This window comes from Capsicum annuum, chromosome 9 (genome assembly GCF_002878395.1).
Source record: "Capsicum annuum cultivar UCD-10X-F1 chromosome 9, UCD10Xv1.1, whole genome shotgun sequence".
Lineage (NCBI taxonomy): Eukaryota > Viridiplantae > Streptophyta > Magnoliopsida > Solanales > Solanaceae > Capsicum > Capsicum annuum.
Window position 1 is genome coordinate 63,389,935 of NC_061119.1, and position 72,089 is coordinate 63,462,023.

Here is a 72,089-nt window from a genome sequence, read left to right on the forward strand (position 1 = left end):
ACAGACACCATCCCATATACATACACCATCATCACCGGAGAGAAATACATACTTTTATAACAATCGACGAACACCTAATCGAGAAACATTGAATAAAGAAAAGGAGAGAATTAGTGAGCAAACATACAAAGATAGAGGGAGAGAAGTGATCGAGAGAGAGAATAGAGGGTTTAAGTTTTTTGGTGAACCCATCTCCCGAACTAGTCAGTCTGGTCAGATTTTTTAGGCGTTATAGGTTAAAACCGTTACAGCTTAGAAATCCCCAAAAGCTTTTTACTTTTTGTTAGTGTTTTTCAACTGAGTCACTGGAAAAACATCTAAATGTCATAGATTGGCAAAAATCTTTTGGCATTATTCGAGTTTCCGTCGCTGATTGAACCAATATTGATTGTTCGTCCCTGTATCAATTCGATTCCGCGACAATTTTTGCGTATTAGTTTTGTTTCTTTGCTGTCGATTTTAATTTTTTAGTCTCATTTTGTTCATTGTGGTCAGTTTCGGGCTGCTTGTTCATCAATACCTAGTTGGATAGATTCGTCATTGAGTCTTAAGTCAGAGTTATCGGAGGTGGGATTTTCTTTATTTCGTCAATTAATATTCATCAAAAGTGGTATTAAGTTCTATTTCTTTAACCCATTGTCTCTTCTTTATTTTAATTCATTGAAATGGCCATGATTTGTGTGTTGGGTGATTATGATTGTTTGATGATATTGATGTTACAATCATGATGCTTGGTGGTTCGACTTTGGTGGTTTGAGGATTGAATTTGATCATGTTTTAATGGATTGATGAAAATAAGTTGGGGGTGGATTGAAAATTGACAAAAAGGTTATATAGATAAATTTTGATTTATTATTTTCTTTTAATCCAGAATAAGCATGAATGTTGTCGGGACATGATAGAATTATGACGCGTTGAAATAGATAGGCAAAAGTAGGCTGGGTAGGCAAAAGTTTATGAATAATTGTTTTCTTGTTGAGTGTTTGAATGTGAAAATTTGCGTTGAATGGTTTGGTCTTAGTTCTTTCATTTGGAAATATATTCGTTTAATTGGGGAATGCCCCACGATCATTTGTATTTATTCATCGGGGAATTCCCCAAAGTATTTTTTATTTAGAGGACATTCATGATGAAGGCCCGAGGCTTCGGGTAACATAGGAGCGTAGTTCAGGATTAGTTTAGAATAGAGTAGGTTACATCTTTGCATTTTTTATTTTTCGGGACTGTATAAGTGGACTGGACACTAAATTTTGGATTGTTTTGTGTTGTGTACTTGATTGATCATTTTATGTGCTTTATGTGGTTTATGAACTTATAATGTGAAATTAGCCGATACGCACCACCAAGCGATCGTGGTCATACCACGGGTCCAATGGGTGCCTAACACCTTCCCCTCGGTCAACAGAATTCCTTAGCCAGAATCTCTGTTCGCAAACTAGTTTAGAGAGTCAAATCATTTTAAAAATTATTTTTTGAAGGTGACTTGGCACACCGGATTATGCCAAGTGATGGCTTTGAGTTTTGTATATAAATAATCTTTTTTCGAAACAAACTTTTTACCTTTTGTTACTTCAATAATAAAAGCCCTTTCGAATTTTAAATTAATGTTTTTGGAGTTAAAAAGGGGTGTGACAATGATATCTCAAAAAGTTAGGCATTCAAATTTGAGTAGTAATGTCAGTATGTGTAGAAAAGAGTGGGAGAGGTTGATTCCCAACTCGTCCTTACCTTAGTGCAAAGTTTTGTACTTTAGCTATCATGATATATACTCATGCATTACTTGTCAGTTTTATGGTAATATCTTCTGTTCGTGCACGTTATCGAAAATCATGTATGCTTACAATTCCTAGTATAAGCAGTTCTAGTTCACTAAGTGTTATGTATCACGTTTCCTGAATACAAAAACTCTAAACTCAGGTCATGCAGCTCATGACTCATGTACTCATGCTTTATAGTGTGCACAGTTTCCATGACTTATGCTATAATTCTAATGATCAGCCAAATTAAGATTTTGTCATGTATATCCTCAGTTTAGATCTCTTGATACAGTCCAGGATGTTGATGTTCTACTCCTCAGGCCTCAGTTAAGTGTCAAGTTCAGTATAGTGTCTATAGATACTTTAGGTCTTCATGTTTTAACCTTCAGTGAACTCTCCTTATTAGATGGTGTGGTGATGAGAAGTTTCTTAGATGGGAGAGAGAAAACATTTTATGTTAAGAAAAGATTGTTGCATGCTTGTTTTAAATGAGGCTTTAGTTATGAAGATAGGCTTGAATTTCATATTGATGTGTAAGTGGCTAGTTACATTTTGGAGATTTGAGTAGACTTGAACTTAGTGGGATGATTCAGTCTAGCTTAGACCTTAGTTGGTAGATTAATCAGTGCCCATGTAAATATTTTTAGTAGCCCCAAGCAAAATGCGGTGTTGAAGTAGAAATAACAGTTGAGGGAATAGTTGAGAAATGTGGTTAGGATGGAAAGTTAGTACTTTCAGTACATGAGGCTAAGTAACTCCGTCTTAGATGATGTTTCATAGGCATTTCTCCATATTACAAGATCTTAGCAATGTTGTGATTCAGATGTCTTATTCAGACCATGCTGAGATTTCCTTGCTCCCTAAAGTCAGTAGAACTTTATAGAAAGAGTGTCAAGAAATTCTCCAGTTGAGTATAAGTTTTAGTATGTGTTAGTCCATAAAGTCAAGAATTCAGTTTAGCAGTCAGGTGGTTAAGTTCGTACAGTTCCCCCATCTTTGTACCCAATCATACTATTCGTAGTTTCACGAATATGACTGTTCCAAGATAGAGCATCCTAGTAGTTAAGAGTTCAGGCCAGTTTATGTATCATGTCTCAATTTTAGATCCCAGATATTCAGTCACGATTTATTTCATAGGTGCCCCATGCATCATCTCAGTTTTCCTTAAAATCCCTGCCAAGTCGGTATTCTTCGGGGGATATAATGTCCTAAGGGAGAGATGCACTATAAACCCTGAGATTTCATGTCCTCAACCTTTCAGTTTCTCTTCACGTAATGAATCTAGTTTGGAGTAATGGGTACTCATAAGTTGACCCTCTCATTCCAAATCTCAGCCATATGACATATATTCAATAAATTAGTTCAGTTCATGATATTCAATTCATATATCATGTTTCAGACTCAGTCATGATCTCATGTTCTTGTTCATACATGTTCAGTAAGTGATCTGAGTTTTATTAGTATTTTTAGCTCAAGGTGACAATCTTTATTCCATTTACTTAGTTCCATAATGCAGTTACAGTTATAAACTTAGTACCCATTACCCTTGCATATTTAGTCATGCATTCATGAATCAGTTCAGCCATGTAATCATGTATCAGATTTGTATGTTTAGTATGAAACTCAACTTACCAGTAGCTTCAGTCATGTATTCCATGCATCAGATATGTATGTACAGTATAAGAACTTCTCTTGCCAATAGTTCAGTCATGTAGTCATGTTTAAGATTGCATGTTCAGTGTGTAAACTCAGCCTATTAGCATTTCTCAGTTTGATTAGTCTTATTCGACTATGAATGTTCCTAAAGCGGAGATATTGTAATACCCCGTATTTCCCATCTTAATATAAGTCTTAGAACATGAGTAATCCAATATAAAAAAATTTTGAATGCTCATTATTTTTCAGTTTAGAGCATTCCATTGCGTAGGAAATTGAATAAGCTTTTCAATGATATAAAATTTTCCTAAATCTGATAATCGGGAAAGAAGTTATAGCTATTTTAAGTTTCAGTCATTAAACACCATAGTTCATGCCAGTAGCGCATCGCAGAGTAAGCCAAAACGGTAATTGTCAGTTTCCAGTGAGCTACCGCGATACCGGCGCATCACGTCAAAGCTCATTTTTACATTTGTCAATTTCTAGTGAGCTAGTGCGACTGTACTGCGTCACGCCAAGCTTTCAGGTCCCATCCAGTATTGCAACGCGATTCCATAGTGTTGCGCTACCAGCCACATTTGCAGTTGTTATTTTCTAATTGCTTGGCGTGATAGCATCGCGTCACCCAGGCCCAAAATTAGGTTTTCGGTGACAAAAATTTAAAATGTTCTAGGGGTAATAGGTCTTTTTCTATGACCCAGATTAGCCTTAAACACGAAATTATGCCCTAAATACCCTATTATATCATTATTCACTCACTTTTTTCAAGATTTAAAACATTCTCTCTCAAAGAGGCAAAAACCCTAGTTCAAGAAATCAAGGTCAATCCTCAAAAAATCCTCCAAGAAGCTTCAAGATAGAATCTTCTAAGGTTTGTTAGGTGTTCATCTATGGGTTCTTTTCACCCATAGAGTGCACGAATCCATTTTCAAATTACAAGATTGTTGAATTATGAACTTCTATGTTTGAATTGAATTGAATTCATGTTCATGTTATTGTGGGGTCTTAGTCTATGTTGGAATTACAACCCTTCATGAAATTGAATAGCATGCGTGATGAATATGTGATTATATTGATAAATCCTTGAATTTACAAAGTGATTAATGTGTCTATGATGTTAATTGGGTTTAATCCATGATTATTATAAGATTCATGAAATTAGATTAGTATTTTATGGGGAGTATGAATTGCATGCCATACCCATGAAATTGTAAGTTTGGGCATTGTAGTTGCCATGTTTATATGTTATCCATGATTATGTGCATGAAGTTGTGCTCCCCAAGTGGTTGATAGAATGTCCATGTGAATAAAGTGATGAAATCATGACATGTTAGTATATGTACAAGCTTATACCCTACAAGTGTTTGTTAAAATATCTCTATAAATGAAATATGAACATGTGTACATTGTTATGCTTTGCAAGATCATGTGATGCTTTACTTTTTATGCTATCGATTCCTTGGGGTATTTAATACAAGAAAATTTAGTTGTTTACCTAGATCCAGTATCTGTTACAGAATAGTATCAGTTATGTCATGATCAGTAGAACTTAGTTAGTTACAGAACTCTGGAAAATTGAGTAAACTTAGTATCAGTTCAGTCTAATTCAGTATAATCAGTTCAGTGTCTTTCAGTTGGGGTTAGAATTCAGCACTGAGCGAGCCTAGGGATGGGGGCTTACCCGTTGTTAGGACAGGGTCCTAGAAACAATCCCTAAGTTCTAGAACTATGTAGCCAACGTACATTATGAGATGTCACTTGTTAGATAAGACTGACATACTCAGGGATAACCCGCTAGTTTAGGACTGATCTCAGGGGGTTACCCATTAGATAAGACTGACTCCATAACAGATGTTAGTACCAGTGGCATGATACTAGCACCCTTCTAATTAGGGTTACAAATTGAACCCCAATTCAGTTATTTTATCTTATTTAGGGAATGTCAGTTAGATGATTACCTCTTACAGTTTCAGTTTTAGTCTTCAGTTTAGAATTCAGTTCAGTTTCACAGAATTAGGACTGTCAGACACAACCAATTAGTATCAGTAAATTAGTTATTAGTAACTTTAGATATCAGTTACTCAATTATCAGAAGTCAGTACTTATCTTTAGAAAAGCACAGATACAGTATATATTTATGTCTATCCTCAGTATTGCATACTCAGTGATTTCATTAGTATCAGTTACGTACTCTTACATTCACTTACTCTATATTAATCAGTCAGTTACTGTTTATGCATATGAACCCTTGCATTCAGCCTTACCTCATCTAGCATACTAATACATTCCATGTACTGACCGCATACTTTTTCTTTACGCTATGATGTCTCATATCATAGGTTCGGATACTCAGATACCTGATCGCACTTAGACAAATCAAGTCAGCAGTCACAGATTTAGTAGTGAGTCCTCATCTATCGAGGGAATGCTTGATTTTAGTATTTCAGTTTATCAGTAGATTAGAAGTCGGAGTTAGTAGGGTGTTTGTCCCATCAACTCCATATTTAGACAGTTTAGTTAGAGGCTTTTAGACTACACTAGTTTAGACAGTATTTTAGTTTTTAGATATTTTTAACAGATGTTACATTTATCAATTTTTCAGATTTTGAACCTTATGGTATTTCAGCCTATTTTCCACATTTATTTTTGTATTACTATTCAGTGCTCACAATAGATATCAGTCATGGGTTAGCTTATGGTCCTTCGGGGTCGTAAGCACCGTGTGGCATCCAGGGTGTACTCTCGAGGCGTTACACTTAATCCCTAAGAAATCCAAATTCTGCCATTTTTTTCCAAGATAACTCAAAATTATGGATTCCCAATTCAAGAACTTTAAGAATCAATCTTCAAGAGCACAACTAGAAGCTAAAAGTTCAAGCTTCTTCATCTAGTCACCAATTAAGGTATGTGGGGTTTTTCAACAAGGATAATTCTTTCATCCTTATGCCCAAAAGTAGTTTTAAAGATAATTTTTATATGAAATTATAAGAATTTTAGTTTAGGGTTTATAACCACTTATTACTAATTAAAGATTATGAGATTTCAAATAATGTAGATATGAATTGCATGTCTTCTTTCGTATTTTTATATGTATTGGTGTAATTTCAAGATTTTGAATTGAATTATCAATATTTACATTGTCAAGCATGAACATTATGGTGTTTTGACATAAATTTGATGCATGGACTATCAAGCCCTAGTTTGTATGTTGATATTTCAAGAATGACTATGCTTTAAGTATCCCATGATTATTTATTTTTAGATTTTGATAAAGACTTGATCTTTTGATCTTAACTTAGACATGGAATCCACTTTACAGTTTCAGTTACAGTTTAAATTAATAGATATACAGCTGGTTTTATTATAAACCATCACACTAGTTTTAAAAGTAGATTTCCAACAGAATTAGCATACAGATTAAAGGGAGTAGTATTTAGCACCGAGTTTGGTATGTTCACATGACGCAGAACTACGAGCCAACGTAGGCTCAGATTATCTGATTATTCCCATTTCTATATGGATAACACATACATATGTGATCACTTAGATTAGGTTATACTCCTTTGCAAGAGTATGACACCTCTCCCAAATGTGAGGTTTTCCCATAGAGGAATTAGACATTGGACACTATATAGCTCACATAGTGTATGTTGGTTAGAAGAACCTCCCTGGTAGAATAATTTTTTTAAAAGAATTCCCTTAAGCCTATAGACTACAGATTTCAAAACAGAATAGTCCTAACAGAAAATCTTTTAGAAACTATGTGTAAAGGCTCATAGTTTTATTCAGATATTGCTTTATATAAGACCTTGGCTACAGATTTCAGCTTTTAGATTTTAGATATAAAAGTGAGTCCTTTTTTTCACACTTAGATAAAATGATTTAAAGATAGAATACAAGTACAACTTTTAGAACTAAGTATTATGATTCACTAGATTTATACAACATGCTTTTTATTCATGATTATAATTTTCAGCTTTTAATTATTCAACCTTATGTGAGTCATCTACACTTAGCATGCATTCTTTATAAATTTATGATAATATTTAGATATTGTTTTACTTGTGCATTCACCCCTATATACTCAGTACAATCCAGAAATACTGATCCATATATACGTCTATGTGCTATATTGTCTCATAATGTAAGTTCATGTGCATAGTTTCAGCAATACGAGTAATTTCGAGCATCTTCATCTACATCCCGATAGTTGATGAGTCCTCATAGTTTGGGGACCCAGTTATTCAATTTTTCATCTTATTAGTATAGATGATTCAGTTTTTTCAGAATGTTCGAGTCAGCTGGGGATTTTTCTCAGTGGCTCTCTAGTTATTAGTAGTAGAGGCTTGTCAGACTGCTAGTTATGATTCAAATTTCTAATGTTGATTTTCAAGACTTTTAAATCTAATATTTTCAGATATTATGCTTAGATAATTTTAGCTTAGCTTAGACAAAATTCTGCATTTTAGCTTTTATTTTATATTTATACTTCCTCTATTATGGGCTTCAAAATTAGTAGAAGGCTGACAGGGTTAGGTTAAGGCTACTCATAGTCTTGAGCATTGTGTGACATCTCGAGACCCATTTTTAGGGTGTTACGAATAAGGTCAAAAAAATTGGGAAGATGGAATATAATGGATAATAGGGTTTGAGTTTTCTTTTTGTCTAATTTGGGACAAGCCACATGCATTTCCATTTCTGCCTGTGGGTTGTAATTTTTTGCTAGGCCACTATCGTATAGGTTATACCACGACCATGTTACCGCGATCGCGATCTGCTCCTGCGATCGATGCTTATTGACCTACTTTTCTGACCTCGATCGCGGTCCTCAGATAGCAACTATGGTATCTGAGGTCATTTTTGCTCCAGGTTTTCAGCTACACTTTCTTTCTTCCTTTTGATCATTTTTAGCCCAAATCCATATCTTTCTATCTCATCAACTCTGTGCTTACAAAATGTGGATATTAGTGCATTTAATCACAATTATGTCATATTTATTCATTCAAAACAAGGTAATGTGCATCAATGTTGAGTGCAAATTAGTGGTAAAATCACCACTCATCAGAGACATATAGGCAGAATCTCAACTAAGTTTTCTATTTCAGCAAGGGTAACGACATCATGACCAGCAACACTGAATGAATCAAATATAAATATGTACCTTTCAGTGAATAACACAACAGTAAGAAATCAATAGAAATCAATGATGTCTCTCATTTACATTGACAATAATAAAAATATTGTCAACTGTATGATATGGTACTATAGCTAAATCTATCAACTAGGTCGGGTCAGACTAATCCGACCCGGTATGCCTGACCCAATAAGATAGACTAGCCTGGTGGGTCATCCAGTTTTTGACCTTTTGGTCTTAGGCTGGGCCATCTCACATGGTTAGCCCGATAGACAGACCCAGTTAAGAAATCGAACCAGGTCCACCGATGACCCGGATCGGACAGACTTAATTTTCATTAAATCTTTTTTGTTTTTTTAATTTTGCATGTAGGTAGTGGGATAGGGTCCAATTGGATTGTTGGCAGCCCAACGACATTATAGCTGTTGGCTGGTCCAACAACCAATTAACCCTTTATTTAATTTTTTCAATTCCAAAAATTTTCTATAAATACCCCATTTCAAAAATCATTTTTCACACAACTCACAATCTCAACATCACTCAATTATTATAATTATCTCATAAAGTTCTCAATTTTATTTTTTTAATTTTGCAATTACAAATATCAAGTAAAAGTTTTCTAAAGTCTCAATTTTCGAATACTTCAAAAATCTGATATTGTCATCTCATATCTTATTTTTAATTTTTAATTAGTGTATTATTTGTTGAATATTTGTTTTTATTATTTTTATGTATTTTGAATGTTTATTAGTTTAATTTGTAATATGAATAAATAAAGAAAAATCAGTAAAAGTGTTAAAAACTTTGTCCCGGAAGTGGTAGTGGTAGTAAAAAATGAATTGGTGGCGGTTTCGGTAGAGGTAGTTCAAGTTTAGATAAATCTGTATGCCTCTGGTACAAATTAGTCAACCGTTTGAGAATGAAATAGTTGTAGGTGTTCACGATATGAATTATTTAGAAGCTGAAAAAAATTATGGTATAGAAGAAGAGATTGAAGTAGATGCGGTTGATTTCAATGTAGATGATGATAATATTGGTGAGACACTTGAAGTTAGTAATTCTAATGTTAGATCGGAATCGATTAATCTTTCTCCCCGTCCTCCCTGTGACCCTGTAAGATCTCATAGAAGAACTAGTATTATATTAGAACTTTTTTTACAAAAATGGAAGGAGAAACTAAGATACAATGCAATACTTGTAAATACCATATTTGTGAATTGTTATATGAGCATAAAATCGGAGGTAAAAAAGAGGGTACGTGTGCGTTGATGAGACATTTATGAGAAAAATACTCAATAGAGCTAGCTACGAAACAAGGTTATGAGGCTGCTATTTGGCCAACTCAAACTAGATTAAACCCAACAACTAGTCACTTAATTAAAAATTATAATAAAATGAAGGACCGTGAAGAAATAGCCAAAATGATAGCTGTGGGTTGTTTGTTCTACTCTTTTACTTCTTTGGATGCTTTTATTCATTATCTTCAAGCAATTTATAATTTCATGTTTAAAGGTATTCCTAGAAGTACTTGTCGGTCTGATATTTTTAGACTCTATGCACAATATGTTTATTATTTATCTATATTATTAAAAAATATTCCATGTAGAGTTGCTCTAACTTCTAATCTTTGTCGTGTTGTTAATAAAAATGATTATTTAATAATTACATGTCATTGGATAGATAGTAATTTTATTATGCAAAAATGTATTCTAGAATTTTTGTATGATAGAGATCGTAGACACACCAAAAAATTTATTTCTGAATCTATTGATAAAGTTGCAAAATATTATGGTATTGAAAGAAAATTTTTATGTGTATCTTTTTATAATGCACTAACAACAAGACTGATGTTGACTTGTTAAAAGTTGAACTTTCTCCATCATTACCTAAAATATTTCATGGTAAGTGTGCTTGTTATATATATAATTTAATCGTAAGAGATGGACTTGAATTTTTTAGCTTTATATTGAAAATATTAGGCTTGCTGTTGGGTTTATTCAAGAAAATCATAAAAAATTAGAATGAAAGAATTTAAAAATAAATGTGAATAAAATGGACTTAGACCGATAATAATGCCTGAAGAATATGATACTAGATGGAATGCTACTTTTAATTATTTACGAACTTGCCTTACTTATAAAGTTTCTATTACAATGACTTTCAATCAATATTCTAGTTCTTTTTTCTGAGTATGTGCCATATGATTTTGATTGGACTACAATTGTTGATCTCGTTAAATTTTTAATTTTTTTTGATATAGCTACAATTGAATTTTCTTGTGCTTATTATCCTACTATTCATAATATTTTAGCTTATTTAGCTAACATTTATTATTTTCTTAATGAATATAAGAACAAAGAAGGTTACAAATAAGCTGTTACTGTAATGATTGATAAATTTTAAAAATATTCTTAACCGCTTTCCCCAGTTTACTTGATTGGTGCTACAATAAATCCATTTATGAAATATAATACTATATCTGAAGTTACTTCTATTATTTATACTACTTTTTAGGTACAACTTGAAGAAGAACCTTCTTTGTTTATGACTATAAGTGATGCAAACAATTATATGAAAGCATTATATAACTATTTTACCGATTTACTTGATGAAGCTGTGCCGACAAATATCACTCTATTTCCTGCTCCCCAAGCTCCCGAGGATCCATCATCTTCTAAAAAATTGGCACATAGTAGTTATCCTGTTTACTTTTTTAATTTAAATGTTTGGGACATGGTGTCGCCTTCATCATACAGAATACTCTCTCGGGAAGAGCTTAAGTATTTTATTCGATAATCTATAGAGGATCGTAAAGCAAGGATCAACATGCTGGATTGGTGGAAGAATAATGAAACAAAATATCCTGTGCTTTCAAGATTAACTAGAAATATATTGAATTCTCCAAAGTCAATTATTGCAACGGAGAGCATTTTTAGTTAGGGATGACAACATCTTGGAGACAATTGTCACTCATTGGGAGGCAATAATACGAATACACTAGTTTTCCTTAGAGATTGAATTAGAGCGAAATGAAGAAATCAAGGAATCAAGGTGGAGACGAACAAAATCTTGAAGAAATTATTACATCATGGGAGAACTCAACACAATCAAGTCCAATGTATGGTTTGGCCCCATTGATTTTGACTGTCCTATAGAAGCTCCCGTTAATATTAACATGAATAAGTTGGAAAAAATAATGCAAAATTTGTAGAATTGTCAACCATGTAACTTATATGTTTTCAGATCAGTTTGCAATCAATAAAATACAAGATTCACTCATTCCTTATATATTTTTTCATTTAAATTAAATGTCTAATTTGAATTAAATACTTTAATATATTACTATTAAACTTTACATAAAGTTATAATAAAAAATTAAAAATAATGTCAACAAATATTACTTAGACAACTAGTGTTAACATATAAAAATGCTATATAAGTTTATCTTTAAGTAGTGTATGTAAAATTTTGAATATATGTTCAAGTATTCAAGTATTATTATATCAAGTAGCAAACATAGTATGTATATATGTGTGTATATTTTCTAAAGTATTATAATATGTAATATTTCTATGTCGTGTATATGTTTTCTTAGGTATTATGATATGTAATGTATATATGTTTCAACTTTCAAGTGGTATTTTAAGTAGTATATATTGCATATATATTTTTTATAGACTAAAGTAGTATATATGAATATATACATGTGTACATATTCTTTAAAGTAGTGTATATATAATGTATATATGTTGTGCATATAATGTATCAAGTAGTACATATTGTATATATATGCGTATATATTTTCTATAGACTAAAGTAGTATATATGAATGTATACATGTGTATATATTTTCTAAAATAGTATATATATAATGTATATATGTTGTATGTATATTGCTTCAAGTAGTATTTTATGTAGTATATATATTATATTGTATGTATACATGTGTATATATATTCTGTAGACTAAAGTGGTACATATTTAAGGTTTACATGTGTATATATTTTCTAAAGTAGTATATATGTAATGTATATATGTTGTATGCATAATGTTTCAACTTTCAAGTGGTATTTTAAGTAATATATATTGAAATATATTGTTTCTAAAAGCATTTAGTATTTTCAACTAATTGTATATATATTTTATGTATTTTTCTAATGTACTATAATATATTACATATATAACTTGTATGTATATTATTTCACGTAGTATTTAAACTCATATATGTCGAATGTACATATGTATGTATATTTTTTTAAGTAAAAATTGAATGTAGTGCACATATGTTTACTAAAATAGTATAATATATAATGTACATATGTTATACATTTATTACTTAATGTATATATTTGTGTATATAGTATAAATTGAAAAAACATGAAAATTCAAATTTAACTTAATCTTTTTTTTATAAATCAAGGACCGGTAACCGACCCATTACTCGAATTGGATTGGGCTGAACCGGTCTAGACAGGTTAAAACCGTACAGTAATGTGGGCCGATCACGGGCCGTTTGGGAATCTTATGTTGTTGGGATCAGTATGGACTAACCTATTAAGAACTGGGACTAGACCAGACCATCCCACATACCGCTAAAAGTTAAAGGGATAGTACTGGTTTGAACTGTACTGACACGATTGACATCCTTAACTGTAGCATGCATATGAAAATCATTTATGTACTTATTGAGATGGTATTCTTGTCTACCCCCATTACGAGTTGAATCATTCAACACATGAACTTCTAAGACAATGTTGACTATGTTCATAAAGTTGTAATCTACTATGTTGTATTTATATTTGCAATGAGGCTCAGACTCAGACTTCTTCCGCAAGTAGTAAAAGGAAATAACAATTTGCTGCATTAGAAAATACATATAGAAAAATCACCAATAATGTATATAAGATTTTTTTAAGATAAATAATTTATTATCGTAAGATATATACGGAGTTTGTCCATGTCTGGCCGACATAACCCATAATGTAGAATTAATATAATTGGTATGGTTGACTTGTTCCTCTTCAAATATTTATCATTTTCCTTCCTATTAAGTTTTTCAATATAGTTCTATGTAAGAATAAAAAATAAAATAAAAATACTTGTTAGTTGAAATACATATCTGTTTGCATAAAATTTAAGAAGGTCCTCTGAAAGCCACTTTAAAACTTATTGGTAACTTTAGTATCCTATATCCCATGAATTGGGTAAGATACAAAAGATGATTCTGATTTAATGTATTTCATGACCCTGATGAGCTAACTTTATAATGACACACAAATACATAACAAAAAAAGTTAACTGCACACATATATACAAATAATAGAAAATCAGATACAAATATAAAACAAATACATTTCCATAAATACAAAAAAAAATTGATACTACAAAATATAAGTACAACTAATACTGCAAAATGCAAATACAACTAATAATGTAAACATACAAAAATAGCTGATACGCAGTCCATATACATAATTACAATAGACAATATACATATTTGCAGAAACAACATAGTACACATATATATGTTACACTCTAAAAAATACAACACAATTCAAATACATATCTAATACTGTACAAATAATATACATATATTTATTTTCAAATTAACAAATGACAAATGCATGTACATATACTTTTTTCAGTGCTGGTTACTACATGAGAGGGCATTGGTGTCTTAATGTGCTCCTCTGAATACATTCCCACTGCACCAGGTCCTGATGTATTTGCACTTACATTTTCATCCTCTTTCTTGGTATACAAATAAAACACCCCAGATTTCGGCCCTTAAAAAAAATTCTTGAGCTTTGAGCTCACTACATCGAATACGACTGACCCTATGAGTCGTAGGGTGTCCTAACGAGTCATAACTAAATCAGTAAGTTTTTCTCTTGATTCTGCTCATAGTATGAGTGACTCACTAAGAGCCATCAAAATATGTTATGAGTCATTAGGTGTAATCATACAGTGTCCACTTTAAGTCCAAATTTGGGTTTTGCATTGACTATGACTGGACCCTACAGTCTTAGGGTCCCATTAGTATTCTTATGGATGAGTCATAATGTTAATAGTATGGGTTGAATTAGTGGTACTGCCTTGGTTATGAATCATGGTTACGAGTCGTAAGGAGTGGCTATGAGTTAAGAGTTGACCCATTGTCAAGGGCGACACTTTTTCAGCTTTTAAGTTAAAAGGCATTCTGGACATTTCCCCTCTTATCCAAATTGAAACCCAATTCTTAAAACCACTTTAGGGTATTATTACAACTTAAAAATAATCTAAGTAACTTCTCAAACACTCCAAAAGGCTCTCTAAATTCCCTCAAGAAAGCCATGCTAGGTTTTTATCAAGTTGGTTATCTAAGGGCTCAAGGGTCAATTTCTCTCCAAATTTCTTGGTGTTTAAGGCATGTTAATTTTCCCTCATTGTTAATTTGTTAAAGGAATATTTTAAAAGTATTGTTAATTAGATGTTCATGTTGGTTTTTAAAACAACGATTGAGGATTTTTTAATGTTTATGAATTGATCAATGTTTCTCATGGTTTATTTAAGATTTTCATACTTTAATTATGGTTTTGAACTTGTGGGTACATGATACGGTGAATGAACTAAGGAATTGTGACTTTCCCACACTTGTGATATTTTTGGTGGTTATGAAAACCTTTTGGTTTTGGTCCTTGGAAAATTTCCTGAGTTTTGAGTCTCTGTTGATCATACGACTCACCATACAAGCCATATGGTGAGGGTACGGGTTGTGTGAACCAATTCAATTGCTAACTAGTGTTTGGTTATTGAGTTTTTAGTTTGGTGGTATGGGTCATATGATTGGTGATAGGTTGGTTGGTTGATCATTCACTTAATCTAAAACTTGGTGATTTGACTTGCCTCCGAGTATGAGTGTCTCACTAAGAGCCATAAGGATAGGGTACAAGTGGTATGACCTAAATCGTATGTTGTCCAGTGTCCAACCTAAATATTTCTGCCTAGGGTGAAGGATAAATAGATGGATCATATGATCATGCTATGACTTGGGAAAGAAAAGTCTTATAATGGAAAGTGTATGATGTCCACTATCCTATCCAGGGTACGAGTAGTGGGTACCGCTTGTTTGGTGTGGGTATAATTCAAGAGAGGAGTCGAACCTTCCTACGGGAATATTTACAATTTAAGTTAGGGGTATTCTGGATATTTCCCATCTTAACCCCTTATGACGTTATAACCTAAAACACTATTGGGACACTATTTACCCTATTATTCATATCTTAAACATTTAGAAACTCCTTCTAAACTCTCTCAAGCTCTTAAGGTTCTAAAAGGGTAATTTTGCTCCATTTTTTCATAATCTAAGGAATGTTACTCCTCTCTTATTGTTATTTCAACTAAAGGCATGTTTTATGGATGGTTTTTATGGCATAATTGTGATATTGTCTTGGGTTTTAGATTATATGTTTGGGTTTTTGGTTATTAATGGTTGATTTATGTTTTCCATGTTTTTACTTATGGTTTTTATATTATAATGGTGGTTTGAACATGTGGTTTCATGGGATTGGTCAATTGGTACTTAGGTTTGGTTTTGGAAACTATATGCCCTCAGCATGTTTGTTAAAATCCCTATGAGAATGCTTTTATTACATAGTTGGACATTCATTGTTAACTTGCATGGTATAATATGATGTTGGAACTTAAATTGGCTAAACGATTTTAATGGATAAATTGTAAGGCCTTAGTGGACATGACTTTGATTAAAAACCTTCTGGGGTACACGAGAATCCCCTAAGTAAATCTAATAATGGTAACTGCGGGGTACATGGGAATCCCCTAGGTGATTGGCTAAAGATATTTCTTTCAAGCTATAGTTGGTACGACGATACCACTTCTTATTCCCTTGGTTAATAATACATTGAATTGGTGGTTTGGCTATGTGCTAATGGTTTTAATTGGCCAATAATGGTAGGTTGTGATAGCTAACCATGAAAGTGTGAGTCCAATAGATGTACGTCAGAAACTCATGTTTCCTGACATAATGATTGGTAATGGTGACCATGTACTTATGGGGTACATGGGAATTCCCCTAGTTATACTCATATATATATGTCTGTATCATTGAGGGTGAAGGGTACACGAGAATCCTATGCCCCTATGGTATCATCGGTTCATGCGGCTATAAGTGCTGGGGCCCATTCAGAGGGTAACACGATATAGCCTATGGGTGGTTTTACGATGGTTAAGCTACACTAACCTAAGTTAATAATTTTAGAGAGCATACTAAATTTTGTTCTCTTTCCCGACATGGATTATATATATGAATGGATATGAATGCATATGGTTATTTTCTTGGTTTTAAATATTGGCACTATTTTATCCTTACCCTAAGTGCATGCTAGCGTTTACCCGCTAACACATCTTTGGGCGATGTATCCCCATATGATGCAGGAACCGCCCTACTACCCCTCTTGCTTAGTAATTATATTCGGGAGCAACTTAGAGTTAGATTGAAGTGGTGAACTTTCACACTTTGGAATGTTACATTTCATGTTATGGTCTTGACATCATACTTTGGTTATTTCTTAGACTTTGGTTTTGACTTTTGTCGGAGGCATGTCCCGATCTAATATTTTTACTTTCGGATAGAGACTTTGTGACACTACTATAGGTTGGTATGGGCAGTGTGGGTATTAGTGTCAGCCTTGGCATTAGTATTGGTTTTCTGGCTTTTACTGATTGACTGTATTTGATTTGTGATTGTTCCATCTTATTATGTTATGGAATGGTTATGGATTGGTTTACGTTATGGTTGTTGGTTCGGTATTGGAAGGTTTGACTTATTTGGGTTGGTCAAGTTCCTAGACCTATCCCAAAGTCTTCTATGGTACATAAATCTACCTTGTTATACATCCAGAATTCATCCAACTCAGGGTATGTGTTTGGGGGTTGGGTTGGATATTGGGGGTGGTCCTCGATCTTTATTGGACATGGGATGCCCATTACGACAAAGACCTAATTTGGGTCGTGTCAAGTTGGAATCAAAGCTTTAGGTTCATGGTCAATTGGGAGTCCACAAAGCCATGTTGAGTAGTGTCTTTTTTAAGGGTGTGTAGCGCACCACACTCATAAGGGAGAGGCTACAAGGCATTTAAGTAAGTTTTTCTTTCTTGTGTTCTATTTTAAAGCTTTGGAGTCTAAGTCCTAGACTCTTCTCTAATTTCAGTTTGTTCTCTTTTTAGATCATTCCTCAATGATATAATGCTCATGGTAACTCCTCTGTCCCAACTGGGGACAATGTTGATGGGACATGCTCTACTCAGTGGATCCATACTTGGTCTTGGGGTCCAATTTCGGATCCTTCTGTAGTTCCACCGGTTCCCTCTAGTACTTCTCAAGCTCCTCAGGCTGATGTGATGAACACTGAGTTTTGTCAGTCTATTCATATGTTGACACAGTTGGTAGCTACTCAGTCTGAGCATGGTGTTCTTATTACTCTAGCTTCTGAGGCCACAAGGGTTAGCCAGTTCAAGAGGTTAAACCATCCGATCGTTACGGGTACTAATGTAGAGGATGATCCTCAGGGTTTTCTGGATGAGATGGAAAATATTTTTTAGGGTTATGTATGCTACGAATGTGGAAGGGGTGGATCTTTTGGCCTATTAGCTAAAAGATGTGGCATATCAATGGTATAAGGAATGGGATCAGGCAATGGGTGACACTGATGAGTCTGAAATTCAAGAGGAGGGGGAAGGGTAAATTGAAATTTTCTTCTGTGAGTCGACTACTAACTCCTCACAGTCTACTCATTTGCAGAACAACAAAATTCACAAACAAATTAAAATTAGACAGTTAAGCACGTAAATAATAAATCCTAAAGTAAACAACACATAGATTTATCCTGGTTCGGCACACCAATCCAGTGCCGACGTCCAGTCCCCTTGGGTTTCAAGTTTCATTTAAATTGTTGGTTCGAGTACAATAACATAAAACAAGATGAAGACTCATTTTGCTCTTCAGATCTTGTGACACAACTTCATTTGATATTACAAAGATGACTCGATCCTACTCCTTATATATCAATTGTAAACTAGTTTTACAGAGCTTTGTAAGACTAAGAATGAGACACTTTGAATTTTATCCTTGAAGTTGCATGAGTAGTGCCTGTCTTTGGTCCTCTTTTTTTATAGTCTTTGGCTGCTATTCGTCATAAGAAAACCCAAGAGATTTATTCTCAATCAAGGACTTAGATTGATTCCTTGATTGAGGAGTATAGCCGTTTGTTATGTCCATATCAGATATGTCCATATACGTCTTTGGATCATGTCCTTATCAGATATGTCCAAGATCTTTCTTTTCTTTTAGTCTGGATGTCTTATGTAATGATTGAGACCTTACTTCTTTTGTTTAGATCTTGATTGATTCTTTGATTGATCTTGTTCTTCCGTGATTCTGGGATGATTATTCTTCTTCTTTTTCAGCATATTTGATTTATCTGCCATGCTTGTTAGAATGTCATAATCTTTTTGTTATTGAATGTCCTTCCTTTTCTAGAGCCGGCTTCTTTCATCAATGGTCTTTAATATCCTGCAAGGATTCACTTGTTAGTTTGTCATTATTAAAATGTAAACTTTAGAGACTAACAATTTCCCCTTTTTGATAATGACAAACATGAGTAAACATCAATTGACTTCCCTGTCAGTCAACTTGCTCCCCCTGACTTTGTAAGCATCAGTCGACTTTTGCTCCCTCTGTTTAGGATAAACATGGGAATAGAATAAAACTTGGAGTAATAGCATAATTTCAACATTAACAACACTTAATCATGATTTAATTCTGTAAATAACTACACTAAAATATGTGGGGTTCTATAACAACAACAATTTCATGTAAGCATGGTATGAAATCAAGATTCTTGGAGATTTATGGTTGAAATCAAAATTTAAAATCATAATAACGTGTAAAGATCATAACTTTGTATTTTTAAAATTAGATACTTGGGCTCCATGGGTGGAAGGAACCCATGGATGAACACTTAACATACCTGAGTTAATGAATTTGTGAGAATTAATGGTGAATTCTTGAGATTTGATCTAAAATTTTGAAGGCTAGGGTTTATCCTTTTAAGAGAGATTTCAATTTGGGGAAAATTGATAAAAGTGATGTAAAAGTTGTATTTAGGGACTTAAATCCCGTGTTTGGACTAAATAAAGTAAAGGAAAAAGACTTAAAATCCCTTGGAAAAATTAAACTCAGAACTGGAAACTAAAAATCTCAATTTTGACACCCAGGGCGATGTTAGTACGATCGCATCGGCCCACTCGAAAAAGGGCAGTCCCCGTTTAGTCTTAATGGCATGACGCGGTGCTATTACGTTGCACCACTGGAAAATGATAATCCCAAATTGGAACTTTGGTGCGATATGGAACCTCACTAGAAAATAACAATTACAAAATGATCCATCGACATGGCGCAATGCTTATAGAGATGGCATACTGGAAAAGGACGAACGCCATTTTTGGGGTCACCGCATGCAATGTTGTTCCTATTGAGCTATAGCTTTAACTAAAAGTGCCATAACTTCTCACTCGAGTATCGGATTTGGGAAAAATTGGTACCGTTGGAAATATGATTCAATTTACTATCATTTAGTAGGTCTTGAGATGGAAAATTCTTAGTAAAACAAAAGATATGTTTTTTTAAATTTGACTACAGAAACATTGTTATGAAGAATTCAATCGATAAGGATTATTTTGATTCTTCTAATAACTAGGAGTTATTTGGGGCCTTAATATACCTCAAAATAAGTCATAAGACTATCAAAGAACGATACTTTACTATGCATAAGCTTGACACATGACTCTAGCATTGAATGGATTTTTTGGGTATTATAGTATAATACCGATAAATTTTATGTCGTGATAAAATTGAAGAAGAAAACATGAATTATAGGTAATACTCTGACTGAATATCTCTAAAACCTCTACTATACTGACTATAGGTAGCTGGTACATGCCTCCAACTACCACTAATTAATACATATGAATAATCAAAATAAAGTACATGAACTACGATTGTTTGGAGTTCCCGAAATAAGAGAACTTATCACCTGCTTGCTGGAAGCAACTAACTACCTGATTATGATGTGTAGGGTACAACTAGTACTTATATTATGAGATAATGTAGCACATAAAAATATATGTGTATCAATACTTCTAGAATGTACAGCGTTATTTGGGGTGAATAAAATAAGTAAAACTGATTTCATGCATAATCATTAAATGTGCATTCTAAGTGCAAGTGGACTCACTAAGAGACTAAAATAAAATAAAACCCGAAGTATCCTAAAACATGAATAACAAACATAATATTACAAGCTGGTGATTCACTACACTTGGTTTCTTAAATCTTTACTTTGGTAGGATAAGTAGAACTGAAGCTAGGTAGCAGTAAAACATGATAACTAGATTTAAATCTCTTATAAAACTGCACATGCTATAAAACTGAGCTGAGGATCATGTATGTATACATGAAACATGAACTTGTAAAACCGAGATTGCAAGTCAAAGTATAGCATGTACTGATATGATCTGACTAACATGAATAAGCTGTAAAATTATCTATATAATTACTGAAATCTGATTACTTGGTGAAGAAAACCTGAACTGAGATAAACTAAATACTACACTGAGACATTAGGAGCTAACTACAACCAACATACCCCAATCTGAGCTATCGGGGTCCAACCAGTAACCCCAGTTGGAAGGGTGCAGTACCTTTCTGGGGAGACCAGCACATGACTGACGAAGTGGATCCACAAGGATGATGTTCCGATGGATGAGGGTGTGATGCCTAACTGACGGGGTACCCCTCATAATTTATGATGGCGCCATAGGTCTAGAACCTAGGGACCACTTTTAATGCCTTATGCCTAACTGACGGGGGAGACGCCATCATTACATTCACTCTGTGCTAAGTGTTACTCTTAACTGAATGACATTAGATTTATTGGTTGTTTAACATCGGAAGGTACAATACTTGTAAACGCTCATCATAAGCATGACATTCTGAATATGATAATAAAACCATGGTCGGAATGACTCATTACTTGAAAACAGAAATCATGTAAAACATATAGGTATCGAGTGTTCATAACCCACCAGTAGTGAATGACCATAAAATACAATAATAATGCTTTTAAAACTATAATATGGAATCATGGTTCAAAGATACATGACATAATCATTTCATAACACATGTGTGGATCATGAACTTTTACATGGGGATATGTTAAAACATACGAAAACGACATCTTGACATAGCTAAATTCATAATTCTAGACTGTGACATGAAATCGATTGAACAGGACATGGGAATTCAAATATAAAATATGAATTAACCTAATATTTCATGGATCATTCATGAACATGAAATTAAGTTCAATTATTAAGGAAAGACATGAATTTAATCTATATTGAACACATAAAACTCCATAATAAGAGAAAACTTAATAATTTATGTAAAAAAAATAATTTTGGGATCCATGGGTGAAAGGGAACCATGATTTAAAACTCACACACCTTAATTAGATGGATTATTGATGAAATCTTTAAATTGAAGATTGAGTCTTGTGACTTGAATGATGAACTTGGGAAAGGAACCCTATTCTTGATGTTTTCTTGAAAATTCTTGAACATGGAAGCTTAAACTCTTGATTTCTTAGGGAAAAGTATGTGGATTTTGTTCTTGGGAAAGAAGAAGGGTTTTTGGATCATTACTTTAATGCTTGGGGTTAAGGGAGTGGGATTTACATATTTAAAGACCCCTTATGTCATTTAGGAGTGATTAGGGGTTGTTTAGGGGTGTGAAAAGACTTCAACGCCCTTAAACTAAGTCAAAATGAAAAAATAGGCATTGTGTGATTACTGGACGCCATATGCCAATTGCAAACCTTAGGTTGTATGGCGCATGCCAATCACACACCTCATCCCGTGGCCATTTGCGTTTTTCATGCGACGCACGACTTTGCATCGGCATAACTTTTTCCTCGGGCATCAGATTAAGGTAAAATTTGTATTATTGGAAAACTAATTTAACTATCTACAATTTGGTGGTTCTTAAGATTCACAATTCCACATATGTAAGAAGTTATATAGGTTCAAAGCTAACCCCTTGTAGAATTCAATACAAAGATTTGGCCAAATAAAAAACTCTTATCAAAGCTTTGCCCTAAGCGATTCATGTGAGCATTTTAAAACCTATATAGCACTTTACACTCTAGGATAATAATCATGACATATATATTCAATTCATAAATTATGGTATTAGTTTTTACACACGTTGGAATGATAGTTTGATTTCTAGCTAAAAAATTGTTAGGTGTTAAATTATCTCCCCCTTGGAATTATTCATTCTCGAATGATGGATAGAAACTTGTTGACACATTAGAAGTATGGAATAATGTACACCTGACATGTCTACTAATGAAGGATGTATCTGAGCTGGAACATTACAACTCTGTCATTAATATGATTTTTGAGATGACTTGACTTTATTGACTTTAAGGAGTTGATTTATGCTTAGAGTTTAAAACTCACTTGAATTGTTCATGGTACGATCGTACATATACAACTACGAAGTGATGGCTGATGCAAAAGAATTTCAAGTGTTACTAAGGATGGAATAAAGTATGTAACTTCTCATTAGGAATTTTCCCTCAGTAAAACACAATAAAAATCAAAAGAAAAAGGGCTTCATGTCATAACCAAGTACATTATGTAAGCATGAATCAATGAGATAGCGATAGGAAGGTCATACAAGAAGTATTACATTGTTTGAGCTATAATACTTGGAAAACTAAGATCATTCGCTGAACACTAATGAACTAAATCATGACTAAATATCTAAATCATAGACATGATAATGGAAGACAATGAATTACCTCATGGAATAGCCATATTCTTAAAAATTTGGATCGTAAGACTAAGTGGAAAAATGGAAAACCTTAGGAACTTGTTTGTCTGACTGTTAAACTGAATTGCTAGCTATACAAACTAAATCATTCTGAAAGCTTATACTCAACTGGAGTATTTCTTCAACACACTTTCTATGAAATTATAATAAGTTTAGGGATAAAAAATTCTCAGTCATAATATGAGTAAGATATCTAAGTAAGAAATCTTAATATGGATATAAATCTATAATCATGGAACATAGGCCTATGAAACATAAGCTAGGATAAAACTACTAAGCCTTCTGTTGTTCAACTTCTAATCCTCTAGCTTAGCCACACTTCTCAAATACTTTCTCAACTATGTTTTTCCCCTTACATACCATGCTTATTTGATTAAAGTTATAATTTCACATGGATACATATAACTATTCCCACCAAAGTCTTAGTTTAGCCACATACCCTCACCATGTCCAAGCCGAACTCAAAATCACAAGGTACTACATAAAACATCATAACACTAGTCTAAACCATAAATTCAATACCCCATGCATGTTTTACATCTTTCATCTCAAGAATAATTCTTCTTACCACTTCAACATCTAATTCGACCTCTTACTAGAAATTCACTTACGCGGAATGCACCCATCCACTTATACACAAATGAGAAATTCAAAACTATTATTATAACCACATATGAACTTCTAGGCAAACATCCATAAAAGAATCTTTCTTATATTCTCTAAACATCTATCGATAACAAACTTTATGCATTATCCCGCAAAGACGCACATACAATTATCAGCTTACCATGACATATACCTAAAGTTTTGCCTCACTCTTTCTTCACTATTATAGTCTTTAATAAAACAAGCATACACTAATCTTTTCCTTAATAAGGAACATTTTCTCTCTCCCATCTAAAAAATTGCTAATCAATCACTATCTTGACATAAGGAGAGGCAGTAAGTGGTTATAACATGAGTATCTAAAGCAGGAAGAATACTATGTATAGCATTGATACTTAACTTAGGCTTGGGGAATCAACGTCATGAATTCATTATAGAGATCTAAACTGAGGACATACATGACATAATATTAATTTTACTAATCATTAAGAGTGTAGCATGAGTACCTGGAATTAACATACTAGAAAGCATGGGTACATGAGTCATGAGCTTCATGACCTGAGTTCCTAGTTCATAAATTCATGGAATATGATTTGTACTGCCGAGTGAACTGGAATGCCATATACTAGGAACTAGAATCGAACATGATTATCTATGATATGCATGAACAAGAATTATGATCATGGAGCTGAAATTTAACGCATGAGTAGATTTTATGATAACTAAAGTACAAAACTTTGCACTGAGATAAGAATAGGTCTGGCATCTTGCTCCTCCACCGAAGTTCTACAATACTCTAGCATCACTACTAGAATTTGAGAGCCTAACTTGGTTACTTTTTCTATCATCTCCCCCTTAGCATTAAGCAATCATTCTAAGTCTATGGACCCCTTTAATAAACTCAAAATAGAATTGCATCCAGTCTACTCTAGAGTTTGAGTTATAACTATACTTATAAATTATAAACTCATCCTGAAAGACTATATCTTAAGGCGTAAAACCCACTCTTAGTACTTTCTTCTGAGGTACAACTCTTAATTTTCTATAGCACCACTAGTCATCATATAATAATTTGAATACTTACTATCTTAGAATCTTCCTAAGTGTTACCATACCCTGAGTTCACATCTTCTAGAACTTTAACTCTTCTTTATATTAGCTTAATCATCCAAGTTTCAAACTCACATTCTAACATGTAAATTTAATATTCCCAGACCATTAATGAACCATACTAGTTCAATCATATCCTACTAATATCACATCTTTAAATTTATATTTTTTTATAAACTGTGAGAATTACCATTACACCAGAACATCCAACATTAACAACCTGTAGCCCATAACTTAGCTGGTAAGAACATCATATACTATAATACTGGCCTTATTTGTGCTTGAAACTCAAGGGTACTATCTAAGCACACAGATTGAAAACAAAGAAATACTACAATCCCATATAACTTTGGGCACACCTCTAAATCATACTCATACTGTCATGATTAATTTAAAATCAATAAACTTAAATTCTTGTTTTTTCAAGCCTACTAATTTACCTTTCATACATCTAGCCGTCTAAATCTAGACAAACACTAACCCCCACTTTACTGCTGTTAAAACTTCTAGTGTCATGCTTCTAACTCTAGATTATATGTTGTCATAGGATTCTAAGAAGAAAGCATATATGACTATATCTTAGTGCACAATTTTCATGAATAAGAATGAACACTTTCAAAGATTAGAACATAAGGTCATTGATGGAAGACTTTTTGAGCCCCTATTTAATTCCATAATTATCTGTGGGGACTATCTGAGAAAAATCTATCGATAGGAATTTAAGCTTCACTGATTCTGTTACCTTTAAAATAAGACAGAGTTGGCATGAATGGAGCATGATGAGAATCTATGTATGTTTCTTAGAGAACCTTTCTACAACACGATCTAAGGCATGAAAGAAGGGAAATATTTCTTAAATGCCCTATAGCCTATTGAACAAAAGTAAAGACATCTTCGTACCATTTTGTAAGACTACTAGACATGGCTTCATAGATACCCTAGACACTTGAACCTTGTTCTTTAATACCAAGTTTGTCACGACCCAAGGCTACTCCCTAGTCATAACATAATTCTTGAAACCACAAGTGATCTCAAGCTAACTCATGAACTGGTATACTTCTTTAGCAATTGAATTATAATGTATAAAATTAAATTTTTTGGGCAGAAACATGGTCATAAGTAAATCTAAATAAGTATAATATAGATAAATTTTACATTGTGATAAAACTGAAGAAGGGAACGTGAATTACAGGTAATGACTTTGACTGTCTATCTATGAAGTCTCTAATATATTGACTATAGGTAGTTGAGACATGCCCTCAACTAACACTAATCAATGCATATGAATAATAAAAATAAAGTAAATGAACTACGACTATCTGGAGTTCCTGAAATAAGAGAACTCCTCACCTGCTGGCTGCAAGCTGCTAATTGCCTGATTATGATGTGTAGGCTATAACTTGTACAAACATTATGAGAAAATATTGCACATAGACATGTATGTGGATCATTACTTTTGGAATATACTAAGTAAGTGGGGGGTGAATGCAATAAGTAAATCTAATTTCATAAATAATCTTAAAACATGCATTCTAAGTGCAAGTGGACTCACCAAGAGACTAAAATATACTGAAAGCTGGAGTATCTCAAAACATGACTAACAAACATAATCTGATAAGCTGGTGATTCACTATATTTAGTTTCTTAAATCTTTACTTTGGTAGGATAAGTAGAACTGAATCTAGGAAGATGTAAAACATGAATACTGTATGTAAATCTCTTATAAAGCTGAACTTGCTGTAAACTGAGTTGAGGATCATATATGGATAATTAAAATGAAAACTTCAACATGTAAAACTGAGAATGCAAGACCAAGTGTAGTATTTACTGACATGATCTAAATAACATGAATAAACTGTAAAACCGTTTGTATAATTACTGAAATATTATTACATGGCCAAGCAAACCTGAACTGAGATAAACTGAATACTACATTAATACTGTAGGAGATGACTATAACTGACATTCCCTAAACTGAGTTATCGAGGTCCAACCCATAACCCCAGTTGGATGGGTGTTGATACCTTGCCAGGCGTACCAACACATAACTGACGATATGGATCCACAAGGCTGATGTCCCAAAAGACGAGGGTGTCATGCCTAACTGATTGGGGACCCTTCATAATCTATGGTGGCATCGTAGGTCTGGAACATAGGGACCATTACTAACACCTCATGCCTAAATAATGAGGGAGAAGCCATCCCTATATTCTCTCTGTGCTAAGTGTTACTTCCAACTGAATGACACTGGTTTTATTAGTTATTTAACATGGTATAGTACTATACTTGTAAGTGCTCAGCATGAACATGACATTCTGAATATGACAATAAAATAATGTTCTAAATAACTCTTTACTAGAAAATAGAAATTATGTAAAACACATAGGTATCAAGTGTTCATAACCCGCTAGCATTGAATGACCCTAAAATACAATAACAAAGCTCTTAAAACTATAATATGGAATAATGGTTCATAGACCAAAACATAAAAATTTCATCAAACATGTGAGGGTCATGAACTTGGAAATGGGGATATGTTAAAACATGCAAAAAAAACATCTTCACATAGTTATAATTCTAGACTATGAAACGAAATCGATTGAACAGGATATGAGAATTTGAATATAAAAAATGATTAACCTAATATTTCATGGTATCAGACGTTAACATGAAATTGAGTTTAATTACTAAGGAAAGACATGAATTTAATCCATCTTGAACACATAAAACACCATAGTAGGAGAAACATCCATACTTTAGTTGAAAAGAAGGTATTTGGGATCCATGGGTGAAAGGGACCCATGGATGAATAACCACATAATTTAGTTAGATGGATTATTGAATAAATCTTGAAATTGAATCTTGAATACTTGTGTTATTGAGATCTTGAATCTTGGGACTTGAATGATGAACTTGTGAAAGGAACCCGATTCTTTATATCTTCTTGAAAATTCTTTAACATGAAAGCTTAAACTTTTGATTTCTTGGGAAAAAGAGTATGTATTTTGTTCTTGTGAAAGAAGGAGGTTTATGGATCATGAATTGAATGCTTGGGGCTAGGGGAGTGGGATTTACCTGTTTAAAGACCACTTATATCATTTAGGAGTGACTGGGGACGGTTTAGGGGTGTGAAAAGACTTCAACACCCTTAAACTAAGTCAAAATAGAGAAAATTTGGGCATTGTGTGATTGCTGGGCGACGCATGCCAATCGCACAGGTTATGACACACCTTAAGGTGTTCGGCACATACCAATCATACACCTCATCCAGTGGTATCGAATTAAGGCAAAATTGGTATTGCTGGAAAGCTAATTTAATCATCTACAATTTGTGTGTATTGAGACTTAGACTTATACATAGGTAAAAAGTTAAACATATTCAAAGATAACACTTGTAGAATCGAATACCAAGATTTAGATGAATCGAAGGCTGTTAACTCAACTTTGCTCTAAGTGATTCCTATGAACATTTTTCCACCTCGATATCTCTTTACACACTAGGATAATTATCATAAAATATATATTATAATAAAAAATAATGGGATTAGAGTTTACACATGTAGGAACGATGGTTTGATTTCTAGCTAAAATGTGGGGTGTTACGTATAGTAAGTATAGTTTCAGTATAACCAAACATATGAGTAGACATCATTTACCAACAAGTATTAGTAACTAAAATATTAATAGAAAATTGGATGAAATCATAGCATCAAGTAGCTCCGATTTCTGATTCCCAAATTATCGAATTATTAGCACCACACTTTTACCACCTTTGAGACCTACCTACCATTTAATATATTCATATATCTTTGTCCTTTGACAATCCATAGTAACTCACCTTTAAGTATCTTGTGAACCTTACTATCTTAAACTTTAGGGCATTCTTCGGTTGACCAAGTTTCCCCTAGTACCTAACTAATCAATGTGCTACGAGACATATCATGACTGACACCTTACATTATATACCATCTTGGCAGGAGGGATACCATAATATACCTCACTTGTATTAGTATAAACTTAGGAAAAATAAATATTAAACTTGTTTTAGGTCATACCTTGTATCATAATTTTCTATCACACTCCATTAATAACACCAATATGTTAGTCAATTCAAGGAACCAACAACAACGTATAAACATAATTTAACATTTAATAACATTAATGTGTATGAATATGCAATACAGTCCTAATAACAATTGCCCAAAAGAAATCATAATCACAATCTTACAAGTAATCATAGATACATCAATCTTATTTCTATACTAAGTACATACATTTATGTAATATGTACACCACACCTTTTTGATACGATGTTGGTTCAACCTAGATGTTATTAATAACTCTTTTTATATACAACCCACACTCATGTTTTTTGATGTTGTTCTCAAATTCCTTCCTAAATACATCTATTGGAGTTCTCATACATGACCTTACTAACTCTACCGTAGTTATTCTATGACCCTTACAAAACTTTCCTACTCTACCACATACCCTGCCTCTTGGTTGTCTCCTATATTGTCCTAAAAATTTAATTATGCTCATAGGTTGCCTAAAACTTAATTAAGTTACTATTAACCCCTACTACACACTTACATTTTCTTAATACTCTTTTATGTAATACAAAACTATCTTTATTACTAAGGACACTTCCCTTTAAACCCTATCTTACTACTTGCTTTTACATTTTATGATACATAATCGCCGCCATACTTATAAGCCAATGTTTTCATTCAACAATCACAATTCACATAAGATTTAACCCATTCCCTATCATACATATTTCATCAATAATATACAATAACTATTATAAGATTATTGAAGCATAATCAAATTTTGTCAATTATATCCATCCAAATATTATGCTTAAAGGCATAATGGTTGAGTATTCAAGATATTACTATCAATGAATATATCCCAAGTCTAATTTATATAATAAAATAATAACCTATATCATAGATAAAACATATTTGTATTGAGAGAAGAGAGTTGTCCCACAAGTTCTAAGTGTCACCCTGTGTTAGGTTCCAATAGTGTGTGCCTTTGAAATAACTCTCATAAAGTTTGGACTTTGAATTTTCAAAGCTATGGATGTGTGGTTTCTATAGGGTGTTTCTTAAGGGAAAATATAACCTAGGGTGATAAAATAAAAACGCTTCTTTAAATTACATTCGGTTGGATACTGTTGGGTTACCATTATAGCAGTTAGTTTAACATTGTCCTGGTACTGCTGTAGCAGTAGGCTATAGACCAACCCAATTTTTTCTTTGATTATTAGTCTAATTGGCTCCATTTCCCCCCAAAAAATAAATTCTACCAGGTTCACTAAAAGTATTGTATTCATCATAAATATTTTTGAGGCATTTAACACATAATGATGTTTTGGGGCGTTACATAACCCATGTTTTTTTGCATAATGTTTTATTCTTTCTTGGATTTTCTGTGTAGGTGCAACATGCATTAAAGTGTGTAGGGATGACTCAAAAAAATACCTTGAAAATTAGAAAAGATTTTAAACCATGAGTGTATTGACCGACTACTGGATGACCCAATAACCATAGTTTCTATTATCTTTATGAAGTACTTGAGATCTAGTTTAAGGAGTTTGAGTCATTTCACATGTAATAACCCAATGTTTTATTCATTTGTGGATTTTTGGTGTAGGCGTAACATGCATTAAACTGTGTAGGGATGACTCGAAAAAAGACCTTAAAAATTGGAACAAATTTGAAACCATAAGTTTATTGACTGACCACTAGATGACCAAATAACCATAGTTTCTATCATCTTCATGAAGTATTTGAGATCTACTTTAAGGAGTTGGTGCAGACTAAGAACTAATGACCATGACCATTCAAAGAACAAGTTGTTGGATCCATTATCTGATTGTACTCTTAAAAATTAACTTGCAGAAACTAGAACTAACAAGCTCAAGGAATGACCATTAAATCAAAATGACTGTCCTTAAGTTTCATATATTCCAAGTAATTTTTTCTAAAATCCTTAAGGATCAATGGAATGTTATAAACATTGCAACAACTAATGATTCTTGGGATGAGCTGTCTCATGAGGTCTTATAATTAATTTATAATTTTTAACTTGACCCGATTAAGCTATCCCAAAACCAATGTTAATGCCTAATACCCTACCTTTATCCTTGATACACATAGACACTCATTAAAAGGTAAAACCAGCCACTACAGTACATATACTATGAAATTACCAAATCTAACTCTCAAAAATCCCCTAAATTTTCAGTAATTTTAACTAAATTGTAGTGAATACTCTCTAAATTTCATGACCTACCTCAAATTTTAAAGCACTTGCACTCTCTTCGAAGTAAGTAATCCATCATGACTTAAAATTTTTCTTTTTCATAGAAGATTAATAGGAATAGGATGTGAACATACCTTTTGTTTACTATTTATTTTCATACTTGAGTTTAGAGGGAGTTTTCTTATTGCCTCCATTGTATCATAGCTATAAGATAAGTTAGTTTTTAAGAAATAGGTGTGGCAGAGGGGATATCTAACCAACCCTATAAGTACAAAATAGGGTGAAAGTTTTAAAATTATACTTGTTTAAAGTAGGTTCACACTTAACAATGCAACCAATGATTGTTGTTTCTAGAATGATCATTAGTATGATCACTGTGGGTGCCATAAACTAATATTGCAGGAGTTCATTAGACATGAATTTTTAATGACCGTTTGTTCCACCTATAGGTCATTGGATGTATTTGTCTATTGTGAACACCCTCAATAAATTTGATAGGGTATTCCAGTGACCTAAAGGATGATTGTTGCTAAATACAATGATCTACATATTGGTTATTTGTAGAAACTCTTTGGATAATTTTACCGATAAACTTAAGAGTAATTATTTCTTCCACTGGAACTATGACACCTAAAGTGAAAAGAAGAAATAAAATGAGGTAGCCTACAAGGAGATATGCAAATAGTAAGTATTGAAAGATCAACCACCAACATCAAATAATGAGTCTAAGAAGTCTAGTAGTTAGAGGTAGAATACCTCATAAGTGAATCTAATAAGAAATATTAGCCCCTACCACTAGATCAAGGGCTTACGAGTGTAATGAAATTATGATTGTATCTATTCCTATCTTACCCCCTAATCTAAAGAGGGAGAGCAACCTGAAATAAAAATAGGAATGAGTTTAAAGTCGATGAGGGTATTGCTAATGGAGAATATAAAAGTGATGAGTTTGAAAGTAGATATTGTAATTCTAATTTGAAGTCCTCTGATAGAGATGCTACTAAAGTGACACCTTCTAGATACACAAACACTAGGTGATAGGGTATCCCTCAATCCTGAGATTACTACAATGATACTGACTCCAAAAACAAAAAGGCAATATAAAGAGAAGAATCTACAAAACCCTGCATTATGCATGCGGCTTGATAAAAAGCTTTATATGTATGTTGACTACTGATGAAATACTTATTGGACTCAAGAGTGAAGCCCTTGGACCAGTATAGTGTTTAGATAGTTTATGGATATCACACAAAGATACACCTCAAATTAAAGATAAAGTGATCAAAGGAAAATATTGTAACCCAACTCAGGTTGGGGATGAAACGATAGGGAATACATGGAACTCTCTCAGACTTATTGAAATCACTAGTAGTACAGAAAGTAAATGTGGGAATGTTTGTTGGAATTTATGAAAAGTAACAAGATATGGAATACTTCGGTTTTAATCAATCTGAAATGAACACTAGACGTATGTTTCCTATGGATTCTAAATATGTAGGTTTATTATTCTTAATCCAACTATTAAACTATTGTGCATGTAGAATCTGGCATGTTATGTATCACCAACAACCTCTCAACTTACTTTGGTGAATCTCACTCATCTCCTCTCGATATTAGAGTGTCACCCTACTAACCTTTGATTTGGACCTCAGTGTCAACTATATCCTCTTGGTCTTAAGTTTATTAGATTAACATAATTATCTTATGTAGACAGTGATGATTAGCTTATTTCGACAATTAACTTCAAATTTGTGTTATGATCTCCTTTCCCTATATCTACCTCCCTCTTAGGCTCGTAGTGAATATAGTCTTGATCCTAAAATTTTCAAACATTAATAAATCAATAACTATGAAGAAAAATAATATACATGCAACAACAATAATCTACAAGGATTGAACATTTCCCCTACTACGTTAATATGCTAGGGTTCCCAAAACCCTAGCTAAGGGAATTATACACTTATTATTATGAAATAATTAATGGAACTCATAATTGAAAGATTTATATAAATATCAAAATAACTTATGCCAAAAACCCAAACTCTCAGATTGATAAGTCAACCAAAAATAAAAATAAAGCAATCACAAGAATAAAATTGAATCTTGGAATCAAATATATGTTTGTAAGTTATAAGAGTGTGTAAACCTGCCCTTTGTGGTATTCCATAGATTATTTTAAATAATAATAGTCAAAATATTATTTATAGACTACATGAAAATCCTAGGAATGAAATCCTAAAAAAAAGAAAAACTTGAGTCGGTGGCCATTTACGGGACGTAGTTGGCACCTATGGGTCATAGGTGGCCCAATCATAGGTGCCAATATCCAATACTCAGATAAAATACTCTAAAATTTATGATTTTAGACATATACGGGTCATCGGTACTCCTTACGACCCACATGTATACCTTCATATTTGACAAACCAAAATTGTCAGCCCCCAAATCTCTGAACTTTAACTTTCTCGCATATGTTCTAATACATAATTCTTGTAGGAAGTACCTATGAGGCATAGGTACCCACATAGGTGTCCCAAAATCATCAATCCTAACATTTTTATCCTTTTCAACTCCAAATGCTGGTTTTCAACAAAACACAACATAAAACATATCATATCTACCAAAAAGCCCTAAGTAAAATGCATATTTTTGTCGTTTTAAGCGTTGAAGGTGCTATAAAACCTTATCACATCAACACCCTTAACTTATAATGTTTGAATGTCCTTAAGAAATGAAACATAACAAACAAATAAATGATGTTTAATGAGGAGAAACCTATACTATTATAATACCCCATACTTTTCCTAGCTTAAATTCATTCCTAGAATATTAAGAAATAGCTTACAAAATGAAGAATATTTATTTTGTGTGGGATTTTCCATATTTAGACCTCACATTAAGTGGTAAATTGAATAATCTTTCCATCTATACCAAATTTACCCAATTCTGATACTCGATTAAGGAGTTAGAGCATTTTTAAGTTGACAGTGTGCCACCTGGGCTTTTGGCATATCGTGGAGGTGGGTAAAATGATGATTTTCAAATTCTAGTGGCCCTCTATAATATTCACATGTTGCAAAGAAGCCAAAATTCCCAATTGTTCCATTCCAGTAGATCGACGCGATATTGGCACGTTGTGGAGAGGTCCAATTTCCCAGTGGTAGATTTTTAGTAACTCAACGCAATGTTTGTGCATCGCTACAGTAGCCAAAATGGCATTATAAAGGGGTACCACAATGGTGGCGCATCACGGAGTCATCCCAGTTCCCAATTTTCCTATTTCTAGTGACCCACCGCGATTGTGGCGCATCGCAGTGGCCACCCAAATTGGAAAAATGTTACATTTTCCAAGTCCATTTAGAAGTTTAAAAAGGGTATTTTGGTCAATTATCAAGGCCCCAATTCCATCCAAAATAAAATATTATTCATATTCAAAGAACTTTGTGCTCATTATTCATCATCCTCTTCATAAGCAAAACCCTAGAACTCTAAAACCTCTTCTCCAAGAAATAAAAAATCCTCCATTGATTCTCTAAGAAAGCTTAAGATTGAGGATTCCCAAGGCAAGATAATCAAGAATCCATCTCCTAGAACTTAATTATGAGTTAATAATTTAAGTTTCTTCATCTAATCATCTATCAAGGTATGTGGGATTTTTGAACAAGGATCTTCTTTCATCCTTGTGCCAAAAACAAAGTTTTTTAATTTCAAATCATATGATTTTTGATGTTTATACATAGATTTTAAATTACAACTCATACCCATTATTGCTCTTTGCAAGATTTTGAGATTTCAAGTATTTTGAAAGTTGAATTGCATGTCTATTTTCATATTTTCATGCCTATTGTAGTAATTTAAAGATTTAGAGATAAATTATCAGTTTTTAGATATCAAGGATGATTATTATTATGTTTTGACATGAGATTGAAGCATGGGTTATTATTTCAAGGTTGAATGTTATTATTAAAGATAGATGATGCTTTAAGCATCTTATTATCTGATTATTTGTAGATTTTTAATGAAGCTTTGATCTTTTGATCATCAGATTAGCTATGGAATCCACTTTTCAAATTACTATAGATTACAGAATTTAGATCAGGTTTATTTATAGATTTTATCAGATGAATGCATAATTGGTTTTAGATAAACCCTTATGCTAGTTTTAAAATAGATTTCCATCATAATGAGAAGAGTAAAAAACAAGGGAGTAGTATTTAGAACTGACCGAGAAGTGTGGGATTAGTGTGCCCTATCTTCTACAGAACTATGTAGCCAATGTAAGTATAGATTTTTAGATTATTCCCATTTCTATATGGATGACAATTTTATATTGTGATCAATCACATGGGCATCAGCTTATACTCCCTGGCAAGAGTACGACACCTCTTCCCAACGTGAGGTTTCTTTCTTAGGAGGATAAGACGTTGGACTCCATATATCTCGCATGGTTTATGTCGGTTAAGAAAACCTCCCTAAATCCTTAGGATAAAGTTTTTTCCTATAGTTTAATAGTAAAGATTTTCAAAAAACTAAGTGTAAAGGATCACAGTTTAGTCAGATTATGTTTTACAAAAAGATAACAGTTACAGACTTTAGATTTTAGATTTTAGATTTTAGAAGTAAGCTCTTTCTACACTTAGAAAATATGATTTACAGACAGAATACAAGTATAGCTTTAAGAACTAAATGTTATGACTCACTAGATTTATAATGTGTGTTGATTTATTATTCATGATTATAGTATTTCAGATATTCTAGCTTATGTGAGTCATTTACATTTAGCACGCATTGTTTTATAAATGGTGATGATGAGATGATGTTTTACTTAAGCATTTCAGCCCTATATACTTAGTACATCCTCAAAGTACTGATCCACATATATGTCTATGTGCTATATTATCTCATAATGTGGGTTTAGGTGCTCAACATCAACAACGTATGTAGTTTGAGCATCTTCATCTACATACTATAGTTGGTAAGTCCTTATAGTTCAAGGACTTGTTCACTCAGATTTTGCAGCTTATCAGTTTACATAATTTAGTATTTTTTTCAGACAGTTCGAGTTAGTTGGACATTTGTCCCAGTGACTCTCTAGATGTTAGTCATAGAGGCTTGTCAAAAAACTAATTGTGATCCATCTTATTTAGTATTAATGTTTCACACATTTTATATTCAGATTATTCTTAGTTATTTTAGATAGTTTTCGTATTTAGTATGACTTTCATGTCTATATTACCTTGATTATGAGATTTATATCTAGTATAAGGCAGATGGGGTTAGCTTAAGAGTAGTCATAGTCTTGAGCATCGTGTGATGTCTCAAGATCAGGTTTTGGGGTGTTAAAAACATGGCATCAGAGGCTAAGGTTTATAAGTCCTAGGGAGTTAGACAAATCGTGTTATGTAGAGTCTTGATCATGGCTGTGAAGCACACAACATTTATGATCAATAGGCTATAGAATATTCTTAGGAAATCATCTTCTTCTTTCATGATCTATTGTTCTTACAGTATCTCTATCTGCTAGTAACTCATACTTTTATGTGACAGTTGTATATGCCTCTTCATCGAGCTAACACCCACAAAAATGATAACCAGTCTCCCCAGCCTATAGATCCTTTAAATGAGAATATATCCCATGTTGAGTTTAGGGCTATCTTTAAGGATTTAACCCAAGCTGTGACTACCAATCTTTAGGACAATCATCAGAATTAGGCTATAATCCTACTTTAGCAGAATGAGGATTTAGTAAAAACTAAAATCAGAGGATTCTTGAGAATTAATCTTCCAGAGTTCTTTAGGTGAAAGGTAAGTGAGGACCCACAACTTTATTTATATAAGGTGAAGAAAATCACCGAGATTATGCATATTTTTAAGAAGGAGAGTATAGAGTTAGCTTTCTACAGATTGAAAGATATAGGGTATGATTGGGTAGTAATATGGATGAAAGAGGCAAGAATGTTGTTCCTATGAGTTGGCAAGTGTTTCAAGATGCTTTTCTTGATAGGTTCTTCCTATATGAGATGTGGGAAACTAAGATAGAAGAGTTTGTGAATTTGAGGTAGGGTTCGATGACAGTGAAGGAGTACTACCTTAAGTTCAATTAGTTATCTAAGTATACCCCTGATACGATGTCTTATCCTAGGGATAATATGAGTAAGTTTGTTACTGGAGTGTCTAGCTTGGTAGTCAAGGAGTGTAGGACTGCTATGCTTATTGGAGACATAGACCTTGCGATATTGATGATGCATGCCCAACAAATTGAGGCAAAAAAGTTGAAAGGGAGATAAAAATAATAATAGGGCTAGAGTAGAATAGTTTGTGTATGGTCAGAATAGGTCTTAAAGAAGAAATCATTTATAGTTTCAGAATCGTTTATCTATGCCAGCACCATCTACAGCTAGTGCTTACGTTCATACCGGTGAGTGCTTGGCTGGACAGAAGGGTTGTTTTGGTTGTGGTAAGTTGGGTCATGGCATTAGAGATTGTCCACATGCTAAGCAGTGAAATAGAGAGTCCATCCCCAGACTCAGGCTGCTAGTGCACCGACTCTAGGTCGCCCAACTCTTCCTCAAGGTGCATCATCCAGTACAGGTGCCGGTTAGCACCAGAATTGATTCTATTCTTTACCATCATATCAGGAGTAGGAGGATTCACCAGATATTGTTATTGTTATACTTTATGTCTTTCATTTTAATGTTTATATGTTGTTAGACCCTGGGTCGAGTTTCTCTTATGTGACCCATTAGTTGCATTGAATTTTGTGATAAGTTGTGAAAAGTTCCTTGAGACTTTATTGGTATCTACCCTAGTGGGAGAGTCAGTTATTGCTAAATAGATCTATAGAAAGTGTTCTATCACTGTCCTTCATGTAGTCATGTTAGCAGACCTAATAGAGTTAGATATGTTTGACTTTTATCTTATTCTTAGTATGGATTGGCTCTATTCCCTATTGAGTAGTGAAGTTTAAGTTTCTAGATGAGCTAATTTTTGAGTGGTTAGGTAATTCAGTGTCTCCCAAAAATCATTTCATATCTTATCTTAGAGCTGAAAAGTTTATCTCCAAAGGGTGCTTCTATCATCTTGTACAAGTTAAAGATACTAAGTTGGAGACTCCAACAGTTCAGTCAGTCAGTGTAGTTAATGAGTTTCTAGATGTCTTTCCTAAAGATTTGCCAAGGGTACCTATCTATAGGGAAATAGAAATTGGTATTGACCTTCTTCTAGATACTCAGCTTATTTCTACACCCCCATATTGTATCGCTCTCACAGAGCTTAAAAAGTTGAGAGAGCAACTCAAAGATCTTTTAGATAAAGGATTCATAAAGCCTAGTATTTCTCCATGGGGTACTCCCATCCTCTTCGTGCAAAAGAAAGATGGTTCTTGGCGTATGTGCATTGACTATCATAAGTTCAGTAAAATTGAAGTAAAAAACAAATACCCTCTTCCTAGAATTATTGACTTATTTGTTCAACTCCAAGGTGCCAGTTATTTCTCAAAGATTGACCTTAGGTTAGGCTATCTTCAGCTTAATGTAAGGGAATGTGATGTTCCAAATACATCTTTCAGGACACGTTATGGTCATTTTAAGCTTCTAGTCATGTCCTTTGGACTAAGAAATGCCCTAGAAGTTTTCATGAACTTGATGAATAGAGTGTTCAAATAGTATTTGAACATGTTTGTCATAGTCTTTATCGATGATATTCTTGTCAACCTCATAGTTAGGATGATCATGCAGACCATCTTAGAATTGTGTTGCAAACCCTTAAAGACCACCAGTTGTTAGCCAAGTTTAGCAAGTGTGAATTTTTGATAAGGTGTGAAGCTTTCCTTGGTTATATCATTTCCATTAAAGGTATTAAAGTTGATGCCCAAAAGACAGAAGCCGTGAGGAATTAGCCCAGACCTATTTCCTCATCAGACATTAGGAGTTTCTTCGGTCTAGATCATTATTATAGACATTTCGTTAAAGTTTTCTCATCTATTATGTCTTCTATGTCTAGATTGACCAAAAAGAAAGTTAAGTTTCAGTTGTCAGATTCCTTCAAGAAGAGTTTTCAGGAGTTGAAGACTCGACTTACTTCAGCTCTAGTTCTAGAATTACCTAATGGTACAGATTATGTTATGGTTTATTGTGATGCCTCCAGAGTTGGTTTGGGTTGTGTTTTGATGCAGAGAGGTAAGGTTATAGCCTATTTCTCTAGACAACTTAGGCCTCATGAAAAGAATTACCCAACCCATGATCTTGAGTTAGCTGTAATTGTGTTTGCTTTGAAAATCTAGATACATTATTTGTATGGAGTGCATGTTGATGAGTTCTCAGAACTCAAAAGCTTGCAGTATGTGTTTATTCAGAGGGAGTTAAATCTTTGGCAAAGGAGATATTTGGAATTATTGAAAGATTATGATATGAGTGTGTTGTATCATCTGGGCATGGCTAATGTAGTGGCAGACGCCCTTAGTAGATTGTCTATGGGTAATATTGCTCATGTGGAGAAAGAAAAAAAAATTATTTTGAGAAGTTCATCAATTAACTTGATTGGTTGTTAGGTTGGTTGACTCAACCGAAGGGAATATTTTGGTTTAAAGTAGTTCTGAATCTTCCCTAGTTTCGGATATGAAGGAGAAGCAAGATAAGGATGCTAGTTCTTTCAAACTGAAGGAGTTAGTTAAAGACCAAAAGGTAGAGGTTTTCTCCCAAGGGTGAGATGGTGTGTTGAGATAAAAGAGTCAATTGTGTGTGCCTTATGTTAAAGATTTGAGGCAATGGATTATGGCAGAAGTATATGGTGCATGTTATTCTATCCATCCTAGGGCAACTAAATTGTACTGCGACTTGCGGGAAGTCTATTGGTGGAGTGGTATGAAAAGAGATATAGTACAGTTTTGTAACAAGGTGTGCAACTTGTCAACAGGTTAAGGTAGAGCACCAAAGACCTGGTGGTGTGTTAGAAGAGTTTGGTATCCCCACTTAGAAGTAGATTAAGGTGAATATGGATTTTGTGACTGGTTTACCCTATTTGCATCGTTAGCATGACTCAATTTGGTTTATTGTAGACAGACTGACTAAGTCAGTGCATTTCTTGCCAATTCACATGTCTTAGACATTTGAAGATTATGCTAAGTTGTATATCAGAGAGTTAGTCAGACTGTATGGAGTTCCGTTATCCATTATTTCAGATAGGGGTACTCAGTTTACCTCTCAGTTTTAGAGAGCCTTTCAGAAGGGTCTTGGTACTCAAGTTTATCTTAGTTCTGCTTTTCATCAGTAGACAGATGGTCAGGCAGAGAGGAATATTCATACTTTAGAGAATATGCTGTGGGCATGTGTTCTTGATTTCAAAGGTAGTTGGAATGATCATTTGCCATTGATTAAGTTTTCTTATAATAACAGTTATTAGATGGCTCCATTTGAAGCTCTTTATGGGTGGAGATATAGATCGCCAGTCGGTTGGTTTGATATGGGTGAGGCTTCTTTGATTGGGCTAGACATGGTGTTTGAGGCCATAGAGAAAGTGCAGTTTATTAGAGAGATTAAAAGCAGCCCAGAGTCATGAGAAATCTTATGCTGATGTAAGAAGAAGATATCTTGAGTTTGAGGTTGATGATCTTATGTATTTGAAAGCTTCACTCATGAAAGGGGTAAAGAGGTTTGGCAAAAAGGGGAAACTTAGTCCCTGTTATGTAGGTCCCTTCCGTATTTTGAGTCGTGTTGGGAAGGTGGTGTATGATCTTAAGCTACCTGCAGATTTATCCTTTAGTACATCCAGTATTCCATGCGTCTTTCTTAAAAAAGTACATGGGCGATTCCGTCGTTAGAGTTCCTCTAGAAAGTATTGATATTCAGAATAGCCTTTCTCACGAAGAAGTCCTAGTAGAGATTCTTGATCATCAAATTCATAGACTAAGGAACAAAGAAGTTCCCTTGGTAAAAGTTTTGTGGTGAAATCAGTCCATTGAGGGTGCTACTTGGGAAGCAGAAGCAGACATGCATACCAAGTATCCTCATCTCTTCTCTACGAACTCAGATTCAGCTGAAGGTAATAGTTTTTCTTCATTCTGTTCTTTTCCTGTCAGATTCAGCTATACATAGTTATATTCATGAGAATTCATGCACTCTCAAATCAGTTCAGTAGCTCAATTTAATTGAGATTCAGTTATTTAGTTTATTCAATTGTGCATGATATTTACAGCCTCAGATTTCTCAGTATTTTTCAGCTTATCTAGCCACATTCGAGGGTGAATGTTCCCAATAGGGAGATATTATAATACCTTATACCTTTCCTAGCTTGAATTCATTTCTAGAATGTTAAGAAATAAGTTCCAAAATGAAGAATATTTATTTCATGTTGAATTTTGCAGATTTAGACCTCCTATTTGTGGGAAATTGAATAAGCTTTACGTTGATACCAAATTCACCCAATTTTGATACCCGGTTAAGGAGTTAGCATTTTTAAGTTGATAGTGTGCCACCTGGGCACTTGGAGCATCACAGAGGTAGGTCAAATAATGATTGTCAAATTCCAGTGGCCCTCCACGATATCCATGCATTGTAGAGAATCCCAAACTCCTAATTGTCCTATTCCAGTAGACCGACACGATATTGGCATATCTCGGAGAAGGCCAATTTCCTAGTTGTTGATTTCCAGTAACCGAACACGATGTTGGTGTATCGCGACAGTGGCGAAAATGGCATTCCAAAGGGGCACCAAAATGGTGGTGCATCGCAGAGTAAGACTAGTCCTTTTCCAGTGAACCACCGCAATTGTGGCGCTTCGTGGGGGCCATCCAAATCAGAACGATATTACGTTTTCCAGTTCCATTCAGAAGTTTGAAAATGGTAATTTAGTCTATTCCCAAGGCCCCAAATCCATCCAAAACACAAGTTATTCATATTCATAGAACTGTGTACTCATTATTTATCATCCTCATCAAAAGCAAAGCCCTAGAGCTCTAAAACCTCTTCTCTAAGAAATCAAAATCCTCTATTGATTCCCCAAGAAAGCTTAAGATTAGGGATTCCCAAGGTAATATAACCCAGAATCCATCTGCAAAAACTCAATTAGGAATTAATAATTCAAGTTTCTTTATCTAATCATCTATCAAGGTATGTGGGTTTTATGAACAAGGATCTTCTTTCATCCTTGTGCGCAAAACCAAGTTTTTTAATTTCAAATCATATGATTTTGGATGTTTATACATGGATTTTAAATTAGGGTTCATACACATTATTTCTCTTCACAAAATTCTGAGATTTCAAGTATTTTGGAAGTTGAATTACATGTCTATCTTCATATTTTGATACCTATTGCCGTAATTTATAGATTTTGAGATGAATTATCATTGTTTTAAATATCAAAGATGATTATTATGATATTTTGACATGAGATTGATGTATGAGTTATCATCCCAAAATTGAATATTATTATTTCAAGAAAGATGATGCTTTATGCATCCTATTATCTGATGTTTATCGATTTTCAGTAAAGCTTTGATCTTTCGATCATCATATTAGCTATGGAATCCACTTTACAGATTATTACAGATGACAAAATTCAGATAGCTTTATTTGTAAATTTTATCAGATGAATGCATAAATTATTTAAATAAACCCTTATGGTAGTTTTAAAGTGGATTTGCAATAGAATAAGCGTAGAAAATAACAAGGGAGTCGTATTTAGCACCGAGCGGGAAGTGCGGGATTAGTGTACCCTATTTTCCACAAAACTACGTAGCCAACGTAGGTACAGATTTTGAGATTATTCCTATTTCTATATGGATGACAGTTTTAGCTTGTGATCGATAACATGGACAGTAGGTTATACTCCCTGGCAAGAGTATGACACCTCTCCCCAACATGAAGTTTCTTCCTTAAGAGGATGAGACAATGGACTCCATGTAGCTGGAATAGTTTATGTTGGTTAAGAGAACCTCCCTAAAGACTTAATATATAGTGTTTTCCCTACTATTTAATAGTTAAGATTTTTAGAAAACTAAGTGTAAAGGCTCACAGTTTACTCAGATTATGCGATATAGAAAGAAAGAGTTATATACTTCAGCTTTTAGATTTCTTATTTTAGAAGTGAGCTATTTCTACACTTAGACAGTCTAATTTACAGATAGAATATAAGTATAGCTTTTAGAACTAAATGTTATGACTCACTAGATTTATAAATTATGATTGATTTATTATTCATGATTTCAGTATTTTAGATATTCTAGCTTATATGAGTCACTTACATTTAGCAGGCATTGTTTTATAAATGTGATGATGAGATGATGTTTTACTTATGCATTTCACCCCCATATACTCAGTACATCCTCAAAGTACTGATCCACATATATGTTTATGTGCTACATTGTCTCATAATGTAGGTTCAGGTGCTTAGCATTAGTAGCGTGAGTAGTCGGAGCATCTCTATTTATATCCTATAGTTGGGGATTCCTCATAGTTTAGGGACTTATTCACTCAGATTTTGTAGCATATTAGCTTACATGATTTAGTATTCTTTTTAGAAAGTTCGAGTTAGTTGGGGGCTTATCCCAGCGACTCTCTAGATGTTAGTAGAAGAGGCTTGTAAGACTACTAGTTGTGATTTATCTTATTCAGTATTGATGTTTTATACATTATATTCAAATTATTCTTAGTTATTTCAGATGGTTTCCGCATTCAGTATGACTTTCATGTCTATATTACTTTGATTATGAGATTTATATCTAGTAGAAGGCAGAAGGGTTAGTTTAAGGCTACTCACAGTCTTGAACACCGTTTGACATCTTTGGATCAAATTTTGAGGCATTACAAACTTGGTATCAGAGCCTAGGTTTATAAAAGTCCTAGGGAGCCAGACAAGCATCTTTACTTAGGGTCTTGACCATGGGTGTGAAGTGCACCACATTCATAAGTAAGAGGCTACTAAACGTTCTTAGGAAATCATCTTTTTATTCATGATCTATTATGCTTATAGTGTCTCTATCTAGTATTAACTCGTGCTCATATATGATAGTTGAATATGACCTCTCGTCGAGCTAACACCCACAGAAATGATAACCAGCCTCTCTAGACCGCAGATCCTTCGAATGAGAATACATCCCATACTGAGTTTACGGATGCCTTTCATGCATTAGCCTAAGTTCTGACTGCCAATGTTCAGGGCAATTATAGAAATCAGGTTGCACTCTCACTCCAACAGAATGGGGATTTAGCAACTATTAGAATTAGAAACTTTATAAAAATAAATCTGTAATAGTTCTTTAGGTCAAAGAACGGTGAGGACCCACAACTTTATTTATATGAAGTGAAAAAGATCACCCAAATTATGAATATTTCTAAGAAGGAGAGTGTAGAGTCAGAATCCTATAGATTGAAGGATGTAGTATATGATTGGGTAGTAATATGTAAGAATGGTAGAGGTGAGAATGTTGTTCCAATGAGTTGGCAGGTATTTTAGAATTCTTTTAATGATTGGTTCTTCTCACATGAGATTTGGAAAACTAAGATAGAAGTGTTCGTGAATTTGAGACAGGGCTCATTGACAGTGAAAGAGTACTGCCTTAAGTTCAATCAGTTATCTAAGTATGCCCCTGATATGATGGCTGGTCCTAGGGCTAGTATGAGTAAGTTTGTTACTAGAGTTTCTAGCTTGGTAGTCAAGGAGTGTAGGACTAACATCCTTTTTAGAGACAACGACCTTGCGAGATTTATGATGCATGCTCAGCAGATTGATACAAAAAAGTTGAAAGGAAGAGATAGAAATAAAAAGAGGGCCAGAATAGGACAGATTGAGTATGGTCAGAATAGGTCTCAAGGAGAAAATCATTTGCAATTTTAGAATTATTTATGTATGCCATCATGATCTTCAGCTAGTGGTCTGGCTCCCAAAGGTAGACAGGAGCAGTAGGGTAAGTCTTCTATGTCCAGATCCCAAAATAGCATGAGTGGTAGGTCCAGTTGTCCTCTATGTGCTAGGTGTGGTAAAAGTCATCCTGGTGATTGCTTTGCTGGATAGAAGGGTTGCTTTGTTTATGGTATGGTGGGTCATGGTATAAGATTTTATCCGTATACTAAGTAGGGAAATAGAGATGTCCGTCCCCAGACTTAGGCTACTAGTGCACCAGCTTCCCTAGTTTCTCTAGCTCCTCCTCGAGGTGCATCGTCCAGTACCAGTGCCGGTCAGTTCCATAATTGATTCTATGTTTTACTATTCCATTAGGAGTAGGAGGATTCATCAGATATTGTAACTGGTATGCTTCGTGTCTTTTATTTTTATATTTATGTGTTGTTAGACCCTGGGTCAAGTTTCTTTTATGTGACCCCGTTATTTACATTGAATATTGAGATAAGTTCTGAAAAGATCCCTGGGCCTTTCTTGGTGTCCACCTCATTGGATAAGTCAGTTGTTGCTAAACAGATCTATAGAAAGTGTCTTATCACTGCCCTTCATTAAGTCATGTTAGCAGACCTAATAGAGATAGATATGGCTGACTTTGATCTCATTCTTGGTATGGATTGGATCTATTCTTATTGTGCCTATATAGATTGTCTTACCCGCGTGGTAAAGTTTTAGTTTCTTGATTAACCAGTTTTTAAGTGGTCAGGTAATTCAGTGTCTCTCGAAAGTCATTTCATATCTTATTGTAGAGCCTAAAATTTGATCTCTATAGGGTGAATCTATCATCTTATTAGAGTTAAAGACACTAAGTGAGAGACTCCAACAGATCATTCAGTAAGTATAGTTAATGAGTTTCCAGATGTATTTCTCGAAGATTTACAAGGGGCACCTCGCAATAGTGAAATAAAATTTGGTATTGACCTTTTTGCAGATACTCAACCTATTTCTACACCTCCATATCGTATGGTTCCCACGGAGCTTGAAGATTTAAAGTAGCAACTCAAAGATCTTCTAGATAAAGGCTTCATAAGGCCTAGTTTTTCTCCATGGGCCACTCCCATCCTATTCGTGCAAAATAAAGACGGTTCTTTGCATATGTGTATTTACTATCATCAGTTGAATTAAGTTATAGTCAAAATAAAATACCCTCTTCCCAAAATTGATGATTTATTTGATCAACTCCAAGGTGCCAGTTATTTCTCAAAGATAGACCTAAGATCTTGCTATCATCAGCTTAAAGTAAGGGAATATGATATTCCCAAGACAATTTTCAAGACCCGTTATGGTTATTTTGAGTTTCTAATCATGTCCTTTGGACTAACAATAACACAGAAGCTTTCATGGACATGATGAACAGAGTGTTCAAATAGTATTTAGCCATGTTTTTCATAGTCTTTATCGATGATATTCTTGTCTACTCTTGTAAGGAGGATGATCATGCAAACCATCTTAGAATTGTGTTGCAAATCCTTAGAGACCACCAGTTGTTCGCCAAGTTCAACATGTGTGAATTTTGGCTAAGGTCGGTATCTTTCCTTGGTCATATCATTTCCAGTGAAGGTATTAGGGTTGATCCCCAAAAGACAGAAGCCGTAAGGAATTGACCTAGAATGATTTCCCGATCAGACATTGGGAATTTCTTAGGTCTAGCTAGTTATTGCAGATGTTTCGTTAAGGGTTTCTTTTCTATTGTGTCTCCTATATCTAGATTTACCCAGAAAAAGTTTAGTTTTAATGGTCTGATTTCTGCGAGAAGAGTTTTCAGGAGTTGAATACTTGACTCTTTTCAGCCCCAGTTCTATTGTTACTTGATGGTACATATTGTTTTGTGGTTTATTTTGATACCTCCGGAGTTGGTTTGGGTTATGTTTTGATGCATAGAGGTAAGGTCATTCCCTATGCCTCTAGACAACTTAATCCTCATGAAAATAATTACCAAACCCATGATCTTGAGTTAGCTGCTGTTGTGTTTTCATTGAAAATCTGGAGGCATTATTTTTATAGAGTGTATGCATCACAAAAGTTTGCATTATTTGTCTACATAGAGGGATTTGAATCTTTGGTAAAGGGGATGGTTAGAATTGTTTAGAGATTATGATATAAGTGTGTTATTTCATCCGGGAAAGGCCAATATAGTAGCAGACGCCTTTTGTAGATTATCTATGGACAGTGTTACTCATGTGGAGAAAGAAAAGAAGGGATTAGTTTTAGAAGTTAATCGATCAACTAGATTGGGTGTTAGGTTGGTTGACTTAGCTGAAGGGAATGTTTTGGTTCAAAATAGTTCCAAATCTTCCCTAGTTTCAGATGTTAAGGAGAAGCAAGATAAGGGTCTTAGTTTGGTCAAACTGAAGGAGTCAATTAAAGACCAAAAGGTAGAGGTTTTCTCCAAAGGGTGAGATAGTGTGTTGAGATACCAGAGTAAATTGTGTGTTCCTTGTGTTGAATATTTGAGGCAACGTATTATGGAAGAAGCACATGGTGCGCGTTATTCTATCCATCCTGGAGCCGCTAATATGTACCATGACTTGCGGGAAATCTATTGGTGGAGTGGTATGAAATGAGATATAGCAGAGTTTATAGCCAAGTGTGCTACTTGTCAACAGGTTAAGGTAAAGCACCAAAGGCCTTGTGGTGCATTGCAAGAGTTTGGTAGTGGGAAGAGGAGAATATGGATTTTGTGACTGGTTTACCCCATTCGTGTCGTTAACATGACTAGATTTGGGTTATTGTAGATACACTGACTAAGTCAAAGCATTTCTTACCATCTCACACGTCTTACACGGCTTAAGATTATGATAGTGTGTTGAGTCAATCAGGGCCTGGCCGTGATTAGCATTTTGAACCATGGAGGCCCGAAACACCCCCATCTTTCTGGTAATCATGCACCTAATTCATATGCTCAAAGTAATGTGGAAAAACACAATAATTTAGAAAAATGGTCATATTTATGAAAATAAACAATAACGGGGAGATAAGGTTCTCTCAACATCAATCAACCTCTAAACAACTGTCTGCGAAAATCTCTAACAAATAACTGAGTCAAGTAACCGTATATAAATTGGGACAAGGCCCCCAGTAGACCCTAAAAATGAATATAAGATCAAAGGGTCTGCAGGTCATAAGACCTTTCGAAACATAGAAGGCTCACCACTTGTCTCTACAGCTCTGTCTGAAAGATCTACTGATTCTCTTGACCCCTAGACTGGGCCTCTGAACCTAAGAGGTTGGAGAGGAGAGGGGGTCAACACAAAAGTACTGGCACGCAGAGATATCAAAACAAAACATAATATTTTTACAATATATAGTAGAGAGCCATTATAAAACAATTTCATATCAAATCATTTGAAAGCACATGGGTGTAATGCAATAGTTTATCAACAACAATGAAATGCAACTGAAGTAGGTGTAATACCCTACATAATTTACACCAACTGTCAAACTTCAGTTGCCACTGAGATTAGAGTATAAGTAAGGGAGAGACACACAAAACCACGAAGCATGGTGTCTCAACCCAGTGGTAGTGCCCAAGATTACTTAGCCCAGGATCCTACCTATAGTCCTAATTTAGAAATGACATGAAGTCAAGTACACAAGATCACTTAGACTGGTACCAATATTCTGTGTCGACAAACACGTTTTCCAGCGATGAGCCCTTGTCTCTCAAACGCATTCTTCGGGCATCCACCTTTCTCATGTAAAATCAATGCATTCAAATTTCTTCTTATTTAATCGCATATCATATTCTGAAGGGTATCGTCATACCTTACTTGCAAGTCATCAATATCACATCCACATATGCATAATCTTATAAAAACCAAGGTGCTTCATCATTTACAAGTAGTGAACAATATTTATTTCAATTTCATTCTCTCTTTTGTTGATCACAATACAATATGGAGTATCGAAACATTATCATGGGAATTTGAAAACAATTTACCATTCATATTTATCAAACTTCCATGGAAAATCTCAAATCACATATGCATGGTTTCAACCATTGAAGTATATAGGCAAACAATTCCCATGACATAAATAAAATGACTTAGAAATTATATTAAAAGCAAGATATTAGCATTTGATTGAAAACCCCCATTTAAAAGCATGGATGTTCATAAAAACTACACCCATGAGATTTTAGGATAACCGCACGTACCTCTATTTCTAAGGATAATAGATATTTCTTCAAGCTTGCGGGTTGGTGATTTGAAATATATCATTATCTTTGAAAACCTATGGTCAAATCTTAAACTATTTGGGTTTTTATTTTGAAACCCTAAGGAGAATCCTTGAGCACTTTTGATGAAAGAATATGTATTTTAGGGTCCTTGGAACTAGATTTCGTGTTTTATGGCTAAGTAAGGGTGGAAAAGGACCACTTTGTCCTCAACACGAAGTGTCTAAGTCACTAGAATTATTTACATAGGCGCCGCCCATCCCATTGCCTATGTTCCCATAGGCGCTGCCTAGGCTATCGCCTATGTTTACATAGGTTCCGCCTAGGCTATCACCTATGTTTACATAGGCGCCACCTAGGCTATTGCCTAAGTTTTCCAGTGGCCATGGGCGATTGGTTCGGCGACGTTTATCACTTTAAAGGACTCTAACTTCTTGCTCGGATGTTGGATTTTAGCAAAATTGGTATCATTGTAAAGCTAACTCGAATACCTATAATTTGACTCATAGTAGGCTTCTTAGTTCGACCTATACTGATTGTTATAGTTGATGGAAGCTGACACACTTTACAACGTCCACTAAACTTAGTCATTCAAAATAGTTTCAACTCGTACATGAGTTGAAGGACCTTTATGGTCTAAATCAAAGCTTGAGTGGATTCACATGCTACACAATAATTAACATGCCATATTGGCATAGGATTTTATGGCTTCGGGATTAACAACGCATCGAAATCATGGTCTATATTGTAGCTCAAATTACGGAGAGTTACATTATCCCCCCCCTTAGGATCATTCATCCCTGAATGATGATGTGGTACACAGACAAACATGATTTCTAGAATAATAAATGACTAGAAAAGATAAGATAGGAATAGTACCTTCTATTTCCTCCTCCATCAAAGAAAACAAATTGGGATATCTAATTCTCATTTAATCTTCTGACTCCTAAGTTGCTTGTTCGACTTTCTGATTCCTCCACAGTACCTTCACTAAGGCTATCTCTTTGCTTCTCTTCTTTTGAAATTGGCGATCTAAAATTTCAATGGGCTCTTCTTCATAAGACAAGGAGTATGTCACTTTAATACCCTCTACTGGAAATACCATAGAATGATCTTTAATGCATTTCTTCAACATGGATACATGGAATACTGGATGCACGGAACCTAAACTTACTGACAATTCTAACTCATATACAACTGTACCAATCTTTTTCAAAATATGATATGGCCCTACATAACGAGGGCTCAATTTATTACTTTTTCCAAACCGCATAACTCCTTTCATAGGAGAAACATTGAGAAATACCCAATCACTAATTTCAAACTCTAGTTCTCTTCTCCAAACATCGACATAGGACTTCTGACGACTCTGAGCAGTCTTGAGTCATTCTCTAATGATTTTCACTTTCTCCATCGCCTGATAAACAAGATCATGCCCGTACAACTGAGTCTCACCCACTTCATACCATCCTATCGGAGACCTACATCTCCTCCCATACAAAGCTTTAAAAGGAGCCATCTTGATGCTGGCATGGTAGCTATTATTGTAAGGGAATTCAACCAGTGGCAGGTGATCTACCTAACTACCTTTAAAATCAATGACGTATTCCCTCAACATATCTTTGAGGATCTTAATGGTACGCTCAGATTACCCATCCATCTGAGGGTGGAAAGCTGTGCTAAAATTCACCTGTGTACCTAAACCCTTCTAAAAGGATCTCCAAAACTGAGATGAAAACTGCGTACCTCTATCGGATAGAACGGACACTGCTGCCCAATGAAATCGAACTATCTCCTTAATGTAAATCTTATCATAAACTTATCCCAAATAATTAGTCCTCATAGGTAAAAAGTGGGCTGACTTGGTTAACCGATCTATAATCACCCATATAGAATCATACTTGTTTTGGGATCTCGTAAGTCCTATAATGAAGTCCATGTTTGTCATCTCCCACTTATACAAAGGTAGGGCTATCTCTTGGGAAGTAACACCTTTCCTCATGTGTTCTACCTTCACTTGTTGACAGTTCAAACACTTCGACACAAAATCAGCTACGTCACGTTTCATGTTATTCCACCAATACAAGGTTTTCAGATCATGGTACATCTTAGTAGAGCCTGGGTAAATGACATACCTCGAAGTGTGTACCTCATTAAGGATTATTTCTCGTAGCCCATAGACATTCGAAACACACAATATACCTTAAAATCTTAGAATACCATTGCCACCAATTATAAATGACATAACCTTTTGTTGACCCACATCTTTCTTGATTTGCATCAAGATGGGATCTTCAACTTGCTTCTCCTTAACTTCAGCACAAAGAGATGACTTAGCTAACTCACGAACAATCACCCCACCATCTTCGAAATCTAAGAGTCGCACTCCCAGATTTGTAAGGCGGTGAATATCCTTCACCATCTCTTTCTTTCATTCTTCTATATGAGAAAGGTTGACCATAGACAACCTGCTAAGGGTGTCGGCTACAACAGTTGCCTTGCCTGGATGGTAATGCAGAGTCATATCATAGTCTTTCAAAAGCTCCATCCAATGCCTCTGCCTGAGGTTCAATTCTTTCTATGAGAAAACATACTGTAAAATCTTATGGTCAGTATAAATATCAACCTGCACTCCTTAGAGATAGTGCCTCCAGATTCTAAGTGCAAACACCGCGGCTGCTAACTACAATTCATGAGTGGGGTACTTGCACTCATGCAACTTTAACTGCCTAGATGCATAAGCTATCACCTTACTACGCTGCATCAATACATAACCAAGTCCCATACGAGACGCCTCACAAAAAACCACAAAATCATCTACACCCTCGAGAAGGGTCAAAACAGGAGCAGTAGTCAGCTTGTCCTTCAGTTTCTCAAAACTATTTTCACACAAGTCAGACCACACAAACTTCATCTTTTTCTGAGTTAGTTTAGTAAGCGGAGCGGCTATGGAAGAGAAACTCTCTACGAACCTTCTGTAATACCCCGCCAAACCTAAGAAGCTCCAAATATCAGTTGGAGTCGAAGGTCTGGGCCATTTTCTCACTACTTTATGGGGATCCACTCTTATTCCATCACTGGACATAATATACCCCAGGAAGGCAATAGCATTTTACAAGAATTCACACTTAGAAAATTTGGCATACAGATGATGATCCTTAAGGGTCGGAAGGAAAATTCAGAGGTGATTAGCGTGATCCTCTTTACTCTTAGAATAGATCAGAATATCATCAATAAATACAATGAATAACAAGTCAAGAAACTGACGGAACACTCAATTCATAAGATCTATGAAGGCTGTAGGGGCGTAAGTCAACCCGAAAGACATGACTAGAAATTCGTAGTGACCATATCAGGTTCGGAAGGCTTTCTTGGGTATGTCTGACTCCCTAAATTTTAACTGATGATAACCCGAATGAAGGTCTATTTTTGAAAAACACTTGGTACCCTGAATCTGGTCAAAAAGGTCATCAATCCTAGGAAGAGAATATTTATTTTTAATCGTGACCTTATTCAACTGACGGTAGTCTATGCATATCCGAAGGGACCCATCCTTCTTTCGCACGAAGAGCACGGGTGCACCCCATGGGGAAACACTAGGATGAATAAAACCTTTGTTTAGGAGGTATGCAAGCTATTCCTTTAAATCCTTTAGTTCTGCGGGAGCCATTCTATATGGCGGAATAGAAATTGAATGAGTGTCTGGCAATATATCAATGCCAAAATCTATCTCCCTATCAGGGGGTATCCTTGGGAAATCTTCGAGAAAGACTTCTGGGAATTCGTTCACTACGGGGACTGACTACAAAGGAAGGTTTCCAACTTTTAAATCTTTTACTTAGACTAGATGATACATACAACCTTTGGAGATAAGCTTTTAGGCTCTAAGATAAGAGATAAAGTGGCCTCTAGGTTCCACAACACTCTCTACCCATACTATTGGTGTCTCATTTGGGAAAGAAAAGTGACCTTTTGGGTTCTGCAATCTAGGGTGGCAGAACACGAATGAAGCCAGTCCATCCTAAGGATGGCATCAAATCAATTCTATAAGGTCTGCCACAGTTTCCCTACTATGAATAGAAATGACACAATTTCTATATACCCTTCTAGCAATAACAGAATCACTTACAAAAGTAGAAACAGAGAAGGGTTCTACAATAACTTCGGGCTCAAACCCGAAACCAATAGCCACATAAGGGGTCACATAAGATAAAGTAGACCCAGGATCAAGAAATACATAAACATCATGAGAAAAGATTCATAATATACCAGTGACAACATCTGGTGAAGCTTCCGCCTCCTGTAGGTTACTTAAAGAATATAACCAGTTACGACCACTTCCGGCAGCTGAAGGGGCACCCTTAGGAAAAGGACCTGTGGAGGCGGCTTAGGACTTAGCCCACCCCTACCCCCACACACATTTACTTCAGCAAAAGGACAATCTCTTTGAAGGTAACCCACTTTGCAACAAGTATAGTAGTTTCTCCCCTCAAACTAGCACTTCCCTAGATGATTCCTTCCGCAAACCTCACACCGTGGATGAGTACGATGCTACGACGCTGCTAGGCCACACTGACTTGAGACTGTGTACCTAGAGCTTTGGACCCATGAGGAGTCTGAAAACTCTAAGTTTGGCTGTCTGTCGGTGGTTTGGGTGCTGGGGCGCTGGCTCCTAACTATGAATTATTCCAAAATTTCTTCTTCTTTGACCACTTATTACCCCAGTTACTACTCTGCGGCTGACTCTGGTACTGGTCCGCTGATCTAGCTCTCTTAGCCTGTCTGTTTTTCTCTCTAGATTCAGCAATCTTTTTCTTCTTCTCTTCCACCTGTTGCATATGAACGGTTAGTCGAGAAAAGTCTAAATCCTTATTCCACATAGCCTCCTGGCACTCAAGTTCTAGGTTATCAGTAAGGCCAGATGCAAATTTTCTCATCTGGGCTCTCATATTACTAGTCAACTATGGTGCATAGTAGGCTAGTTTATTACACTTCAAAGTGTACTCCTGGAAACTCATACTGCCCTGCTTTAGATTCATAAACTCTTTCGCTTTGGCTTCCATCAACTCCAGAGAAAAGAATCGATCAAGGAAAGCTTCCATAAATTCACGCTAAACTGTAGGCTCATCACTTTCACCTTTTTCATCTTCATAGTCGGCATACCACTAATTTGCAACGTCCTTGAGATGATAGGTTTCTAGCTCCACCCCTTTAACCTTATCCACATGCATCACCTTAAAGATCCTTTCCATCTCATCCATGAACACTTATGGATCTTCCTCTACCTTGGTGCCACTGAATTTAGGTGGGTTCATCTTCATGAAATGTCCGACTCTAGTAGCCTCAGATGTAACAGATGCAGACCCAACATCTTCTGATCATTAAGCCTGGTTAGCTACCAACTGTGTTAGTATATGAATAGACTGTCTGAATTCTACATTTGAAATATCTCCCTGAGCAGTTGTAGGACGGTTGGCATTAGTCCACGGAGCCCGATGTGGACTGGTCAGGATAGGAGGGACTCTTGGAGTAGGGACAAATTCTGGAGTGTGACCCCTATTATGGGTCCACATCCCATGGGTGGGATGTACCTCATCTGCCTAAGCATTCTTATCGACGATACGACATGGAGGCATAACTGTATTTCTGAAACACTAGTGATTATTTATTAGGGGATAGTTCAGACTCTGAAGCACGAACTAAATCACAAAGAAGAAACATTTCCTAAATGCCTACCAGCCTCCTGCTTATAAGTGTGGCGTGCTACACACCCATAAATAAGACTCTACCTAAAGTAATTTTGCAAATACCCTGGGACCATGAACTGTGCTCTGATACCAAGCTTGTCACGACCCAAACCAGGGCCTGACCGTTATGATTATTTCAAACCATAGAGGCCGAAAACACCCCTATCTGTCTGGTAATCATGCACCTAATTCATATGATCAAAGTAATATAGAAAAACACAATAATTTGGAAACATGGTCATAAATATAAAAAGAAACAATAACGAGGAGATAAGGTTCCCTCAACATCAATTAACCTCTAAACAACTATATGTGAAAATCTCTAACAAACAATGGAGTCAAGTAGCCATATATAAACTGCGAAAAGGCCCCTAGTAGAACTTAAAACTGAATATAAGATCAAAGGGACTACAGGACATAAGACCTTCTGAAACATAGAAGGCTCACCACTTGTCTCTATTGCTCTGTCTGAAAGATCTACTGATTCTCTTGACCCTAGGACTGGGCCTCTGAACCTGAGAGGTTGGAGAGAGGAAGGGGTCAACACAAAAGTACTGGCACGCAGAGATATCAAAATAAAACATAATATTTTTACAATGAGAGCCATTATAAAGCAATTTCGTATCAAATCATTTGAAAGAACATGGGTGTAATGCAATAGTTTCTCAACAATAATATAATGCAACTGAACTAAGTGGAATACCCTACATAATTTACACCAACTATCAAACCTCGATTGCCGCCGAGATTAGAGTATAAGTGAGGGAGAGACACACAAGACCACGAAGCATGGTGTCGAGACCCAATGGTAGTTCCCAAGATTACTTAGCCTGGGCTCCTACCTATAGTCCTAATTTAGGAATGACATGAAGTCAAGTACACAAGATCACTTAGCCTGGTACCAATATTCTGGGTCGACAAACACGTTTTCTAGCGATAAGCCCTTGTGTCTCAAACGTTTTCTTCGGGCATCCACCTTTCTCATGTAAAATCAATGCATTCAAATTTCATCTTATTCAATCGCATATCGTATTCTAAAGGTTATCATTATACCCGACTTGCAAGTCATCAATATCACATCCACATATGCATAATCATATAAAAACCATGGTGCTTCATCATTTACAAGTGGTGAATAATATTTATTTCAGATTCATGCTCTCTTTTATTGATCACAATACAATATGGAGTATCAAAACATTATCATGGGAATTTGAAAACAATTTACCATTCATATTTATTAAACTTCCATGAAAAATCTCAAATCACATATGCATGGTTTCAACCATTGAAGTATATAGGTAAAAAAGTTCCCATGACATAAAAAAATGACTTAGAAATCATACTGAAAGCAAGATATTAGCATTTGATTGAAAACCCCCATTTAAAAGCATGCATATTCATAAAAATGTCACCTATGAGATTTTAAGATAACCCCACGTACCTCTATTTCCATGGATAATAGATGTTTCTTGAAGCTTGCAGATTGGTGATTCCAAATATGTAATTATCTTTGAAACCTATGGTCAAATCTTGAACTATTTAGGTTTTTATTTTGAAACCCTAAGGATAATCCGTGAGCACTTTTAATGAAAGAATATGTATTTTGGGGTCCTTGGAACTAGATTTCGTGTTTTAGGGCTAAGTAAGGGTGGAAAAGGACCACTTTATCCTCAACACGGAGTGTTCAAGTCACTAGATTTCTTTACCTAGGCGCCGCCCATTCCATTGCCTATGTTCACATAGGCGCCGCCTAGGCTATCGCCTATGTTTACATAGGCACTGCCTAGGATATCATCTATGTTTAGATAGGCGCCGCCTAGGCTATTGCCTATGTTTTTCAGTGGCGATGGGTGATTGGTTAGGCGACGCTTATCACTTTGAAGGGTTGTAACTTCTTACTCGGGTGTCGAATTTTAGCCAAATTGGTATCGTTAGAAAGATAACTCAAATACCTATCATTTGATGCATAGTAGGCTTTATAATTCGATATATACAAAGAGTTATGGTTGATGGAAGCTGACACACTTTACAACATCCACTAAAACTTACTCAGTCGAAATAGTTTCAACTCGTCCTTGAGTTGAAGGACCTCTATGGTTTAAATTCAAGCTTGAGTGGATTCACATGCTACATAATAATTAACATGCCATATTGGCATAGGATTTTATGGCTTCGGGATTAACAATACATTGAAAACATGGTCTATATTGTAGCCTAAATTGCGGGGCGTTACAGGTACTCTATTTACCTCTAAGTTTTGAAGAGCCTTTCTGAAGGGTCTTGGTACCCAATTTCATCATAGTTCAGCTTTTCATCCACAGATAGATGGTCAGGCAGAGAGGACCATTAAGACTTTGGATGATTTGTAGATGGCATGTGTTCTTGATTTCAAAGGTAGTTGGGATGATCATTTTCCATTAATTAAGTTTGCTTATAATAACAGTTATCATGCTAGTATTCAAATAGCTCCATTTAAGGCACTTTATGGATGGAGATGTAGGTCGCCAGTCAGTTGGTTTGAAATTAGTGAGGCCGGTCTATTGGGCTAAACATGGTGTTTGAGGCCATGGATAAAAGTGAAAGTGATTAGAGAGAGATTAAAAGCAGCTAGAGTAATCAAAAATCTTATGCTAACGTAAGAAGAAGAGATCTTCAGTTTGAGGTTGATGAGCTTGTGTATTTGAAAGTTTCACCCATGAAAGAGGTAAAGAGGTTTGACAGAAAGGGAAAACTTAGTCCCCGTTATATAGGTTTTTTTCGTATTTGGAGTCGTGTTTGAAAGGTGGCATTTGTGATTGAGCTACCCGTAGATTTATCCTTAGTTCATCCAGTATTCCATGTGTCCTTGGTAAAGAAGTGCATGGACGATTCAGCCATCATAGTTCCTTTAGAAAGTACTGATATTCAAAATATCCTTTCAAATGAAGAAGTCCCAGTAGAGATTCTTAATCATCAGATTCGTAGTCTAAGGAATAAAAAATCTCACTTGGTCAAAGTTCTGTGGCAAAATAAGTCTGTTGAGGGTGCTACTTGGGAAGCATATATGCATACCAAGTATCCTTATCTCTTCTCTACGAACTCAGATTCAGCTTAAGGAAATAGTTTGTCTTCATTCAGTTCTTTTCCAGGTTCAGATTCAGCAATATATAGTTATCTTTATGAGAATTCATGCACTCTCAGATCAGTTTAGTTACTCATTTTAATTGAGATTTAGTTATTCAGTTTATTTCAGTTGTTCATGATAGTTTATAGCCTTAGATTTCTCAGTATTTTTTAGCTTCTCTAGCCATATTCATATTGCAATACCCCACACTTCTCCTAGCTTGAATTCTATCCTAAAATGTTAAGAAATATCTCCCAAAATGAATAATATTTATTTTGTCTAGAATTTTCCAGATTTAGACCTCCTACTGTGTGGGAAATTGAGTAAGCTTTCCATCGACACCAAATTTGCCCAATTTTGATACTCGGTTGAGGAGTTAGAGCATTTTTAAGTTGACAATGTGCCACCTGGGCACTTGGCGCATTGTGGAGGTGGATAAAATAATGATTTTCCAATTCCACTGTGCCTCCATGATAGCCACGCATCACAGAGAAATCCAAATTCCCAATTGTCGCATTCCAGTAAACCGACACAATATTGGTACATCGTGAAGAAGGCAAAATTCCCAATTATTTATTTTTTTAGTAACCTAACAAGATGTTGGCACTTAACAATAGTGGCCTAAATGGCATTGCAAAGGGGCACCGTGATGGTGGTGCATCGCAGAGTAATCCCAGTTCCCAATTGTCCTATTTCAAGTGAGCCATCGATATTTTGGCCCGTTGAGTGGCCACCCAAATCAGAAAAATGTTACGTTTTTCAGTTCCATTTAGAAGTTTGTAAATGGTATTTTGGTCAATTTTTAATCCCCCAAATCCATCCAAAACACAATATTATTCATATTCAAAGCACTTAGTGATCATTATTTATTATCCTTATTAAAAGAAAAACCCAAGAGCTCTAAAACTTCTTCTCCAAGAAATCAAAAATCCTCCATTGATTCCCCAAGAAAGCTTAAGATTAAGGATTCCCAAGGCAAGATAATCAAGAATCCATCTCCAAGAGCTTAATTAGGAATCAATAATTCAAGTTTCTTCATCTAATCATCCATCAAGGTATGTGGGGTTTATAAACAAGGATCTTTTTTCATATTTGTTCCCAAAACCAAGTTTTTTAATTTCAAATCATATGATTTTGGATGTTTATACATGGGTTTTAAATTAGGGTTCATACACATTATTTCTCTTTGCAAGATTCTTACATTTCAAGTATTTTGGAGTTTGAATTACATGTCTATTTTCATATTTTCATGCCTATTGCAGTAATTTATAGATTTTGAGATTATTGTTTTAATATCAAGCATGATTATTGTGATATTTTGACATAAGATTGAAGCACGGGTTATAATCCTAAGATTGAATATTATTATTTCAAAAAATATAATACTTTAAGCATCCTATTATCAATTTATTTACTGATTTTCAGTAAAACTTTGATCTTTCGATCATGATTAGCTATGGAATCCACTTTTCTGATTATTACAGATTACAAAATTTAGATTAGCTTTATTTATAGATTTTATCAGATGAATGCATAATTGGTTTTAGATAAACCTTTATGATAGTTTTAAAGAGAATTTGCAATAGAATGAGTATAACAAATAATGAGGGAGTCGTATTTAGCATCGAGCGGGAAGTATGGGATTAACGTACCCTATCTTTCACAAAACTACAAAGCCAACGTAGGTAAAAATTTTGTGGTTATTCCCATTTCTATGTGGATGATAGTTTTAGCTTGTGATCGATCACATGGATAACAAGTTATACTCACTAGCAAAAGTATGACACCTCCTCCCAATGCGATGTTTCATCCTTAGGAGGATGAGATGTTGGACTTCATGTATCTCGCATGGTTTATGTCGGTTAAAAGAACCTCCCTAAATCCCTAAGATAAATTATTTTCCCTATAGTTTAATAGTAAAGATTTTTAGAAAACTAAGAGTAAAGGTTCACAGTTTACTCAGATTATGCTTTACAGAAAGATAACAGTAACAGACTTTAGCTTTTAGATTTTAGATTTTAGAAGTGAGCACTTTCTACACTTAGACAGTATGATTTACAAACATAATACAAGTATAACTTTCATAACTAAATGTTATGACTCACTAGATTTATTAAGTATGATTGATTTATTATTCATGATTTCAGTATTTTAGATATTCCAACTTATGTGAGTGATTTACATTTAGCATGCATTGTTTCATAAATGATAATGATGAGATGATATTTTACTTATGTATTTCACCCCCCATATACTTAGTACATCCTCAAAGTACTGATTTACATATATGTCTATGTTCTACATTGTCTCATAATTTAGTTTTCAGGTGCTCAGCATCAATAACGTGAGTAGTTTGAGCATCTCCATCTACATCCTACAGTTGTTGAGTCCTTATATTTCAGGGACTTGTTCACTAAGATTTTGCTGCTTATAATTTTACTTGATTTGGTATTCTTTTCAGATAATTTTAGTTTGTTGGGGGTTTATCGTAGTGACTCTCTAGATGTTAATAGTAGAGGCTTGGCAGACTACTAGTTGTGATTCAGATTATTCAGTAATGATGTTTTATACATTATATTTAGATTATTCTTAGTTATTTCAGACAGTTTCTGCATTCAGTATGACTTTCATGTCTATATTACCTTAAATATGAGATTTATATCTAGTATAAGAAAGACTGGGTTAGCTTAAGGCTACTCATAGTCTAGAGCACTGCCTGACATCTCGAGATGAGATTTTGGGGTGTTGCAAATATGGTATCATAGCCTAAGGTTTATTAGAGTCCTAGGGAGTCAGACAAGCCGTATTAAGTAGAGTCTTGATCATGGGTATGAAGCGCACCACATTTATGAGCAAGAGGCTATTGAACGTTCTTAGGAAATCATCTCTTTTTGTCATGATCTATCATGATTATAGTATCTCTATCTTCTATTAACTCGTGCTCTTACATGATAATTGAATATGCTTACTCATCGAGCTAATACTCACAGGAATAATAACCAGCCCCCCAGCTAGCAGATCCTTTGAATGAGAATGTATCTTATGCTGAGTTTAGGGTTGTCTTTTAGGCGTTAGCCTAAGCTTTGATTGCTAATATTTTGGGCAATCATCAAAATCAGGTTCCAGTCCCACTCCAGTAGAATGGGGATTTAGCAACAACTAGAATCAAAGACTTTATGAGAATAAATCCGCCAGAGTTCTTTGGGTCAAAAAAAGGTGAGGACCCATAGCTTTATTTAGATGAGGTGAAGAAGATCATCTAGATTATGCATGTTTTTAAAGACGAGAGTGTAGAGTTAGCATCCTATAGATTGAAGGATATAGTGTATGATTAGGTAGTAATATAGCAGAATGGTAGAGGTAAGAATGTTGTTCCTATGAGTTGGCAGGTGTTTCAGGATGCTTTTCTAGATATGTTCTTCCTACGTGTGATATACGAAGCTAAGATAGAAGAGTTTTTGAATTTGAGGTAGGGTTCAATGATAGTGAAAGAGTATTGCCTTAATTTTAATCAGTTATCTAAGTATGCCCTTGATACGATGGTCGATCCTAGGGATAGTATGAGTAAGTTTATACTAGAGTATCTATATTGGTGGTCAAGTAGTGTAGGACTATAATGCTTATTAGAGACATGGATCTTGCAAGATTGATGATCCATGCTTAGCAGATTGAGGTAGAGAAACTGAAAGGGAAAGATAAAAATAATAAGAGAAATAGAACAAGACAGTTTGAGTATGGTCAGAATAGGTCTTAAAGAGGAAATCATTCGTAGTTTTGAAATTATTCATCTATGCCAACACTATCTTCAGTTAGTGCTTCATCTCCTAGAGGTAGATAGGAGCTATAGGGTAAGTCTTCTATATCAAGATCTCAGAATAGTGTGAGTGGAAGGCCTAGTTATCCTCCATGTCCTAGGTATGGTAAGAGTAATCCCAGTGAGTGCTTGGTTGGATAAAACGGTTGCTTTGGTTGTGGTAAGTTGGCTCATGGTATTCGAGATTATCCATATGCTAAGCAGTGAAATAGAGATGCCCGTCCCCAGACTCAGGCTGCTAGTGCACCAGCTCTTTCAGGTCACCCAGCTCCTCCTCAAGGCGCATGATCCAGTACCAGTGATGGTCGGTGCCAGAATCAATTTTATGCTTTACCATCTAGTCAGGAGAAGGAGGATTCACAAGATGTTGTTATTGGTATGCTTCGTTTCTTTTATTTTGATGTTTATGTGTTTTTAGACCCTAGGTTAAGTTTCTCTTATGTGACCCCGTTAGTCGCATTGAATTTTTAGATATGTTCTAAAAATAAACCTAAGCCTTTCTTTGTGTCTACCCTAGTGGGTGGGTTAGTTGTTGCTAAATAGATCTATAGAAAGTTTTCTATCACTATCCTTTATAAAGTCATATTAGCGGACCTAATATAGTTAGATATGGTTGATTTTGATCTTATTCTTGGTATGGATTGGCTCAATTATTGTTATGCTTCAATAGATTGTCACACTCGAGTGGTAAAGTTTTAGTTTCCAGATGAACCAGTTTTTGAGTGGTCAGGTAATTTAGTGTCTCCCAAAAGTCATTTCATATATTATCTTAGAGCCCGAAAGTTGATCTCCAAAGGGTGAATCTATCATAATGTTTGAGTTAAAAACACTAAGTTAGAGACTCCAACAGTTCAGTCAGTCAGTGTAGTAAATGAGTTTCCAGATATCATTCCTGAAGATTTGCCAGGGGTACCACCCGATAGGGTAATAGAATTTGGTATTAACCTTCTTTAAGATTCTCAGCCTATTTCTACACTTCTATATCATATGGCTCCCACCGAGCTTAAAGAGTTGAAGGAGCAACTCAAAGATCTTTTAGATAAAGGCTTCATAAGGCCTAGTATTTCTCCATGGGGCGCTCCTATCTTATTCATGCAAAAGAAAGATAGTTCTTTACGTATGTGCATTGACTATCGTCAGTTGAATAAAGTTACAGTAAAAAACAAATATCCTCTTCCTAGAATTGATGACTTATTTATCAACTCCAAGGTGCCAGTTATTTCTCAAAGATAGATCTTAGGTTCTGCTATCTTCAGCTGAATGTACAGGAATGTGATATTCTAAAGACATCTTTTAGGACCCGTTATGGTCATTTAGAGTTTCTAGTCATATCCTTCAGACTAAAAAATACCCAGAAGCTTTCATGGACTTGATGAACAGAGTGTTCAAATAGTATTTGGACATATTTGTAATAGTCTTTATCAATGATATTCTTGTCTACCTCGTAGTTAGGATGATTATATAGACCATCTTAGAATTGTGTTATAAACCCTTAGACACCACTAGTTGTTCGTCAAGTTAAGAAAGTGTGAATTTTGGATAAGGCCAGAAGCTTTCCTTGGTTATATCATTTCCAGTGAAGGTATTAAAGTTGATCCTCAAAAGATAAAAGCCGTAAGGAATTGGCCAAAAATTGTTTCCTCATTAGACATTAGGAGTTTCTTAGGCCTATCTCGTTATTACAGATGTTTTGTTGAAGGTTTCTTATGTATTACGTCTCCTATGTGTAGTTAAGTTTCAGTGGTCAGATGTCTGAGAGAAGAGTTTTCAAGAGTTGAAGGCTCGACTCACTTGAGTCCCAGTTCTAGAGTTACTTGATGGTACAAATGGTTTTGTGGTTTATTGTGATGTCTCCAGAGTTGATTTGGGTTCTGTTTTAATGCATAGAGGTCAGGTTAAAGCCTATGCCTCTAGAAAACTTAAGCCTCATGAAAATAATTATCCAACCCATCAATTTGAGTTAGCCATTGTTGTATTTGATATGAAAATCTGGGGAAATTATTTGTATGGAGTGCATATTGATATATTCACGGATCACAAAAACTTGCAGTATCTGTTTACTCAGACGAAATTAAATCTTTGGCAGAGGATATGGTTATAATTGTAGAAATATTATAATATAAGTATGTTGTATCATCCTAGCAAGGGAAATATAGTGGAAGACACCCTTAGTAGATTGTCAATGGGAAGTGTTGCTCATGTGGAGAAAGAAAAGAAGGAATTAGTTTAAGAGGTTCATCTATTAGACAAATTGGGTGTTAGGTTGGTTGACTCAGTTGAAGGGAATGTTTGGGTTCAAAGTTGGTCCAAATCATCCCTAGTTTCATATGTGTAGGAGAAGCAAGATAAGGATCCTAGTTTGGTTAAATTGAAGGAGTAAGTTAGAGACCAAAAGGTAGAGGTTTTCTCCTATGGGGGAGATGGTGAGTTAAGATATAAGAGTAGATTGTGTGTGCCTTGTGTTGAAGATTTGAGGTCACGGATTATGGAAAAAGTGCATGGTACGTGTTATTCTATTTATCTTGGAGCCACCAAGATGTACCGCAAATTATAGGAAGTCTATTGGTGGAGTGCTATAAAAACAGATATAGCAGAGTTTGTAGCCAAGTGTAAAACTTGTCAATAGGTTAAGGTAAAGCACCAAAGACCTGGTGGTGCGTTGTAAGAGTTTGGTATCCCCACTTGGAAGTGGGAAGAGGTGAATATGGATTTTGTGACTGGTTTACCCCATTCACGTCATCATCATAAATTAGTTTGGGTTATTGTACACAGACTGGCTCAGTCAGCGCATTTCTCGCAAGTTCACACGTCTTACAAGGCTGAAGATTATGCTAAGTTGTACATGAGAGAATTAGTCAGATTGCGTGGAGTTACGCTATCCATCATTTCAGAGAGGGGTACTTAGTTTACCACTCATTTTTAGAGAGCCTTTCGGAAGAGTCTTGGTACCCAAGTTCATCTTAGTTCAGTTATTTATTCGTAGATAGATGGTCTGGCAGAGAGGACCATTCATACTTTGGAGGATATGTTCAGGGCATGTGTTCTTGATTTTAAAGGTAGTTGATATGATCATTTTCTTTTGATTAAGTTCTCTTATAATAACAGTTATCATGCTAGTATTCAGATGGCTCCATTTGAGGATCTTCATGAGCGGAGATATAGATCACCAGTCGATTGGTTCGAAGTGGGTAAGTCCGCTTTGATTAGGCTAGACATGGTGTTTGAGGCCATGGAGAAAGTGTAGTTGATCAAACAAGTTTTCAATGGTTTAAAAAACTTTATTTCCACAGTAGAAAAATTTACTTCCTCCGTGATTCTCCATCTAATCAAAACTTCCCAATGGGTTGTCTATTCATCAACAATCTCCATATTGAGAAATAAACTTTAAAAGACACACCTTTTAACAAAATATTCTTAAAATTTTTAGAAACACTATTGCTCTGTCACAGGAAGACCTAACAGTAAATATTCTAGTGCTATGTAGCATCCACCATGGCTTGACCTATGCATTTGGGTCTTCTTAAAAATTAACATTTCGAGTGTGTACTAATATACATCCTACGAAAATAGTTGATGCTTTAATTTAGTATTCCACTTTCCATTACGAAAGATCTAGCCAACATCTTCCCATTAAAGGTTAGAAAGAGTAGAAACAGTAGAAATAGGCATATAAAAATGAAGAACTCCTAACTGAGTCCAATTATAAAACTACATACTAAAATCCCCCTTATTTATCTCCCACCAAATATCTTTGTCAAAATTATCTCTTGCCTCTTAACATATTTTTCCTGATCATGGCGCCACCTTTTCATTCCACCGTTTGAGGTCTCACCTTTTTGCAATATTTTTTCCATAGAAAATTAGTCCACATTAATTTTTTGTTTTTAAAAATTCATCATAATTTAGCAAACACAGCTTTAGATACATCAATAGAGATCTAAAACCCAAACCACCTTCTTCTTTAGACCTGCAAATATCATTCCATTCTACCCTAGGCTTTTTCTACCATCTTCTGTAATATTCCATAATAATCATGCAAAAATCCAATGAGAGTAATGAATCACACACTTACGAGGAAAAATAGTAGATAAAAGATATATTATAGTGCTGCTCAAAACATTATTAATCAATACTGCCTTCCCTCAGATAAAAGAAGCTTGCCTTTCCAAGCATGTAGTCTATTTTTGACCACTTTCAACATCTTGAAAAGTGACTTTTCCTTTTTCTTTCATGCCCAATTGGACTGGCCTAAAATATTAAAGGGAAGTTACCTTTTTTGAAACTTGTGAAATCTTTCACCGTACTGGTAAGAGCTTGAGAAATTTGATGAAAAATAAAAAAGAAACTCTTCTCTTTATTTATTAATTGCCCTGAATGAGCCTTATATTTCTCAAGAACTTTCCTAAAAAGTTGTACGGATGTACAATCAACAAACGCAAAGATAGTTGTCTTATCAGCATATGCTAGATGATTAATTTCATCACTCCATTAGGGTATACCATAGCCTGTAAAAATCACATTATGAAATAAAAAATTTAGGGTATACCATAGCCTGTAAAAATCACATTATGAAATTAAAAAATTTAAGGATCTAGAGAATACCTTAATTGAAAGGATGAATAAAGTAGGAGATAGAGGATATCCTTTTGTACACCCTTATAGAATGAAAGAGCCCAAAAGCTTTTCCACTAATTAGTATTTAATACCAATTGCGGGCAACCAATCTCAAAATCATATCTCTCAGTCTATCATCAAATCTCATTTCTCTAGAACCAACATAAATTTTTTTATATTTACCCTATCTTAAGCCTTTGTCATACCTAGTTTTATATCTACATTAGCTATCTTACCCCTCTTACTAATATCAATAATGATCTCTTGTACCAAAATCATATTCTCTGTGATACTCCTTTGTAAGACCCCGCAAAATCCTTATCTTAATTCAGTCCTTTAAGCTTGTCTAGGGGTTCCATACTTTGAAAATTCTAGCTAAGTATTCAGACTTAGTGTTATTTTAGCCTTCAAAAGTTGGGAATCTTATTTGGTAACCTATATATCCCTTCAATGTTGATATTTAGGTTGATTCATGATCATGAATGTCCATAGGTGTTTCCGGACTAGTTTCAGATTTTACGTACTTCGTTTGAAGCTTGGAATCGTCAAGCAGTGAATCAACGCGATTTTGGTGCGCCGCATCGACTATCACATTTATAAATGTTTTCTCCAGCTCCCAGCGTCAAATTTCTAGTGAACCGACGGAAACATGGCACGACGCATTGGCTATCGCGTCGATGCCATTGACGCGCAGTGTCGGTCTGCACGTCGATGGTACAGTCCCCAAAAATACAAAATTCAGCCCTTATTCACCAAAGAATACTCACTTTCTCTCAAAATATCTCAAGAACAAACCTTAGGGTTTTAAATTCAAGATTCAAATCTCAAGAACTCTACCATCAATCTCTCAAAATTCTGGCACTAAGGTATGTGAAGTGTTCATCCAAGGGTTCCTTCCACCCTTGGAGTCTAAGAATCTTTTTTTTGAACTTCAAGTAATTGATTTTATGATTTCCATAGTTGGAATTAAAGTGTATCCATGATTGCTATTTGGATAAAGTTCCAAATTCATCATTATATAAATATATCTCATTTGAAATTGATCATTATGTGTGTAGATTCATGTGAATCCATGATAAAATCTTGACTTATGAAATTAGAGCTGAATTATAATGCTCACTTGTTGTTCAATACTATGTGCATATACTATGCTCACTAAGTGCTTAATAAATTGACCATGTGAACTATTAAGAGAATGAAATAATGTAAAGTTAGCTTATGTACAAGCTATATCCTGCAAGTGTTTGTCAAAAATGTTCAAATGAATGAATGATGATCAAGTTCATAGTTTACATGTTCATATTATGCCATGTCTCTTAATTTATGCTATCAAGTCCTGGGGGTACTTTTACCCGACAATTTAGCTAATTACCTAGGGCCATGGTCAATCATAGAACAATATCGGTCATGACATAATTAGTAGTACTCTCAGTCAGTTACAGGACTCAGGAAAACTCTGTAAAGTTAGTAATTTTTCAGTCTAACTCTGTATTCAGCTCAGACCTTAGTAAAGTATATCAGTTAACAGAATTCAGTAGTATTTTGTCAGTCAATGGAACTCAGTGAACTCAGTTTAGTTCAACTAAACAGTAATCTCAGTAATAGTTCAGTCCAACCTAGTATAGTCCAGAATTCAGTCCAGTGTGTATTCAGTTGGGAGTAGGATTCAACACCGAGTGAACGCAAGGATGGGGACTTACCTGCCAGTAAAAGGTGAAATCCTTTAGAGCAATCGTTGCGTTTAAGAACTACATAGCCAATGTAGGTTGAGATATATCTCTACAAGACTAGGTTTGATATATCCCATTTGAGTTTTCCTACCAGCAAGGGTTGACGGAAGAGCTTCCCATCAGAGAGGGTTAACTCACAACTTGTCTTTACTCATGGCATGGTATTAACACCCTTTCAATTGGGGTTACAGGTTGGACCCCAAATTAATTAGAGAAGGGGCATGTCATTTAGATCATTATCTTCCATAGTTTCAGTTCCAGTCTCAATCTCAGAATAGAACTCCGTTCAGTTTTACAGATTCAGGACTATCAGACATAGTCACTCAGCTTAGTGTGGAACTCAATATTGTTCCACAATATTTAGAACTATCAGATACAATCACCAAATTATCAATTATACAGTATCTTTTATCCAGTAAATTAGTTGATCAGTATTTAGACTCAATGTTCAATTTTATCACAATTTCAGTTATGGTATATGTATTTATGCAAGTACTCTTATTTAGTCATACTCATGTTATGAAGTTATTATTGTTCATGAATATGAACCCATGCATTTCAGCCTACGTCACTGAGCATACCAGTACATTTAAAGTACTGACACATGTTTTTGTGCTATGATGTCTTATATCATAGGTTCCAACGCACGAGCTCCAGAGCACTCTTAGTAGACTAAATTTTTAGCATTCAACGTAGTGGTGAGTCCTCATACTTTAAGGACATAACTGTTTATATTATTTCAGTTTATATCAGTAGAAGAAGTTAGTTGGGGACTTTTCCCATCAACTCCATAGTTCAGATAGTTAGAGGCTTCCCAAACTAGAGTATTTCAGACAATTATTCAGATTTTAGTTTTGGTATTTAATACCGCATTTAGTATTATTTAGTATTATTTACAGATTGAACCCTATGAATTGTTTCCACCTAATTGTGCATATTATTCAGTATTAATATTTAGTTATTGCAGCAGGTACCAGTCATGGGTTAGCTTGTGGTCCCTTGAGATAACGAGCATCATGTAGCTTCTGGGGTACAGACTTGGGACATTACAAACTTGGTACCGAGCCTAAGGTTTAATAGAGTCCTAGGAATTTTGGAAGTCGCATCTAGTAGATTCTTGTACATGGGTGTGTTACGTGCCACACTTATGGATATGAGGCTATTTGATGTTTTAGGAATAGTTTCCCTTCTTTCAGTATTTATATTATACGAGTGAGCATGAGCTCTAGTTACACTCTCTATCTAATCCTAGATTCTCAACTATTTATAGAATATACCTCTAGAGAGGACTTAGATAAGAGGAATGGGAGATCAGTCAGTCCCTCAGATGGTTCATCCAGATCCTTTGGGTAAGAATGTCTCCCACGTAGAGTTCAGAGCAACCTTCACCACCCTAGCTCATTTCATGGTAGCCCAGAATAAACGTTCAGCTGAGGTTTCGTCTAACCCAGTGGCCAATACTGCTGCTGCTAGGATTCACGACTTTACCCGAATAAACCCTTCATTATTTACCGAGTCTAAGTCAGATGAGGACCCTCGAGAATTTCTTGACCAGGTTTAGAAAGTCACATATATCATGAGAGTGAATTCCAGTAAGAGTGTTGAGTTAGCCACCTATCAACTACAAGATGTAGCCCAAACGTGGTTTAAGAAGTGAAAGGTAGACAAAGGTACAGATGTAGAGCCCATAGAATGGGAAGAGTTTGCTACGACCTTCTTAGATAGATTCTTCCCCTTAGAGCTGAAAAATCCAAGGTGTTAGAGTTCATCAATCTCAGGCAAGGCAGTATGAGCGTGAAAGAGTATTCCCTTAAGTTTACTTAGTTAGCCAGGTATGCTTTCCATGTAGTAGCAGACAATAGATCCAGGATGAGAAAGTTTGTGTCTGGGGTATTGGGTATAGTGGTTAAGGAGTGTAGGACGGCAATGTTAATTAAGGATATGGATATATCTAGGCTCATGGTCCATGCTCAGCAGATTGATGAACTTAAACTTAAGAAGAAGAAGAAAGAAAATAAGAGAGCCAGAACGGGTAGCTTTAGTTTTACCCTGCCAAGGTCAGAGGATGGTAATCATTCTTGGTTTAGTCAGAAATTTTCAGCCCCAGTTCCATCTTCAGCAAGTACACCAGCACCAAAGTTCAGGAATGGTTGTCATGATAGGGCGTCAGGCTCCAAAAACCAGGATAGTGCAAGCGGTATTCATACTAATATACTTTGAGAAGAATATGGTAAAAATCATAAGGGTATGTGTAGAGCTGGCAGTGATGTGTGTTTTGAATGTGGTGAGGCAGGTCACAGAGTTTGAGGCTGTCCTAAGGCCGATCTACAAAGTCAGCAGAATCATCCCCCAACTCAGTTTGGTCGCCCAAATCTGTAGGGTACCACTTTCAGTGCCGCCAGTGGGCAGCACCCAAATAGGCTTTATGAACTTTAGTCCAGGAAAGATCGAGAAAGTTCTCCTGATGTGGTCACTCGTATGTTACAGACCTCTCATTTAAATATTTATGTCTCATTAGATCTAGGAATTTCTTTGTCTTTTGTAACTCCTTGTATATCAGTTAACTTTAAGGTCAGACCAGATATTAATAAAACTTTTCTCAACCTCCACCCAGTAGGTCATTCTATCATAGCCCAGCAGGTATACAGGAACTGTCTGGATATGATATCTCAGCAAGTCAGGCTTCCAGATTTTAGTAGTAATATTAGTATGTGTAGAAAAGTAATGGGTGGGAATGATGCCCAACCCATATTTACCTCAGTTTATAGCTTGTACTTTAGTCATCACAATAACTATGCATACTTTACGTATTCACATACTTTCCACAGAGTTATGTGCATTTCTAGTTCCTAGTATGAGGAGCTCCAGTTCACTCAGCAGTACAAATTATATTTCGTGAAATCATGAACTCCAAACTCAGGTCATACAACTCATGACTTCAGCACTTATGCCTTACAGTGTGTTTAGTCCCAGTTATCGTATCAATCATAGTCTTAGTTATAGTTTTAGTCTCAATCCAGTAATCAGATTAGTAACTCAGTTCAGTTTTAGGTTTGCTTGACCGTAGCGTACAGTTATTAGCTATTAAGTTATCAGTATTTTAGTACCTCAGTTTACAGAATATTTTAGAATCATGTTATACGCTTGGTCTTGCATTCTCAAATAATACAGATTTTTTTCACAAATTCATTCTCAGTTATTTTATGTTATTTAGTCAGTCCTTACCTCATATGTGTAATACTCTACAGTTTCAGTCTCGTTATTCAGACTAAGTACAGTCCAGTCTTACATGGCTAGTATTTATCTATCAACCATCCAGTTAATCAGATAAGTTAGTATGCTTATGCATTTATGTGCAGTGCCCATGTGAATATTTTTTAGTAATCCCAAGTGAAGTGTCATACTAAGGTGGAGAGTATAGTTGATAATAAGTTTTCAATATGAGTTAGTTTGTAAAGCCAGTAATTCAGTATTAGTAGTCAGACAAACAAGTTCGTATGGTGAGGTTTCCACCTTTTCA